The sequence below is a fragment of the Schistocerca piceifrons genome, chromosome X (genome assembly GCF_021461385.2).
Source record: "Schistocerca piceifrons isolate TAMUIC-IGC-003096 chromosome X, iqSchPice1.1, whole genome shotgun sequence".
NCBI lineage: Eukaryota > Metazoa > Arthropoda > Insecta > Orthoptera > Acrididae > Schistocerca > Schistocerca piceifrons.
The window spans coordinates 657,803,367-657,875,455 of NC_060149.1; positions in this window are offsets into that span (position 1 = coordinate 657,803,367).

Sequence of the window (72,089 nt, forward strand, 5' to 3'; positions counted from 1 at the left end):
ACACTAACGTAATAAATCCCATCAGCTAGAAAGCTGGACACAATTTATGTAACAGGACAGTTAAAACAAATGTGGTTAATTCTGAAATAGATCTTCTCGCCTCCTCTGATCATTGCTCTCACATGACTTATTTAGAGGTGCTACCACAGCGAAGAGTGCTACGGATGTTCGTCAGTATACTCATGGCCAGAGTAGTACAACACGCATGTAATAGCACATGTAGTACCTGTATAAAATAACTGAAGAAATAACGTACTGGGTTCGTGAGTGAAGCTGGAAAGCATTGGATTAGGAAGTTTCTGATATGCTTTTCAAGCTGCAAAGGAATGAATAAAAGACGCCTCAAATTTCTATTGTTCATGTCGCTGTGAATTACATAGTACGCGTACACCCTAAGCAGGTGACGAACGCAGTAGGCCTAGTATTACGGCTAAGGTTAAAATTTTACATAAGAGATCGCAAAAGCTTGATGGTCTGAAAGTAAGGGTAATGAAATCGGTCTTGCCCTTTCGATGGAGTCATCGCAGCTTTTGCCTGGAATGATTTAGGAAAATCACAGAAAATCAAATCAGGTTGGCCGAATGCGGGTTTCAACTGTCGCGCTCTCGAATGTGAGTCCAGTGTGTTAACCACAGAACCACATCGCTCGGTACTACAAAAAGAAGACTCAACAGATAGTAAAGAAGTACACATTGAGGAAGAATATGTTGTAAGAGATCAGACAGGCATTTTGAAAGAATTTCATAAGCACATATTAGCGATGATTAAAAAGCTCACAGTCCTTTGAGACATGAAACTGAAAAGTGAAGAAATTCTTGAACCAGTAAGACAAGTACCGAAAGGGAAGCCACCTACCTTAGATGAAACAATAACCCAGTTTTACCCGAAATTTCGATAAACAATAAAACAACACGTTGCAGATGTTATGAACTGTATTTGGACAATTGACGGTATTCAGAGAGATTCTGAAGAGGGACTAGGCGTCCTAATTCCAAAAGAGAAGAAGACCAGTCTTCTACCTAAGTTAATGTTCATCTCCTCCTCGAACTATGATTAGAAGATTGTAAATGTAGCATTGAATATCAGACTGAAAGAGGTTATGATGCAAATCATATCAGGTATCCAGAGAAGCGCTACTTCCGCTAACTCTGTATTACAAGCCGTAATTTGTTATAAAATCTTAATACGGGAAACGTATACAACAAAAACGAGTGTTGACATACTGTCAGTTGACTTTGACAGGATAAATCACAAGTATTTTCATAGCGCAATGACCGTAAAATGATTCAGTCAAGGATTCATAAACTTCATTAAAAGAATATACAGTCAGTCAGTGTAGTGAATTGTGATAAATGGTGAAATAAAACAAAGATGATCCTTATTGATGATGGTTTTCGCGACAGCCCTTGGTCCCATTTTGTTAGCAGCAGAACACCATTTTCAACATTAGATGTCTTCTATGTTAATATTACACGTAAAACTTACGCAGATGATGTCGGAGTAGTAGTAAAGAACCATGAATATGTGACGAAAGTTGTGAAAACACTGGACATCTACGGCGCACCATTATGTGCTGAAGTTAATATGCAAAACACTAACATTCTTATATTAGGAAAGCCTGTAAGAGTAGCCAAAGTTAATAGATTTCAGGGTACAAATATCCATAAAGTACTAGGTATAGACAATCCTCAAATGATGGATGCAAGTAACTGGACAAAAATTACGGAACTCGTTAGGGGGAAAACAGAAGGAAACTGCAGACAGAGACCTTTCATTTCAGTAAAAGTAAAGGTTGTTAATAATCAATTTTCGGCTAAAATATGGTAAGTGGCACATGCAGTATCTATACCAAAACAAACTCGAAACTGGATGAAATATGGACTAGCCTAGTTTATTTGGCGATATAATATCTTCAAATTAAAAGTGTCAACTTCAACTTTACCGCAGAGAGAAAGAGAATTATGACCGTGGGATGGTAGGTGATGTGATGCCTTGCATCTGTCCAGATCGTGGAAGAATACAAAAGTGCTGCCGAAAGGTCTAATAGCTGCGATTTTGAAACAGATGCGACCATAAAGTCTTTGTCCACCAGTGAAAATATCTCGCATCAATCCCGTCTTGTAGTGACTTAGGGTATGTTACATACTGTGTGGAAAGGAAAAATTACGCGCAGAACAAATTTTGAACCAGAAACAGGTAATCGCATATCAACAACAGGCTTTTCGAGGACAGTACTAAACACAGAACCCATGAGACTGAAAAAGAGAGAGAGAGAAAGACGAAATTCTTCTGACCCGAATTAACGTGGTCTTCAGGTGGCCACAACGAAATGAAGAAGGACCCAGTAAAACACAAACCTTCCGCAGAAATTGCAGATATCTGTAAACAGATGCTCCATAAATCCGATTTGAACAGGAAGCGAAGGATCAAAACTGGACAGCAATATGTGCAAACACAATCCACGTTCATTCAGCTCTTACAGGGCAATCGACGTTGTATCGTGTAGTAAAAAAAAAAAAAAAAACGGCAACAAATGAAATGCTTAACTCAGTTATCTATTCGAAACTAGTAACTGTTGATTCTGTGACGAAAAAGACGATATAGAGCACATATCTCTGTGCGTAAAATACGAGCAGTTACGACTGTGGACAAAAATTAAATTTGCTTCAATGAGTATAACGGACGCAAGACATATACAGGCAAGGAAAGTTCTACAACCACAGAGGTGGCACTATCTGCCAATAAAACAAAGTACTATACTATGGCTGATAGGAAACTCACTCCACATCATCACAAAAGAAGATGGTAACGAAATGGAATATTTTGTTAATTTTTTAAGAATAAGGAGGCAGACAGTAATATAATTAAAAAATTCAAAATCCATATATGAAAGGCACTCTTAAATTACCTTTACAATAAAAAATTACAAAAATTTAAATTAATTTAAGACTGAGGAGGTTATTACTACCCATTTACAAGTATTTTTAAATTCTTTTAATTAAGTCTAATCAAGAAGAAGCAATTTACTTTGTTATCTTATTCCATAAGTATCCCACGTGGATAGCTAACTTCTGCTTCCCTCTCAAAACACACAAGCACAGGAGTGGCGTGCGTGCCTGCAGCAGGCAGACGTTCGTTTGCATTGATGTAATATAAATTTCGGCAGCCGAGTGGGTTGTAGGTGGCAGCGTATCCTACGCTACTTGTGCGGTGTGCTCTCATACATATGGAACAAACTGGTCAAGCTGCCCTCTGAAATCTGTCCCTGGAGGACATGAATTCCCGAACGCGTATGTAAATACGCAAAGTCAGAAAAGAACTTAGTAATTTAATTCACTGATCATAAGCAGCTCACAAAATATATGGTGCTTTTTTTTCTAGCCGGTCTACGTGGGAATCTATTTCAGCTGCCTCCTTGTAAATACTACAGTATTAATATGTTTTCAGGAGAACATTTGATTTCCTTTGATAAAGTAAGAACTAACAGAGAGCTATAGATGGCACTTACGCAGTTAGTAAGGAAATATAGATTCTTTTCTGTTCACTATTAACCGTCTAATTTTATGGCTCACATATCCTGATATAATACACTGTTACCATCTGTGGTCACCAGTTGTGTAATAAAGATTATTTCTCAGCCTGTGTAAGTACACCTTAATGAAACCAACAGTATCGACGTCTTGTACTGTTTCACAGAAAAGCTTTAGTTTCTGATTCCTGTTTCAACCGTCGTGTACGTACTTGATTAGCTACAATTCAGCAGAATTCCAATGTTTCGCTGTCATACTCATTAACAGTCTCGGTAAATACTTTGCTGTTGCCATTTTTAATAAGAGGCAAAAACGAAAGCCTGCAAAGGGTATGCTTGGTATTTGTCGATAATATGTGAAAGGAACGAACACAGTGTAGCTATTTGCGCATCAATACTTGTCTCGTTCACAAACCGTTCCGTGAAATACGATATAATTTTCGTTTTGCTGAAACCAATTTGACGTCGAAATTACTATGGTACAAATAATTTGAGACTTTTTTGATAGATTCTTTTCATGAAAAATGAATACATATCCTCAGTACAGATTTTGCTTCAAACGCCACATAAATTTCGAGCTATGACACTATCTAGCTCTCATGAAATATCAACACTTGTGTTACCTCCACAGGTTTCTCTTTTTTCTTTCTTTCTTACTTTGTTTCTACTACTCAAACTTTACCCTAAAACAGAAGATACTATCAGATTAAAGAGAATCATGGACTGACAAATGTATATAGACTTTTACTTAAATTTTTTTCCAAAATATTTTGTGAGACAGAAATAGAAATTAAATTTTACAGACAACGCCGCCGTCGTAATCAAATGAAAGCCTGCCATGTTTTATTGTATGAAACGCCATTTTCTAGTCCAGAACTGACCAGCAAGTATAACACATCTTATAAAGTCTAAGTAAACAGATATATCACGTAAGAAACAAGATATTTGTAGTTAACTTGGCTAGCCCATTATGTGATTATCTTATATAACGAATGACCAATGAAAGATGAAACTTCTTCGTCATTGCAAATTTTTTTCATCCCGAAGGTTAAAGGAACATTGAGAACTATAGCCTTACTCTGGATACTTCAGGAACTGAATTTGGCAATGCGAACTGATGAAAGACAGTGATATATGACATGTCACAACAAGCCTCTGCAGCAGTTTATCGAGCAACTAGCGATGGCTTATCACACTGTTACTGAATGTCTACTAACATGATTTCGGTGGTAAAGCTGATATCCAGAAGCGGAATGTGCAATGGTCTGTGATGCCAGAAATGTTAACGCTACACATTTTCGAGGTAGTATAATAAGTGAATGATAAATATCAAGCTGTTATTTCCAACAGGTCCGACTCGAAGACGGCAGCTGAGTCGAACTTGTTTGTCGGCTTGTTATAAGACATGTTAAGCTTTATTGCTAGGTCACTGAAACGAGACGGGATATTAACGCGCAGAAAAATAACACGTGTTCTTATCACATTATTCAACTTGTTAATCGATTTTCCATAAAACTGTCGTTTCCATCAACTTCATTAACTAACGCTGCAAACAACGCGGTGGAACGACGCCATATGCTGGAGCATCAAGTTGAATACTGTTCTCTGCCACTAAGCATCGCGCCACCACCTCTTTCTTATGTACATACCACTTTTTTATTCGCGTCTTTCAATTATGTAGAACTTATCCAATAAGTATCAAAGCTATTACGATTTCACTCCCAGCTTCAGATGAATGCCGAGAAGATTTCGTGTAAATAAACTCGACAACTTCACTCTATTATAACTATCTACCTGACCTGATGCCTCGACACTAAGGACCTCAGTACCAACTAGACGTCAAATAATTAAGTTAATTACCATTTGAAATTAATCTCATAATCGTCTTGACGTGCAAGTTGATACTGTTTATGTAGCATTCATGGTGCTAGACATCATGAAAGATATCGTGGAAATTTACCCAAACGCTTTTGCATAGCAATGGTCTAACCGAAAGCTGTACATAAGTATTACGCTGGTATTTCACAGTGTATTTGTTGTTCCAATTAACAAAGTCTGTCTCTGCTTCTGGACAACGAGTCTTGCTTATATTGACACTCTGGATACAATATCAAAAGTGGTCTCTTAAGCTTACCTTGTGTTTTTACTTGGGCACACTCCGTCTTCAAAATAGGGGAATGTTGTAATACGTTGATTTAATAATTGATAGTACTTTTTTTAATCTTTCAGTATTTCAGAAATATCATTTGGCACACCTTCCTCAGTCTGAGGAGTGGTTTTCGTCTGTTTCAAGTGAAATTTGAATAGTGGAAAAGTGTTAAATTCGTCCATTTGTGTTGCTCAGGGTGATCATATTTTGTTTTTATACCTTAAATAGTTTCAACATAACATTGTAACACTTTACTCTGGATTTGAGCCTTAGGACCCCTTCTTATACCTCAGGGTAGGTTCACATGCACTTACAATTCATTACTCTTAAAAGACCATATTATCTGTCAGAGCATATTATCTGTCAGAGGTACACCGTCGGGCTATCGAAACTTCACTGACATACGATTTTTCGCTGATAATAGAATTCAGCTCAGCTGTATTAGTAAATAAAAATTACTTCAGATACCAATAGAGGTGTTTTACGCAGATGCCACATTCGTGTCCATTAGGTTCAGAATTTTGATTTGCTGCAAGGAATGAACACATTAACTACAACTTGAGTAATAAATGTAAACATATCAGATGATTATTGAGTACTCAAAGTTTCTGAAATCTTGACCAACATAGTAAGTGTCCTTGTATATCACTTGTATTTGATATTCGTATGAACCGATAGTATTGTATTAGCCACCGAAACTCGTAAAGGAGTTTACGTAGAGTTGATTAGATTTATGTCAGCATAACTGTTATATTTTCTGTCATAAAACAGTGCATGATGAATGCATTTTAATGGCCTATGACGTAGCATCTGTTCAGGTTGGTGTGTTAGACAATTAAGGCGCTTCACTCGTCATTCCTGAGTAGTTGCTTTAGACTGTTCCGCTGCTGCGACGGTGAACAGCATGTGTTCTACTGGTTATACGCAAATTTTTCCGCCGAAATGAAGTAGCCAATACTTGCAACAACGGAAACAGCGTTAACAAAAGCTGTGGAATTGTTCAATGAACGATGTACTTCTATCGTTAGATTGTAGAAACTGTTGTGGCTAGCTCAAAAGGCTACGTGGAGCAGCAACGGTTGACAAAACTGATTTCGCATTTACCGATAATACATTCACGTGAATCATCAAGCGACAGAGTGTCATGGCAGTCCGCCTGCAGCCACGTGGCCATAAGCTGGTCATGTATAACCTTACAACCCTAAATACAGTTCCCAGACGCCTTTATGATGCTGGCTCATTTTCTCATAGAAGGGATTCTTAACAATGAACTGGACTGCATGTATCGTTACAGCTGACGTAAACTGACGGGCAGTTTTGTTACCAACGACTGCCGGTTCAAGTTACCTTGCAACGAGTTCCGACTGTTGTACGAAAACTGTGCTGTGCGTGTCTCCAGATGTTTTGGTGCTGATATTTCGGCATATCATTAGCTTTGTCTGACGACAACACATACACGTCAAGCATGAAATGTCTGTTATGAAGTTATCACTGCCATGTTATGAATAAGTCACAACATCTGGCGTGTTAAGAAGCGAAAATCTAATGATAAAGTAATAATAATGTCACGTAGAGGAAGATGTAAGTAGATGAATGACGAACAGTAACTTCACTTAACGGAGGTTTATTCAGCATTTGCACATACAAGAGCGCTGAGCGAACTACTTCCGGCCAGAACACATACGGTATATATACAGCTGCAGAACATTCCAGTACAATGATTCTTGCCATTTGTTGATACTTCTAGAATGTGCTCGAACCGAATACAGAAATTAGAATTTTATGTTTCAGGCGAGTTCTGAACTCACGACTCTCAATGCATCAATCAACTGTCATAACCACTACACTACGGCGACTGCGCCACTATGATTCTTCTGCGTCAATACTAAATAGCAAATGTAAAGAAGTAGTTATGGTTTAAATAATATTTACGAGCCTTCATTGATTTTCCAGAGGAGAGGATAACAATGTGCATAATAAATATTCAAAAAAGCATGTACACTCTTCAAGTCATGAAAAGCAGATGACTAAAATGATGAAGTACGGAAGACATTACTACACGCCCATGATATTACGTAAGTACGTTGAACATCTTGGTTTGCCTGATTACGAATTCGCGTAAAAAAAAGTTATGGGAAGAAACAGGGCGCAGACCTCTCGTTCACAGTCACTACTCAGAAAGTAACTGCATAGCCGCTGATGTCATATGGTTTTCAATCACTGTGATTGCTTCCTGGAGATCCGTAGTTGTGACAACAAATAGCCGTCGTTACCAGGAAGACTGAGCGCGGAGAATGGCACAAACTACTGCCCGTCTGTGTGTATTGCAGTGCAAGTGGATTTCTCTCTTCTGGAGGTGTAAAAGACTGTGGTCCCGCGAGCACTGTCTTGCATTACCACGTTACACAATAGATACAAGACCGAAAAGAAGATATTGTTCTTCGGAGTTACAATGATCATTCACAAGAATTCGCCTGTTCATCTGTTGTACATAATTCTTGCGCTACACAGACCTCACATACGATGAGAGTTCAGGGCACCATTAGCAGTTTTATCCGAGAAAAAGCTAACTTAATTTCATCGTTTTCATCTGTACGTTGTGTATAGATCACATTTACTCATTTGTAAATAAAGTGCGTACATTATCATTTCCAGTTTTTATTATAGTTTCTAACGTACATGGTGTTTCAGAAGTGGTGGTCAGTATTCAGGGATATAACAGGAATTAGCATTCGAAACAAAAAAATCAAGTAAACATGTGGTCTAAAACTCATACCTCAAGAGCTATGATCAATTCTTGATCTTCTATACTGTGAAACAAATCTCTTCTACTACAAGCTCTTTGCTTTCCATATTTTCGGAAGTGAAAGTATGGACCAAAATAAGAAAAAATGTCCAGTAAACATGTGCTCGAAAATGCATACGTTAAAAGTCATGATCACTCGTTCATTAAAAGAGTTGTGTTTCAAAACAGAGATGAACAAGTGCTCATAGCTCTTAAGGTATGCATTTTAGGGCACATGTTTATTGGACTTCTTTTTTTGCTTTAGTTCATACTACCACTTCCCAAAATATGGAAAGTGATCTGTTTCACAGTACCGAAGATCAAGAATTGCTCATACCTCCTAAGGTATGCGTTTTAGACCCATGTTAACTTGACTTTTTTGTTTCGAATGATTATTCCTGTCATATCTTTGAATATTGACCATCACTTCTAAAACGCCCTGTATATACATTCTCTAATTTGTGACATTTGGTGTATCAACTTGTTTATTTAAAAATGTCATTGTTACCAACTGATTGAAAGGTTTATACTATCCACTGTCGTTGTAATGTGTGCTTTTAATTATTGTTGCAACCAATCAAATGTAACATAATAAAAATTTTAGAAATTGTCAATAAAGTTTTTAAACTTTTCAGAAATTTTCTATATATTCTCTCAATCTCGTTTAACATCAATTTTTTTCCCAAAGTGATGATCAGTTATGGCCGCTTCACTACCATCTTCACATCAGGGAACAGACAAACGAAAAACTGCCTAAAGTAACAAAGCTACGTAGAAATAACTACTGGCTCACTTTTAAAAATTTTACTAGAAACTGACAGGCCACAACTAGCGTCATAGATGCACTAGCAGTGTACAACAACGTTGCATAGTCCGTAACATTCTTATTTTAAATCTTTAGGTAAAATATGTCATGCACATTTTAAAACGAACTTAAGTGCAAACATGTTACGTACTGGCAAACAAATAAGAATAGTAAATAATTAATTAGATGAGAGATTAGCTCGTTAAACACGCCACGCTCTGTGACAGCAACTGAAAACAAAAAGCCTGTGCAGATTCGTAATTTTTTTTACGTTAAAACGTTCATATAATAATTTTCGTCATAGTAAGTAACTGTAAGCCGAGATTTGCCTATGAGACACAAGAAACAAGTAACCAGTTTTTCTTTTAGGTAACAGCGCATAAAATTAAGACCATTATTCAAAACAGTAAAATGTTCATACTGAAACATACCATGTGACATGCACTTGAAGTCAAAAGTTAAACATTAACCGTATATAAACAACATCGTCACATTGTCACATTGGGTAACTTGTCCAAACAGTAAAGATGGACGTACACTGGGTGACACACGACCCCAAGTACTCATAGTTACGGTAACACTGACTATTGTGTTTACACGAGAATGGCAAATTAACAGTTGTAGAAAGTGTCGGTAGTTAGCGTTTTTGTATAAGCGTTAAGTGTAAGAAAAGATTCTTCCTTTTCTTTTTAACTTATATCTAGATATAAACACAACGGTCAGTACTGCTGTAACTATGAGTATTTTGGAGTCATGTGTCATCCACAGTACATATATCTTTACTGTTTGGACAGCCCGCATCTCGTGGTCGTGCGGTAGCGTTCTCGCTTCCCACGCCCGGGTTCCCGGGTTCGATTCCCGGCGGGGTCAGGGATTTTCTCTGCCTCGTGATGGCTGGGTGTTGTGTGCTGTCCTTAGGTTAGTTAGGTTTAAGTAGTTCTAAGTTCTAGGGGACTGATGACCATAGATGTTAAGTCCCATAGTGCTCAGAGCCATTTGAGCCATTTTTTTGTTTGGACAAGTTACCCATTGTGACGCTGTTGTATATATAGCTTATGTTTTACTTTTGACTTTAAGCACAGCTTTCATGGTATGTTTCATTACGAATATTATACTATTTTGATAATCATATTACTTTTATGCGCTGTTAACTGAAAGCAAACCTTTGTTCCTTGTTTCTTGTTTATCATAGGCAAATCTCTGCTTACAGTTACTAACTGTAATGAAAATAATTACATGTACGTATCAGTGTATAAATTTTTTTATGGTGCTGTACAGGCTTTTTGTTTCAATTGCTGTCACTGACAGCGTGGTACGTTCAACGAACTAATTTTTCTTCTAAATAAATACTTCTTATTCTTATCCGTTCTCCAGTAAATAGTATATTTCCCCTTACGATCGTTTTATGCTGTGTATGACAGATTTTACCTGCAAATTTAAGATAAGAGACCCGTCTCCGTAGTCGAAGTCGCTAACGCACGCTTGTGTGGTGGCGCTCGATCCGGGGGTAAGCTGGTTCAGATGGTTCAAATGGCTCTGAGCACTATGGGACTTATCATCTGAGGTCATCATTTCCCTAGAACTTAGAACTACGTAAACCTAACTAACCTAAGAACATCACACACATCCATGCCCGAGGCAATATTCGAACCTGCCACCGTAGCGGTCGCGTGGTTCCAGACTGAAGCGCCTAGAACCGCTCGACCACCTCGGCCGGCGAAGCTGGTTCGGGTCATGGAAATTGAAATGGGAGGAGAGGTGGTGACATAAAATTCCTGATCAGCTGGTCTCCGCAGTGTCTCATGAAGCGAGGGTATGTGACACAGTTGATTCGTCCGTCATATGAGAACGTTAAGCTTGGTGGGCCGTTCCGTGCCATTCACGAGTACTGTAGGATAGGTGCCGGCGCCGGGTTTCACCCTCTCCCTTCTCTCATCATTATACTCATCACACAATACTAACATGACACTGCACACACACACACACACACACACACACACACACACAAAATACATTCATGTGGAAGTATACATACTATAATAGAGTATGTTGTAAATAAATAAATAAATTGAAAAATTTAAAATAAGAATTTTATGACCTATGCAACGGTGTTCTATACTGCCAGTGCATTAATGATACTACATGTGATGTGTTAATTCCCTGCAAAAATTTTAATAGTGAGCCAATAGCAATTTCTATATAACTTCGTTACTTAACGCAACTTTTCTTTTGATTTGTCTTGTTCTCAGATCTAAAGATAGTAGAAAAGCTACTGAAAGTGGGCGTCATTTTGTATAAACAAAATTTTTAATGTCAAGTGCGACTGATAGAGTATATAGAAAATTTTAGAAACTTTGCCAGATATATTCACTTTTGCAACCAGCGTTGTTGACTGCATTTAGGAAACTGTGCGTACCTTAAAATTTCATACAATGCCGGATTCAGAGTACTTAGTAATTCAGCAATAGCAGCCCACAGTTGAACATCGTGGTCTCCCACAAAAGAAAGGATGCAAATATACGAATATCCATTAGCAGTTATTCGTAACTTAAGCTCCCATAAAATAATACCCTACACATTTTGGTGGGTTTTTCCGTCTTATACCCGTCGTTACTTTTTTAATGGTGCACAAGTTGTAAAAATTTCACTACGCCTCTCCGGAAGGGTCTAAGCGTTCGATATAATGCCTGTGTTTTATAGGTGACTAATGTCTTACTAACTATCAAATATTTTTTAATGCAGCGCGGATGGCCGCGTAGTAGGCTGGTAGTCTTTTTCTTCCCTGTAGAACTGTAAGTCGGTAACTATATCTGCGTTGTTCAGAAATATTTCCGAAAATATTTTAAATTCATTGTCAAGTGAGAATTTTTTACTTTGTTTGATTACAGCAACAGATGTTATTAGGAAATAACTGTTATATCACTAAAAACACATTCACCTATCCTACAGCATATTTTGCTGTGAAAGGTAAAACATCACTGACAAGCTTCGAAGACAGAAAAAAATTATGAAATGTCAATATGTTTATATTAGCATTAATCTAACGTTACAAAAACAATTTTCACGTACTAACTTACGAAAGCAATGTCATGGGCTACGTCAAAATTTATCCAAGACTTGCATTCTACACATTATCTACTTCTTAAATTTTCATTACAACGAACCACAACTTCTAAATATGGAGAACTGAATCAAACTATCACAGAGCTGCCAAATATTCTTTATAGCATCTATAATGTGAAACACATATACATTTATCTACTTACTGCATGAAGTTGTAGTCTTTCTTCCGAAACTAAGATCTAACAAAATTGCAAGATCTGTACGTTATTTAGGATCAGACAACTGTGGTGAATATGCTGCTTTCGACAATGAGTTTCGTTCTTCTCCTGAGAGAATTTCGGTAGAGATTACAATTCTGGAACGCGAAAAAGATATTGGGTGTACGACAACCATTAGCCTACTACGAGTAGAAATATTTTAATTTCCGAACTAGCATTATACGAGACGTAGACGATAAGCGAAAAAAGCCTTGGTTGGTGATGGAAAGAACTATTTTGATTTCCGAACCCGTTATACCTCATGCGACCATTCTAAACGTTTAAGATACTCATTGCCTGGCAATTGAACAGTACATATTCGAATGTTTTTGACGGAAGCTTCCACTTTGTTAACAATTCAAAATTTTTGCTTAGTCCTTAAACTATGAGTTCACGATCTTATTCCAACAGATTTAGGACTGCTGTTACCCAGACCGCTCACGAAAATTATATTATGAATTGTAATGATCGCAACTCCCTGATATATTACCTTATCTCTCTCCCTTAGAGTGGAGACTAAATCCATTAAAATCCGACGTGATTGTTAGTAGGTACCCATTTTCTTCAATTCGTATGAACTTTTCCTATAAACATGGTAAGTAGGCTCCATAGAATAATGATAGCGACATTACAGGAACTTATTACAAACAACTAATTTATGTGTAATACCTGCTGATGAGGCTGTAACAGCACACAGCAGACAGTGGTTGGCTGGTGACCCCAAGCCCGCTGCGGACGCTGTGAGGCCGAGCGCTCGGCGTCGCTCCGCGGCGCGACTGGCTCCTGCTGGCCCGCAGGTCGGCAGCCCGCAACGCACTCGGCGAGCGCTGCCGAGCGACTGGCGGCTGGCAGCTAGCGGCGGCGCATGAGCCACTCTGCACCTCCGCCGCCCGGGATGGGGCGGCCCACTGCCACTGGCTGCGGCTGCCGCCTCTCCGACTCTCCGCCTACTGGCACTGCTGCTCGGTTCGGCTCGCTTACACCTGCTGCTGCGCTCAGCTGCTGTATTTCCCCTACTGGCTGCCTTGTGTTGCGTGTTCCATCTTGAAATTTGCTGCGTGCGAAAAAATCTGAGTCACTCACTGGCTCAGCATAGTTCGTGATTCTACCGTTAATGCACGTGGTGAAAAAAAAACATGTATACAATTTTTTTTGTCTCTTATGTGAGAGGTGCAACGTTTCCACGGTAGGGTCCAGGCAAGTAACTAGCATCTGCATGCTAATAATTCTCTATCACGCTCAAAACAATCAGGCGTACCACGAATACTGGTTGCAGCTTAAGCCAAATGGGCAACCAGTACTTCTACATCTACATACACACCTCAACAAAAGTTTGGAATATCACAGAGGTTACTATAATTACATCCTATAGTAAACACCTTGACGTTTGTAGAATACCTTAATAACAAAATAAACATGATTGCTTCTGAGAACAAGAACAATTTTCGTTAGTTACAAAATAGCATTACAAAACAAAGGAGGATCTTTCTTAAGTCAACGTCTTGAAAACAAAAATAGTCAAATCTTTACCTTGTGATGATGATTGTTAGTCTTTAGTATTGAGTATGTCCTCCCGGCACACGGGTGAATTAATCCACTGTGGGGGGCATGCTCTGGATGAGACCATCAATTATATCTTTGGTATGTGGTCCGACTCCTCAATAGCAGCTTCAGTGAGGTTCCGGAGATTGTCAGGTGGATTTGGACGCTGTGCAGTTGCCACTTTGAACAGGTCCCATGCATGTTCAATGGCATTCATGACTGGGGACTGTGCTGGCCACTGCATTCGACAGCTGTTGCATCTTTGAAGATACCGAAACGATGCTAGAGTACGGTGCAGACTTGCATTGTCATCGACTGGGATGAAGTTGACACCGACTTTACGTCTGTAGCCGGCCGCAGTGGCCGAGCGTTTCTAGGCGCTTCAGTCTGGAACCGCGCGACCGCTACGGTCTCAGGTTCGAATCCTGCCTCGGGCATGGATGTGTGTGATGTCCTTAGGTTAGTTAGGTTTAAGTAGTTCTAAGTTCTAGGGGACTGATGACCTCAGATGTTAAGTCCCATAGTGCTCAGAGCCATTTGAACCATTTTACGTCTGTAGGGCCTCACAACCATTTGCAAAACTTCATGGAGGTATCGGAGACCAGCCAAACTGCCGTAGATCGGAATTAGAGGGGTCCGTCGTCCCATTATCATTTCTACCCTGAGCATTACACATCCACCTGAAAATAAATGGACATACGTATCGGAATTCCTAGTGTCGCCTAGCGCTACTCCAAACGCTAACATGTCCAGTGTTCCGTCGCAAACCAATCCTGCTCTCATCAGAAAAGCATGACATGACTCAATTCTGAAATAGTCCAATGTTGATGTGCAAGAGCCAGGTTCTTTGATTGCGATGGTTCCGTTGATTCAGTGTAAAACTTATATTGGCCTTCTGGAATGAAGGCCACCCTGATGCAATCTTCTATGCACTGTTTGGTCTGAGATACGAATCCCAGCTGCCCGGGAGAAGTCATTTCCATTATTTCTGGCAGCTGATATTGGGCGCCTCTTAGCCGACAGTTCGGGAAAACGATCCTACATAGGTGTTGTCATATGAGGACGACCACTGAGAGGTCTGACACCCACATTTCCCGTCTCTCTGTACTTTCTCCACACCTTAGACACACCACATTTAGTGACATGCAGCCGATCAGCAACGTCTTGCTGTGTATGATCTGCCGAAAGTACAATCACTATCATGATTATATCAAAGTGTTGTATACCCCATGTGGCGTGTTAAAATAGTGCTGAACACAAAGTGAATGTAGCTGTTGTTGATACTGTACTGCTCCCGGCGTGCCCCTGCGGCAGCGGTGTGTTTACGTGACTGGGAAACGGCATGCCAGTAGTAAACACCATCCAGTATATGGGTTCTAACTGCGTAACGCATGAAATGCCTGGGTCAATGAAACCTCTAGAATCGTAGACTACAAACTTTTGTTGAGGAGATCCATAAAATTTCGGGTGTGCAGCCGCATAAATTTGACTTCTTCTTCTAATATTTCGGCTGAATACCGTCCAGCCATCTTCAGAGTGAGCCGAGGTGACTGACGCTCCATCACTTACTCCGTCCTTTTAAAGACGTGGACCGCACCAAAGCGCATGCAGCCACAGATACACAAGGCGCCAGAGACGTTAATCGGCGGCAAAGAACGTATGGCATAGGCATTGAAACAGATCTGTGGTTGCGCAGTCGATCCACGCACCGCGAATATATGAAGACGCACATTTTGTTGAGCAGTGTACATATTCCGCAAACCAGCGTACGGTGCGTGGTGGAGGGTACCTTGTACCACTACTAGTCACTTCCTTTCCTGTTCCACTCGCGAATAGGAAGAGCCTACATACGAGCACTAATTTACGTTTATGTCCCTTACGAGAAATGCATGTTGGCGGCAGTAGAATCGTTCCGCAGTTGGCCCCCGATGAGGGTTCTCTAAGGTTCCGAAATAGTGCCACGCGGAAAGCGCGACGTCTTCCTTCCAGAGATTCCCACTGAGTCCCCGAAGCATCTCTGTAGTTCTTGCATGGTGATCAAATCCACCGGTAAGAAATGTAGCAGCACGCCTTTGAACTGCTCGATGTTTTCCTTTAATCTGACATGGTGAGGATTCAAGATACTCGAACAGTATTCGAGAATGGAAGGAGGGGTCGCACCTTCATTCTGTAAACTGTCTCCTTTATGGATTAACTCCACTTTCCCAAAATTTTCGGAACAAAATGAAGCCGAACATTCACTTCGTACAGCCAACCTGACGTGCTCACACCATTTCATATCCCTTTGCAACGCTACGAGCAGATATTTAAATGATGTGACTGTGGCAAGCTGCTCTCCACTAATGCTATATTCGAGCGTTACAGGATTCTTTTCCTGCTCATTCGCATTAACTTACGCTTTTCTACATTTACAGCAAGCTGCCATTCATTACATCAACAGTCGCTCATCGACGACACATCCCTGTGCACTATAGTGTCTTCAGCAAAAAGCCATAAATAGATTCTCACCCTTTTCGTCAGGTCATTTATGTATGTACAGAATAAAAGTGATCCTATCACATTTCCTTGAGGCACTCCTGGCGATATCGTTGTCTCTTATGCATACTCGCTGCCAGGAAAGTTGCTGGTTGTGTTACTTAAAAAATCTTCGAGTCACTCACATATCTTGGAACCTAAACCGTATGCTCTGACCTTCGTCAACAGTCTGCGGTGGAGCACGCTGTCAAAAGCTTTCTGGAAATCTAGGAATATAGCATCTCGCTGTTGCTCTCCATTCATCGTTTCTAAGATAGCGTGTGGCTTTTGAATATTCCTTCTCTTGTGAAGACAGCCTCGTCAACAAGAAACACAGTTTTGGAGTCAGGGATATTTATAGTTCGATGTAGATACCAGTGGCAGAATTCCACGCGCTGCGGAAGTCCTCAGCTGATAGTTTTTGAACCTTCTGATACTTGAATGGATGCATGTCCTTCAGAATCGTGCCACCCCATAAATGAGATACATGTCATCGAACTCGGTTAGAGCGTCATGAGTCATCAATAACTTTTAGACATCAGTAGAAAATTTCATGTAAACAGAACATAAAACGATATAAACAATAATAATGTAATTGTTTATCAAGGGACTTTGACAAGCTATCAGTAGCGAAACTTACCTTTCTTAGTAGTACGATTTATTTGTATTGCAAATCGGATTCCAATGTCAACGCACTGCACACGAAGCAGTCAAGCCAACTGTGAATGTTGAACTAAGGGATTTTCAGCGTCAGACTATTCAAGTTCCTCTAGCTGGGAAACGGTGCACCTGCGACATGTGTATAACATAATAAAGGTATCCTTTTCTGTTTCCTGTAATAACTCTAAAAATTTGTTTGTGTAAATTTTAGTACACCCTATATATGTTATACGTCACATACCATTTCTCACATTTGAACAACATTTTGTTCTAAGCTTAAAGCAGAATAACCTGCTGTTCAGCGAATGAAGCTGCTATAGTCGTGTTAATAAGGGACACTCAAATAAAAATGAGACAGACGGAAAAAAGAAAATAAAGTGTTCATTATTTGAAAAGTAATACCCACAGCTGTTAATATATTTATTTTATTGTGATACAAGATCGTAGATACCTTCATGGAAAATATTTGTTGTTGCCTACGGAACCATATGTGTACCCAGGCGTGCAACTCTTCGTTCGCAGCAAATCAAATGTCTTTCAAAAATGGTTCAAATGGCTCTGAGCACTATGGGACTCAACTGCTGTGGTCATCAGTCCCCTAGAACTTAGAACTACTTAAACCTACCTAACCTAAGGACATCACACACATCCAGGCCCGAGGCAGGATTCGAACCTGCGACCGTAGCAGCAGCGCGACTCCAGACTGGAGCGCTTAGAACCGCACGGCCACCGCGGCCGGCGAATGTCTTTCTTCAAGGCTCTAAAAATGCGGAAACCACATCGGGAGAGATCGAGACACTACGAAGGATGTGTAAGGACCTTCCAATGAAACCTCTGCAGCGTAGTCGAAACAACCTTGGCAACATGTAGGCGGACTGCAATGGAATGATGCTGTTCGTCAACATTCCTGGACGTTTCAACTTGATGCGCCGTCTTAGTTTTCGTGAAGTGTCCACAAACTGCTGTGCTTTAATTGTGTCGTCGTATTATAGAAAGTCCTTGAATAGCGGGCCCTTGCAGTTAAAGCAAAAGATCATCACGATTTTTCCGGAGCTGGCGTACCTGTTATTCGACTACGCTGCAGATGTTTCACTGGGAAGCCCTTACACATCGTGAACACAGTCCAGATCCATTCCCATGGGATTTCCATGTTTTTGGAGCTCTAAAGGAAGATATTCGCGGACAGTCGATTTGCTTCGGACAAAGATGTGCACCCCTCGATACAATAATGCATCTGTAGACAACTGCATACGTTTTTCCATGAAGTAGTTGACTGTTTATTAACAATAATGGCGATTACTTTTGAAATAACGAAAAATTTGTCAGGTTTTTTTTTCGACGTGTCTCGTTCTCATTTGACTGCCCCTTCTACTATATCATTCGGCTTCTTATTTTACTATGTGAAAGATTACAAACTTCTTAAGGATCTACTTTAATAATATTGATTAACAACGTACCTGATCGACTTCGAGCCGGCCGAAGTGGCCGTGCGGTTAAAGGCGCTGCAGTCTGGAACCGCAAGACCGCTACGGTCGCAGGTTCGAATCCTGCCTCGGGCATGGATGTTTGTGATGTCCTTAGGTTAGTTAGGTTTAACTAGTTCTAAGTTCTAGGGGACTAATGACCTTAGAAGTTGAGTCCCATAGTGCTCAGAGCCATTTGATCGACTTCGAAATACATACTCTATCAATAGATGTATCTGGGAAATCTATCAGGTTTACACTGATGAGGCGAACACTATGACTACTGCACACAGCGATATTTAATGGCACCTGGAGGCTTTACGGTCACGTGATGCAGTAAGGAAAGTCTGTAAGTGTAGCAGAGACAAATGAGAAATCATATAATGGTTCAAATGGCTCTAAGCACTAAGTGACTTAACATTTGAGGTCATCAGTTCCCTAGACTTCGAACTACTTAAACCTAACTTAACCTAAGGACATCACACACATCCATGCCCGAGGCAGGATTCGAACCTACGACCGTAGCAGCAGCGCGGTCCCGGACAGAGGCACCTAGTACCGCTCGGTCACAGCGGTCGGGTGAGAAATCACTCCAGCGACGATGCAGGCCGCAAATAAGGAAATCTACCGATATTACCAACTATGATAAAGAGAAGACTGTTATCGCATGGCGCTTGGAATCGATCAGGTCGGAAACGACGAATCAGGTGGATTTTTCGGGTGCTACTGTTGTGAGCATCTACAAAATGTGATTGAAGGACGGCGAAACCTCGAGTAAGCGGGGAGATGTTAGACGTCTACGCTTTGTGGAGTCGCAGTGTTACCACCTCTGTAAAGCAAGATAGGAGGTGATCTGCAGCAGATCTGACGACAGAATACATTATGGATACATACACAAATGTTTCGGAAAACACCGTCAAATTGTTGAACACGAGGTTACGCAATTAACAACAACTATGTGTTCCCATGTTGATCCACCGACATCGACAGCTGCGATTGAAATGGGCACAAGTTCGTCGAAAGTAGGCCGTGGATCAATGGAAATGTGTGGCCCGGTCAGATAAATCACGCTTCTTATTACACCAGTTCGATAGCCGTTTCCGGGGACGCCATTGCGCAGGCAAACGGCTGCCCGAAACATCCACCACATTCAGCGTGATCGGAAATTCCCGTTACAGACTTGTAGGGCTTGAAGAGCGGAGTGAGTACATAATGTTTTGAATAAAAATCCATGTCCGGAAACGTACCGTTCTCGTGCTACAGCCGTTTGAATACATGTTTCCTAGGTAGTTATGCAACAGAGTAGACATGGTGGGGGGGGGGGGGGAGGTGAAGGGGTTACGTCGGATCGACTAATCGCATTCACGTGTCTGTGAGTGTTACAGCAACATGGTTGGGTTTCCTGAATACACCGAAATTATCCTTTTGAATGGTGAAACTCACGGTAATGGAAGAGCTACTCGTCGCCTTTATCAGATTCATTCTCAACGGCGTCTGACTCCATCGTATTCTCTTTTTGTCACAATTACGCAACGGCTTAGAGAAAGAATACCTTCACCGTCAGTAGGCATGACTGTGGTGTCCCAAAGAGACGCCGATTTCTTTGACTATTAGTGAGTGGAACTGTAGAACAAATGATGTATTGGGTCATGCCTAATCAGTTACTTGTACACTGAAAAACCAAGGAAACTGGTACACCGGCCTAATATCATATAGGGCCACCACGTGCACGCAGAAGTGCCGCAACACGACCTGGTATGGACTCTACTAATGTCTGAAGTAGTGCTGGAGAGAACTGACACCATAAATCCTTCAGGGCAGTCCACAAATTAGTAAGAGTACGAGTTGGTGTATATCTCACCTGAACAGCACGTTGCAAGGCATCCAAGATATGCTCAATAATCTTCATGTCTGGGTACTTTTGTGACCAACGAAAGTGGTGTAAAACGAGAGTGTTCCTGGAGTCACTCTGTAGCAATTATGAACGTGTGCGGTGTCGCATTGTCCTGCTGGAATTTCCCAAGTCCGTCATAATGCACAATGGACGTGAATGGATGAAGGTAATCAGACAGGATGGTTCAGCATGTGTCACCTGTTAGAGTCGTATCTAGACGTGTCAGAGGTCCAATATCACTCCAACTGCAAAAGCTTCACACCATTACAAAAATTCTACCAACTTGAACAGTTCCCCGCTGACATGTCGGGTCCATGGATTCATGAGGTTTCCTCCATACCCGTACATGTCCACCCGCTCTATACAATTTCAAACGATTCTCGTCCTACCATGCAATAAGTTTTCAGTCATCAACAGTCCAATATTGGTACTGACGGACACAGGCGAGGCGTAAAACTTTGTGTATGCAGTCATCAAGGATACACGAGTGAGCCTTCGGCTCCGAAAGCCCATATCGATGATGTTTCGTTGAATTGTTTGCACGCTGACACTTGTTGATGGCCCAGCAGTGAAATCCGCAACAATTTGCGGAAGGGTTGCACATCTTTCACGTTGAAAGATTCTCTTCTGTCGTCGTTGGTCCCGCTCTTGTAGAATCTTTTTCCGGCCGCAGGGCTGTCTGAGATTTGATGTTATACCGTATTCCTGATATTCACAGTACACTCGGGAAATGTTGGTACGGGAAAATCCCCACTTCATCGATACCTCGGAGCTGCTGTGTCCCATCGCTCGTGCGCCGGATACAACACGACGTTCAGATTCACTTAAATCCTGATAACCTGCCATTGTAGGAGCAGTAACCGATACAACAACTGCGCCATACACTTTTTGTCGTACACAGGCGTTGCCGACCGCAGCGACGTATTCTGCCTGTTAACATTTCTCTGTATTTGAAAATGCATGCATATACCAGTTTTATTGGCGCTTCACTACGAAAGTGGTCACGTTACCAGCATCTTTACAAATGAGAGTATCACGCCAATGGTAAGTTTCTGGACATGGGTTCCCATTCAAAACATTCTCTACTCACTCGCGTTTACAACTCTTAGAAGTTAATAATGGGAATTTCCGAACATTCAAGATAGCATCGTATTAGGCTATGGGGGACATTTACTTGGGCTTTCAGGGGAGTTGTGATAGTAACTGCAGATGGACTGCATTCCTTCATTCCCTATGTCTTCCTTGACGGCGATAACATCTACCAGCAGGACAACTGTCCGTATCACAAGGTCAGAATCGTGCTGAAGTGGTTTGAGGATTGTCTCCTTTGCAACGTGATTATATGCCGTTGTAGCATCAATTAAAAACGTTTATTATGTTACTGTTTTTCTATCACTATTAACTGTTTCTTTCCTGTAGTGAAATATTGACTTTGGAGAAACTAGGAAATCCAAATATAGACTGTTCTCTCAAATGCGTAGTGAGGAAAACACGACAAATCTATAAGGGTTTCTTTGAGAAGACTTCATAGCCCATTAGAAGATGAATGTGGAATCAGGGTTCGTGGAACAAGGGAGCGTCGAGACTTAAGCGTGAGAGTCAGTTACAAGAAAGATACAGCTTTTTTGTCGTCGTTGTACCAGTCTTAGTTTCCACTGAACGCAGACGCCTCAAATATGGTCTGAATCTGTAGTCATATGCCTTACATGTACTAAAACAATATTATTTGCGTTTATAGTAAAATACACAGATTTTAAAACGTTATTCCGACATTAACACTATAAATGTTAGTGTATATTATACAAATTTAGATCTCTAACTGTAAAAGATTCGAACATTAAATTTCCTTACCCAGACGAAAATATAGCATTTAGAAATTATCTGCAGAATGTAGAGTCAATGGAGGGGACAGTGTGTCCAAAGCATTAACATTATAGAACTTTCTAAACAAAGCCTTAAATGTGTTGGCAAATGCACTTATTGACGTGTGCTAATGTGAACCACATCAGCATGTTTCCTTTACCCACAATCGACAAAAAATATTCCAACGACAACAAGCTATCACACGTTAGACCTTAGGAACAAATTTGTTAGTTACACAATTATGTTGTTCGAAATCGGCAACGGAACATCTCTGCTGAAAGTCACTTGCTATATTATGTCACTCAATGGTGCACTTACACGATAAAGTGAGTTTCCTTCACTATCTTTATCTGGGATAGGACTGATAACGACTTTTTTGAAATATTAGTTGCGGACAATACAAGAAATTACAAGAAAAAAATGGTGCAAATGGCTCTGAGCACTATGGGACTTAACATCTGAGGTCATCAGTCCCCTAGAACTACTTAAACCTAACTAACCTAAGAACATCACACACATCTATGCCCGAGGCAGGATTCGAACCTGCAACCGTAGCGGTCGCGCGGTTCCAGACTGAAGCGCCTAGAACTGCTCGGCCACCCCGGCCGGCTGAAATTATAAGAAATTACCATTAATTTCCCATCATATTATTACATTTCGCGAAAGCTTTTGTTGGAATGAAACTAGCTGAGCAACCGGCGTTACCCGAGTTTACATTTATTCCAATCATCTACTAGTCCAACTCCTCCTCCCCTCTCTCTGTGTTGCCTCCTGCTTCCCCCACCTCTGTCAATCTCCTCGTGACACTCCCTGTCCATCTCCTCGTTCCTCCTGTGTCCATCTCCTACCGCCATCTCTAATCCAGTCTCCTCCTCCACCCTTTCTTTATCCATTTGTTCCTCCCCTTCTGCCCTTTTCCTCCTCTTCCCTCTCTCTGTCCATCTCCTCTTACTTTGCTCTGTCCATTTCCTCCTCCCACAGTTTCTCTCCATCTTTTCCTCCCCCTCTCTCTGCCAATCTCTTCCTTCTCCTTGTCTCTGACCATCTCCTCCTTTTTCCTTTCCCTGTCCTTCTCCTCCTCTCTCCTCGCTGTCCATTTCCACCTCACCTGCTCTCTGTTCATCTCCTCTTTCACCAGATCTGTGTCCATCTCGTCCTTCCCTCTCTCTGTTTGACCAAGCCCTCCTACCTCCTTCTCTATACACATAATCACCTGCGCCACAATAAGACGCTGGTAGTTCCTATTCCCTCAGTACTTCTTCCCAGATCGTAGCTAATATGTGTACAAAACTTGATGTAATCCGTTCCAGGGTATGAGAATGGGCTTTATACCCGTGGGTTTGCTCACACTTGTAAAGTATTTTCATCTATAATGAGATTTTCGCTCTGCAGCGGAGTGTGCGCTGATATGAAACTTCCTGGCAGATTAAAACTGTGTGCCCGACCGAGACTCGAACTCGGGACCTTTGCCTTTCGCGGGCAAGTGCTCTACCATCTGAGCTACCGAAGCACGACTCACGCCCAGTACTCACAGCTTTACTTCTGCCAGTACCTCGTCTCCTACCTTCCAGACTTTACAGAAGCTCTCCTGCGAACCTTGCAGAACTAGCACTCCTGAAAGAAAGGATACTGCGGAGACATGGCTTAGCCACAGCCTGGGGGGTGTTTCCAGAATGAGATTTTCACTCTGCAGCGGAGTGTGCGCTGATATGAAACTTCCTGGCAGATTAAAACTGTGTGCCCGACCGAGACTCGAACTCGGGACCTTTGCCTTTCGCGGGCAAGTGCTCTACCATCTGAGCTACCGAAGCACGACTCACGCCCGGTACTCACAGCTTTACTTCTGCCAGTACCTCGTCTCCTACCTTCCAAACTTTACAGAAGCTCTCCTGCGAACCTTGCAGAACTAGCACTCCTGAAAGAAAGGATACTGCGGAGACATGGCTTAGCCACAGCCTGGGGGGTGTTTCCAGAATGAGATTTTCACTCTGCAGCGGAGTGTGCGCTGATATGAAACTTCCTGGCAGATTAAAACTGTGTGCCCGACCGAGACTCGAACTCGGGACCTTTGCCTTTCGCGGGCAAGTGCTCTACCATCTGAGCTACCGAAGCACGACTCACGCCCGGTACTCACAGCTTTACTTCTGCCAGTACCTCGTCTCCTACCTTCCAAACTTTACAGAAGCTCTCCTGCGAACCTTGCAGAACTAGCACTCCTGAAAGAAAGGATACTGCGAAGACATGGCTTAGCCACAGCCTGGGAAGTGTTTCCAGAATGAGATTTTCACTCTGCAGCGGAGTGTGCGCTGATATGAAACTTCCTGGCAGATTAAAACTGTGTGCCCGACCGAGACTCGAACTCGGGACCTTTGCCTTTCGCGGGCAAGTGCTCTACCATCTGAGCTACCGAAGCACGACTCACGCCCGGTACTCACAGCTTTACTTCTGCCAGTACCTCGTCTCCTACCTTCCAAACTTTACAGAAGCTCTCCTGCGAACCTTGCAGAACTAGCACTCCTGAAAGAAAGGATACTGCGGAGACATGGCTTAGCCACAGCCTGGGGGGTGTTTCCAGAATGAGATTTTCACTCTGCAGCGGAGTGTGCGCTGATATGAAACTTCCTGGCAGATTAAAACTGTGTGCCCGACCGAGACTCGAACTCGGGACCTTTGCCTTTCGCGGGCAAGTGCTCTACCATCTGAGCTACCGAAGCACGACTCACGCCCGGTACTCACAGCTTTACTTCTGCCAGTACCTCGTCTCCTACCTTCCAAACTTTACAGAAGCTCTCCTGTGAACCTTGCAGAACTAGCACTCCTGAAAGAAAGGATACTGCGGAGACATGGCTTAGCCACAGCCTGGGGGGTGTTTCCAGAATGAGATTTTCACTCTGCAGCGGAGTGTGCGCTGATATGAAACTTCCTGGCAGATTAAAACTGTGTGCCCGACCGAGACTCGAACTCGGGACCTTTGCCTTTCGCGGGCAAGTGCTCTACCATCTGAGCTACCGAAGCACGACTCACGCCCGGTACTCACAGCTTTACTTCTGCCAGTACCTCGTCTCCTACCTTCCAAACTTTACAGAAGCTCTCCTGCGAACCTTGCAGAACTAGCACTCCTGAAAGAAAGGATACTGCGGAGACATGGCTTAGCCACAGCCTGGGGGGTGTGCCAGGAAGTTTCATATCAGCGCACACTCCGCTGCAGAGTGAAAATCTCATTCTGGAAACACCCCCCAGGCTGTGGCTAAGCCATGTCTCCGCAGTATCCTTTCTTTCAGGAGTGCTAGTTCTGCAAGGTTCGCAGGAGAGCTTCTGTAAAGTTTGGAAGGTAGGAGACGAGGTACTGGCAGAAGTAAAGCTGTGAGTACCGGGCGTGAGTCGTGCTTCGGTAGCTCAGATGGTAGAGCACTTGCCCGCGAAAGGCAAAGGTCCCGAGTTCGAGTCTCGGTCGGGCACACAGTTTTAATCTGCCAGGAAGTTTCATATCAGCGCACACTCCGCTGCAGAGTGAAAATCTCATTCTGGAAACACCCCCCAGGCTGTGGCTAAGCCATGTCTCCGCAGTATCCTTTCTTTCAGGAGTGCTAGTTCTGCAAGGTTCGCAGGAGAGCTTCTGTAAAGTTTGGAAGGTAGGAGACGAGGTACTGGCAGAAGTAAAGCTGTGAGTACCGGGCGTGAGTCGTGCTTCGGTAGCTCAGATGGTAGAGCACTTGCCCGCGAAAGGCAAAGGTCCCGAGTTCGAGTCTCGGTCGGGCACACAGTTTTAATCTGCCAGGAAGTTTATTTTCATCTATATTTAAAATATTTTACACCTATTTTTACACAGATTCCAGCTGCAATTCTATCGACTTTCCCTGTAATCTGATTTTCACGCCACCCACTCTTTATGACGTCGTATCTCCAGACCTATGAGTCGTTCGGTGGTATAATTTTGCAGATACCTCCGGCGGTATATACGTCTGCCGTCAACAAAATTTTATGCCAATAGAATCAATAGTAAAGAAGTAATAAAATAAAACGTCTTTCATGATGTGGCAGTTTTCAAAACACCTCTGTATTTTACATCATATCTCCTGAACTATGTGTCGTACAACAATATATTTTTGTACGTACATTCGGCAGCATATTTGAATACCACCTGCGAAATTTATTGCCGATAGAAGTTTTTGTGGCGGCGTTCGTAGCGACAAACAATTCGCTGTAGAAACGGCTTACGAAGTCACCGCCACACTTTTAATAGCGGGCCGACCGGTCCGCTGGAACAGTGAACAGAAAGATGAAAACCCAAACACTCTGATTAAATAAAAGTCGGTACTTATCTTTATTAACGAAGATACAGAAACACAGTAGTGAACTCCGTGTCTACAGAAATCTGTCTAGTTCGAGTCGGAGCGGCTAGGTCAGCGTCGGCTGACGACAAACAACAGCTCTGCTGCGATGAACACACAACTGACTAGCAAGTACACAATTCGGTGGCGAGTATACAACTGAGCGGCGAATACAGAACTGTCCTAGCGCTCGCGACTCCAGCGCTTAAGAACCCAGAAGCCAGCGGTGGCGCGCGCAGACTTGCGGCGATTTCCTGTCTCACTGGCGCTGCTTATGCGGACGGCGTCCGGACTTTGATGCTGCCAACCTTTTGGCAGCGGGCTCGGGTGGCATTACTGGTTAGGATATAACACTCCTCCCCCCCCAAATCGCCGCACCGTCGTTGAATAATGACGTGGCGAGCGTCGACGGCGGGGGAGGGGTCTGGCCGCAGGCGTAGCAGAAGAGACCGGGGCGGAGACTGTTGTCGGTGGCAGTCCCCGGTCCGCACCCCAGCATTGGCTGCGCGGGGCCTCGGGAAACACCGACTGAAAACCGAGGTCAGGGTGCACGCCTGTGACCACGGGCGCAGCTTCTGGTACTGGACGCGACGGGGCGTCGGGACCCACGAAGAGAGGCAGCGTCTCCTGACGCTGCGTCGACGGCTGCTGAGTGGGCGCCGGACAAGGCGCTGCGGTGTCAGACTCCTTGGGGGTGCCCAAGGAAAGCGGCTGCAGGGCAGGCTGCACAGCCACCGCTTGGGAAGGCGGCCCGGCTGAGGGGTCGACGTCCATCAGCTCCGAAGGCGGTGGCGACTGAAGAGGGACCGCAGGCGGCGGAGCGACCAACTGGGGCGCTCCCGGATGAAGCTGCGCGGGAGGCATCAACGGGACGGGCCGTCGGCGTGGTAGCGGCGACGGCTGCTGCTGCTGCCCTGGGGGCGGCAGCGAAGTCGGAAGGCGCGGCTGGAACCCGCCGCGGACCAAATCTGTGGACAAAGAACGAGCGGCAGAATCCGGGCGGCCAGCACGGCGCCACTGGTTCTGATGCCTCCTGTGCACCCCAGTAGCACCTTGAACAGTATAAAAACCGCGACCCTGGACACTGATCACGGCACCACGTTCCCAACGACGGCGATCGTGATAAACTCTGAAAAAAACGGCGTCGTTGCGCTGAAAACGCGTGCGATGCGCAGAAGCGGCGGGTCGATCCGGGGGGTGCAACAACCGTAGTAGGGTGCGATGACGACGGCCGTGGAGAAGCTCCGCAGGCGAAGGGCCGTCGCGTGGCGTGGTCCGGTACGACGACAGGAACGTGATGAGGGCCTGCTGACGAGAGTGCGTAGCACGAAGGCGGTCCATATGATCCTTGAATGTGCGTACAAAACGTTCCGCTGCACCATTCGATTGAGGGTGGAACGGCGGAGTAAGAACATGGCGAATGCCATTGGCAGAACAAAAACTTTCAAATTCAGCAGAGGTAAATTGTGGACCATTGTCAGACACTAAAACTTCTGGAAGACCCTCAATACAAATTATTGAAGTCAACGCCTGTATAGTTTGTGCAGACGTTGTAGACTGCATGGGCACAACAAACGGAAAATTACTAAATGCATCTATCACGATGAGCCAACGAGAATTCCAATATGGACCAGCGAAATCAATATGTACTCGCTGCCAGGGACCGGCAGGGCGTGCCCACTCAAAATAGCGTTGAGGCGGAGCAGCTTGGTGTTCGGCACACGTCGAACAATCTGTAGACATCTGCGTAATCTTCTTATCAATGCCGATCCATGTGCAATGACGGCGAGCAAGCTGCTTGGTGCGGACCACTCCCCAATGACCTTGATGCAACAAGTCGAGGACCTTGGATTGGAGCACTTGGGGAACCACTACACGAAGCTGGTCATTCTCGGTGCGTAACAGCAAAACTCCGTGCGAAACAAACAACAGATGACGTTGCGGATAATAGCGACGAACCACAGGATCCGATATGTCCTTTGCCTTGGACGGCCAACCACGTTGAACAAATAAACTCAGATGAGGATCCGTAGCTGTCTCACGTGCCACCTGACGATAATAAATCGGAAAATCCCGGAGGGATTCATGCTCATCGGCGTCAATCTGATGGCAAGAGTCGTCAGAGGAATAGAAGACATCATCCGCAGCAATCGGCAATCTAGAAAGAGCGTCAGCGTTTGCATGCTGAGCTGTAGGGCGATACAGTATCTCATACTGGTATTGTGATAACAAAAGAGCCCAACGTTGTAGTCTCTGAGCTGTCCGCTGAGGATCTGGTTTAGACGGATGAAACAGTGACGTCAGGGGCTTGTGATCTGTTACTAAATAGAATGGTCTACCATAGAGGTAGTGATGGAATTTTGTGACACCGAACTCAATAGTCAACGCTTTCTTGTCCAAATGGCTATAATTACACTGAGCTTTGTTTAGCAATTTAGATGCGAACGCAATAGGACGTTCGGTGTTACCGACTCGGTGAGACAACACAGCACCAGAGGCTTGTTAGGGTCGTAATGGACCAGACAACGATCATTCAATAAAGCCTCTTTAAGCTGCTGAAAGGCTGATTGGCAATCAGCTGACCACACAAGCGGAACATTCTTACGGCGGAGACGATGCAACGGTGCAGCAATCTGTGATGCATTAGGTATAAACCTAATATATGTCAATTTGCCAAGAACTGCTTGCAATTCCTGCAGATTGCGAGGGGCGGGCAAATCACGAATAGCTGCTAAATGTGATTGGGAGGGATGAATGCCTTGAGCATTAATAACATGTCCCAGATACTCCATCTCCGTAAGGAAAAATGAACATTTATCGATGTTGCAACGTAGGCCTGCCTGAGACAACACTGTAAACAAACACTCCAAATTACGGAAATGTTCAGCAGGCGTCCGACCGGACACAACAATATCGTCTAAATAGTTGCAACACGATGGCACATTAGCCAGAAGTTGTGACAAAAAACGCTGAAAAACAGCTGGAGCTGACGCACAAACAAAAGGCAAACGCAGAAAACGGAACAACCCCAACGACGTGTTTATGACAAAATACTGTTGTGATTGCTCGTCGAGGGGCAATCGCAAATATGCTTCACGGAGATCAATTTTGGAAAAGAAACGGGCTTCCCCTAACTTATCCATCAGCTCGTCCGGTCTAGGCAAAGGAAAAGAATCAATGACAGTCTGAGGATTAACTGTCGACTTAAAATCAGCACACAAACGTAACTTGCCAGACGGTTTCTTTATAATAACTAAGGGAGAAGCCCACTGGCTCGCTGAAACGGGTTGAATAACACCGTTGTTTTGCCAACGACGAAGTTCATCTGCTACAGGTGCCCGGAGGGCGTGAGGCACTGGACGAGCACGAAAAAATCGAGGCTGAGCATTATCTTTTAACGTAATATGAGCGGCAAAGTTCGCAACACAACCTAGTTCGTCTTTAAATATGTCACTGTATCGTTTACACAAATCGGTTATGCTGTCTTGAGGAACAACAACAGAATTAATTTGCAACACATTGTCTTGGATAGACAGGCCAAACAAGTCAAAACAGTCTAATCCGAAAATGTTTACACTGTCTGTAGCACGGAGCACTGTGAATGAAACTGTTTTTGTATTGCCACGGAATGTGGCTGGCACGCTACATACACCTAACACAGGAATTTGTTCTCCACTATAAGTAGCCAAAGAATGTTTTGCCGCTGAAAGTTTAGGGCGGCCGATAGCCGCATACGTAGCACTATTTATGAGAGTCACAGACGCACCAGTGTCTAACTGAAAATTGAAGGTCTTATCCTGGATGCGTAGCTTCACAAATAGTTTATTACACTGTCTCTGGATCGGTGCAGTGGAGGCGGAAGACACAAAATCAGCGCGTTTAGCGCGTGTTCGCTGTTTACGACAACTTGTGGGTTGGGCGGGTGGAACAACAACTCCCGCTTCACTTGCAGTCTGTACATTACTTTCTACAGCGTTTGAATTACGCTTGGGTCGCATAGCAGAGGGCTGGGTGGGTGGCTTATTGCGAACAAGTTTATTACCCACACGAACCGTGGAAGAGTCTTTAATCGCGACCTTCTGGGCGGGCTGGCTTTGAAGAAGATGAATATCCATGGGCTGGGCAGCACTAGAATTGTTCTTGCGTTTACGCAAACAAACAGTCTGGATGTGTCCTTTCCTTTGACAAAAGTGACAAACCGCGTTTCTTAACGGGCAACGTTCACGAGGATGAGCAAGAACACACTTAGGGCAAGACTTAACTCTATCATTTTGCACACGCGGCTGACGAATGTGTTTAACATGACGCGGCCGGCTAGTGTTTACAGTCTGACTCTGCCGGTGGGGCCGCGGGGGTGACAAAACTTGCTTAGCACAGGCAATTTGAGAAATACATGGCTGATCTAACTCACACTCAGCATAGTCAAAAGTATCTTGAGCTTCAATGATGTTCATCACAGTCTCTAATGACGGGTCAGGCAACTTTAAGATAGCAGCACGAATACGAGAATCTGCAATGTTTTGAGTAATAGCGTCTCGTAACATGACATCACTGTAGGAAGCTCCACACACACAATTAAATCGGCACTGACGGGTGAGGCCCCGTAAATCTGTTAACCACTGTTTATTAGATTGATGTGGCAGTTTCTTTAATCTGAAGAACTTGAATCTGGCTGCTGCCACATGAACTCGCGACTCGAAATAGTCAGCAAGCTTGTTAACAACAACGTCATAGTCTAAAGCTTCTGGCTGGGATTCCGGGAACAACTTACAAAGTAGTCGATAGACTTCCTCGCCTGCAGTGGAAATTAAATAAAGCTGCCGCTCAGTACCTGTGATTTTGTAGACTGTCATGTGCGCCTGCAACTGCGCGAAATATTCTCGCCATTCTTCTCTTGATGCATCAAAAGCACGGAAAGGTGGTGCTGCCTGTGCTTGTTCCTTTTGTGTTGGAGGATTAGCCGCTTGTTTGGCGATTGCTTCCACCAGACTTTGTATTTGCTGACTCTGTAACAAGATCAACTGTTGTAATTCGGCAGACATAGTGAACACAAATTAAACCAGCACCCAAAAGTTTATCGCTATAATTAGTATAACCAGAAACAAGTTGAACCAGCCCTGCACACGAGTTCGGAAGCCCTCGTCGCCAGTTTTGTGGCGGCGTTCGTAGCGACAAACAATTCGCTGTAGAAACGGCTTACGAAGTCACCGCCACACTTTTAATAGCGGGCCGACCGGTCCGCTGGAACAGTGAACAGAAAGATGAAAACCCAAACACTCTGATTAAATAAAAGTCGGTACTTATCTTTATTAACGAAGATACAGAAACACAGTAGTGAACTCCGTGTCTACAGAAATCTGTCTAGTTCGAGTCGGAGCGGCTAGGTCAGCGTCGGCTGACGACAAACAACAACTCTGCTGCGATGAACACACAACTGACTAGCAAGTACACAATTCGGTGGCGAGTATACAACTGAGCGGCGAATACAGAACTGTCCTAGCGCTCGCGACTCCAGCGCTTAAGAACCCAGAAGCCAGCGGTGGCGCGCGCAGACTTGCGGCGATTTCCTGTCTCACTGGCGCTGCTTATGCGGACGGCGTCCGGACTTTGATGCTGCCAACATTTTGGCAGCGGGCTCTGGTGGCATTACTGGCTAGGATATAACAGAAGTAGTAGCGAAGAAGTAATAAACCTAAGCGTCACGCATGATGTCGCAGTTTTTCATGCATCTCAATGTTTATGACTTCTTATCTCCAGAACTATGTGTCGCACAATAATTTTGCTGACACATTCAGTGGTATATGAGAATACAGTCCTCAAAATGTGTCTCAATAGAGTTACTAACAGAGACGTAATAAATTAAAAAGTCATGCATGATGCGGCACTTTTACAAGCATCTGAGTGTTTGACTTCATATCTCCTGATCTATGTGTCGTACAATGATATACCGGGTGATCAAAAAGTCAGTATAAATTTGAAAACTGAATAAATCACCGAATAATGTAGATAGAGAGGTACAAATTGACACACATGCTTGGAATGTCATGGGGTTTAATTAGAACCAAAAAAAATACAAAAATTCAAAAAATTTCCGACAGATGGCACTTCATCTGATCAGAATAGCAATAATTAGCATAACAAAGTAAGACCAAGCAAAGATGATGTTCTTTACAGGAAGTGCTCAATATGACCACCATCATTCCTCAACAATAACTATAGTCGAGGAATAATGTTGTGAACAGCAATGTAAAGCATGTCTGGAGTTTTGGTGAGCCACTGGCGTCGGATGTTGTCTTTCAACATCCCTAGAGATGTCGGTCGATCACGATACACATCCGACTTCAGGTAACCCCAAAGCCAATAATCGCATGGACTGAGGTCTGGGGACCTGAGAGGCCAAGCATGAAGAAAGTGGCGGCTGAACACACGATCATCACCAAACGACGTGCGCAAGAGATCTGTCGGACATTTTGTGAACTTTGTTTTTTTTTTTTTTTGTTCTAATAAAATCTCATGTCATTCCAAGCATGTGTGTCAATTTTTACCTTTCTATCTACATTATTCCGTGGTTTATTAAGTTTTCAAATTTATACTGACTTTTTGATCACACCGTATTTTTGTATGTACATTCAGTGACATATATGGATACTGTCTTAGAAATTTGTTGTGAATAGAATTAGCAGTAAAAAAATAATAAATTAGTAAGTCATAATCGATGTGGCTGTTTTCCACGCATCTCAGTATTCTACCTCACATCTCCTGAACTATTTGTCGTAAAGTTATATATTTTTGTAGACACATTCGACGGCATATGTGTTGTGGATAGAGTTGTTAGTAAAGAAGTAATAAATTAAAACACCATCCATGATGTGGCAGTTTTTCACACATCTCTGTATTTTACATCATATCTCCTAAACTATGTTTCGTACAATGACATAATTTTCCTGGTACACTCAGTGGTCTATGTGAATACTGTCTGCAAACTGTGTCCCGAATTCAGTCAGTAGTAAAGAAGTAATAAATTAATACGTCATTCGCTTCCCATCACAAACATTACATTAAACTACAAAAAAAAGGGTCAAATGGCTCTGAGGACTATGGGACTTAACATCTGAGGTCATCAGTCCCCTAGAAGTTAGAACTACTTAAACCTAACTAACCTAAGGACATCACACACATCCATGCCCGAGGTATAATTCGAACCTGCGACCGTAGCGGTCGTGCGGTTCCAGACTGCAGCGTCTAGAACCGCCCGGCCACTCTGGCCGGCATTCCACTACAGTCAGCTGTAATTTTACCTTTATATTATCGTCAGAATTTTTTGTTCAACTGTGCTGTAATATATCTCTGGAGTAGAACCACTAAAGTGAAAGTAAACTATAAAAGAAGTTCTGAATTGATGAACATGTTGGAAGTAGTCGAGCCGAGTTTTCAAGAACCCAACACAATCAATATCTGGAATAATGAGAGCGTTTGTATTTAAAAGATTGAAGCTCTAAATTATTTTTCACTGAATCACAAGTGTGTAGTGGAGGATAACACTGAAGTTTATACTTCAGTGATTTATCTACGAATATCTCTCCTCATCTGGAATGCTGTTTTTAGTGAGTTTAAATGTAGCTGTTACACAACTCTCGCTTGACTGCTTAACTTACTGCCTACTACGCCATTATTCCAGCTCTTAATGAACGCCAGTCTAGCAAACTCGAACACTTTTTATAGTTAATCTACAATTTTATTCACATGAATGGTGTAAATAAGTTATGTTTCGAGAAATAAAAATTATCCTGTCAATAGGTGGCATCATTATCGTATCAAGGTACAAAAAAATTCGAGATGTATGACCAAGGCAGTCTGGAATTGTGTTTTGCCAGAATAACTAATCAATATATTTCAAACAAACAATCGTGATGCTGTATAAAAATATTTTTACAGTTCTTGAGTTTAATTGTTATTTAAGCAAGGATATGAAAAATATTTTTATCGTAACTACGGTTACATTTAATTTATTACTCTAGCCATAACATATGTGTATTTTCTTTACTTTTCACATTCATATTACGACACTGCCAATTCTTAATTATTAATCGGAAAGTTATCTGTACTTAAATACTCCTGTTAATACTGTTTCTTCACTGCCTCATTATCAGGTTTGAATCATTTTTTTTTCATGTTCGTAGGCGGAGGGATATTGCAAAGGTAACTTATTATTTTATTACACGTCATGCATTATTTTGTGTCAAAATTTTTCGCGCCGTGAATAGAGTAGTAGAGAGGGAAATTTAGTTTTATAAACAATACAATAATTTAGGTGTACGGAGTTTCAACCTATAAAGACAACGGTAAAATACAATCTGACATGTGTGAAAATGAAAACTTTACTGTTGCATTTTCGACTCCAGGCCGAAAGGTGTCTACTAGAGCGGCAACGGAACAGACTGAAAAAATGATAAGACTCTGAACTTCTGTTGAACAGGAGTAGGCGTCAAATTCTAGTTCAGCTATCCGAATTCTAGTTTTCTGTGGTATCCCATTATTGGGGAGTTAAGGCTAAAATGTTCTTTAAGCACGTCCCACTCCCTCCCTCATCACCTTTCAACAACTTGGTGTCTTATTCTCGTGACATAATAATGTTATACTCTAACTGACTATTTTACAGAAAAAAAAGGGTGGAATGAAACGATAATATCCTGGGTATCATATTCTCAATGGCTTGGAAATCCGTTACGTTGTGCTTGCCTATAAATAAATAGTGGAATCCCCGATACAGATGTTTGACGTCAGCGCACTGTAACAGAAGCAGATAAGCGATTTATTAAACGACCTGGTGTCAGTCGGAACCATACTGCGGAAAGCTGTTACCGAGTATCAGCCACCGTTATAGAGAGAGCCCGCATGATGGCTGACGTTATGTAGCCCACAAACTGTGCCTCTGCACAGTGGTTTACTCGCCAGAGGCAACACTGTTCCTGTAACTTGCAACAAAGAATTAGTTGACCATCAAACGTGGAAAATATGGTCAATATTTTATCAACTTGTAACTCTTCAATAAAAACATAACCAAGTGACGTGATGCGATGGTTATGGCACTGAACTCGCCTTCTGGAGGAACAAAATTTAAATCTCCGTCCAGTCATTTGCATTTAGTTATCCTCGTTGTTTGGCCTGATTACTTATGGCGGATGACAGGTAGTCACGGCGAGCGGTGTCTTACCCACAGCACTAGCTTTCGCTTCGTTATGCTCCGTCTGTAATGTTCCCAACATCGACAGACAGTTGAACATTACTTGTGTTATTTACTTATTTCCAACTGAACATAAACTGCGTAGGTATCTTTTCCAAAGTTACACAGTTCATTAGAACTATCAACATTTTTCGTCATACATGATAAATACGTGTATTTATGGAAAAAATGGTTGTTTCCGTCTTCAACATAAGACCGTTGGAATCAGTGAACTCAGTGTCAGTTATTTATTGGTGTATTCGGTAGAAATAACTTTCACAGCAGGATACAGAAAATATGACAAATGAGTGAAAAACAAACGCAGAGGTCATTAAAAAATACGGAAGACGACTGTTGTTTAAAAGATGATTTGGTGTGTGGGGGTGCCTATCCTTCATTTAAAAATGATCGGTGACCTTGATGTTGTATAGAGTATATAATGGCGTGATGACCTTTTGTACATCACCTCACGTTAGTTGACAGGCATGTTATATGTAGTACTGAGTGCCGCCTTGAACATGTAATGAGGAGAGAACAAATTGCACACAAGAAAGAGTTGTTATTTTCTACTTTCAAATCGAGACCCTGAAAGTCTTTAGGACAATGAAAAGAGCTGTGAAGAGAGATTCAATGAAAGTTGCCTAATGCTTACAAACGTGATGCACGGTTGTGATGTGTAAGTACGGTACGTGCAAACAATGGTTGCTTGTGGAGCAGTCCATTTTTCGTCCAGTGTCATCAGAAAACAGCGTTCGGGTTCTTGCCGTCACCAAAATTATTCCTCTTACGATGGTTGTCAAATGACCAACCATTTCCTCCCGCTCTTTCTGGGTCTTTGACTGGTAAGTTTATGTCAGCGTGCACCCTATTTAGCTGATAGGATCATATTATTTGAGGGCATGGGAATTAACCACTACCCTTTTCCTTTTGCAATGAAATGTAGACGCTATTTCTACTTTTTTTTCCGCTGATTACTAGGCGAATTACTTATTCAACTCCACAGACAACTCAGCACATAAAACATTCAAAAGGAAATTGAAAATTGCAATCATTTTATCATTTAGAACGTAAAATATGGTATCTCGAAAGTAATGATGATGTGTATAATGAATAACCTGAATTACAGAATCCATCGTAATTTTCGTTACATGGATATTTGGCCGTGAGCTAAGGGATGTAAGAATGGAAACACCGGCCTTGGAAGCCTGAAGTGCATGAATCCCAGAATGTTTGTGAGACAATGCAGAGATCCAGAAAATAAAGGGTATCGAATTTAACCTCAACAAAGCCATTTCTGCGACTATCTTAATCCATCGAGAAAGGAAAGTTATATTAGTACTGAGGGAAGTAAGTAGAATGCGAATAGAAAACAAACACCTGCTGCAGTACCATGCAAAAGGATGTAAGGGATTAGACACACTTCCGTAGTGAAGAAATTTGTAGGGACGTAAAACTGAAATTAGCTCTCGAAGGTGTTAAGCCACTTCAGGAAAACGTAAAGACCACAAAGAAAAAAATGCAAACCATAAGAGCAACAATTAATGCTTGTAAATTTACTTTGAAGATCAGAAGAGATAGTGGGCGAACTCGGTAACTTCGGGCAGACTTCTGGAACTGAAAAAAAATTATACGGCCTACTCCTTGGAGAGAATACATCGCATTTCAGTACTGAAATAATTGTAGCACCAAATAGCACTTGATTTACACTGGGCTGTAAGCACAATACTGTGATTCGTAGTGGTATGTATATGGGGTTAACAAAACTCTACGGCACAAATTCAGGGACACATTCTTCATAGGTAGACGAAGAGATTATGGTGCATGAACGCTTTATTTCCATGTTACATCTCATTTTCTCCCACTCATTAATGATGGGGGAAAATGTGTGTGAATTCCTAAGGGACCAAACTGCTGAGGTCATCGATCCCTAGACTTACACACTACGTAATCTAACTTATGGTAAGAACAACACACACACACACACACACACACACACACACACACACACACACACACACACACACACATGCCCATGCCCATGCCCAAGAGAGGTCTCGAACCTCCGGCGGGAAGGGCCGCGCAATCCGTTACATGGCGTCTCAAACCGCACGGCCACTCCGCTCGCCTAATCATGGGAAACACACAAGAACAGAACGTTAGAATCATGAAGAGCATGCGCTCTCGATAACGTCTGGTTACGTTGTGCACCCCCACTGTTTTGTTTTACAAGTCCCTGTTGCCATACGACGTACGTTATTCCTTGTTTACAGGAGACATCAACTGTTCCAGCGTTATCGTTGCAAGCACACGGTTTACTACGTCGAGTTAATCACACACTTGGCTCGTGCAATGGTAGTGTACACAAATGCAGAGATGGTAAATGCCCATTTTATGTATGGATTCACTGATCGCAAAGGCGCAAAATGTTTGAAGCCATTGATCGTCGTCTTAGGGAACATGGAGCATTTAACTCTGATACTAGCGACTGGGGGAGGCTCAGAAGGACGAGGTCGCCGCAAAGGGAAGCGGCAATTCGTCGTTCAGTGTCAGTACAAGAAACAGTTGCAACACTTAATGTTGACCACATGACTGTCTGGCGAGTGTTACACTGATTTTCCTACAAGGGTAGTCTTCTGTGAATGTTTTATTCAAAAAAGTGTCAACCCCATTTTTAGTACAACGGTGCTGTTCGCAGTTGAGGCCTCGTTTCAGCGAGATCAGATAGTAAAATTTCACAATCGACATGTAAGGGCAGGCTTCAATCCTCACGCAACTATTTAAGCAAGTCATCAACAAAGATTTTCTGTAAATGTTAGGGCCTGCATTGGTGGTGACTGTTTGGTAGGGCCTCACTTTCTTCCACTGAGGTTCAGCGGACAGAGTTATCATAATTTCGCAGAGAATGTTCCAACTGATCTGTTAGCAGATGTTTCTTTAGCTATGAGAGAAACATGTACTTCATGGACGATGGAAAACCTCCGCATTTTAGTGTTAATGTCCAAATCATATGGTTCAAATGGCTCTAAGCACTATGGGACTTAACATCTGAGGTTATCAGTCCCGTAGACTTAGAACTACTTAAACCTAACTAACCTAAGGACATCACACACATCCATGCCCGAGGCAGGATTTGATCCTGCGACCGTAGAAGCCGCGTGGTTCCAGACTGAAGCGCCTAGAACCTCTCGGCCACAGCGACTGGCTGTTAATGTCCGTCGGCTTCTAAATAACACATTCGGTGACAGATGGATATGTAGAGATGGACCAATTACCTGGCCTCCACGCTCTCCGGACCTAAACCCATTGGTCTTTTATTTATGGGGACATTTCAAAGCCCTTGTGTGTGGAACCCCCGTATAAGATGTTCAGAATCTACGTGACCCTATTATGGAAGACTTTGAAACCATACGCACTACTCCAGGGATACGTCAGCGCATCCGAGATTGACTACGACGGTGGGTTAATGCATGTATCAATGCCCACGGAGGGCAAATTGAACAACTCCAATGGGAAGGAGTTGCATGTGGTATGCTGATGCGTTCTATTCGTGTGTGTTTCACATGATTAATGAGTTGGAGAAAATGACTTGTAACATGAAAACAAAGCGTTTCCAGACCCATGTTCACGCAACATAATTTCGCCGTCTACGTTTGAGGAATGTGTCCTGCAATTAGATCAGTAGTTCTATTATTGTTAGTGATAGTGAATAGGTAATCTACTGCATATGCAATAATGTCAGTTGCCCCACGTGTCTGCCTGTTCGGGTAAGCATAGCTCGTGATGTCCCCTCCCCTTCTCCCAGCAGCAATGGTGCATGCGGAGTGCGTGCGGAGCTACATGGGGGCAGGAGCTCGCATCTACGCGTCATGCAATTCAAGTAACTCTACATCATACAGTGTGTACATTACGCAACAAATTAAATAAATGTTTTGTGTTCACTAGTGTAAAAAAGTGTCCCATTTCCTGTTTCACCCTCTTAGGAACCGATAATTTTTTTCTATAGAGTAGAGTATGCTCTTCCTTGGGGTTCAAATTATCTCTATACCAAATTTCACCGAAATCGGTTCTGCGGTTTAGTCTTGAAAACGTAGCAGACAGTGGTACTTTCGCATTTAATATTTTTAGTATTTGTATTGATGAATCGGTTAAACACGATGAGAATTGTACAAGCATTGAGTTCATTACCTTGAATGGTATAACGTAACGTAGCACGTACAAACCAATAAATGAATTTTCACAAATATGATCAAGTTCAAAAGTCAAAGAGCAAATAGAATTTTCAAAGAGGAAATATTTTTCCCTAATGCACATGTTACTTTGGGGTACTTTTTTAAAATTACGTTCAGGATTAATTGTTTTATTTACACTTTTGCAATTGCTCAACGTACCCATCATCAGCCGCACGACAAGATCAGGACAACAGTTAACTCGTCCCATACTTTTGCGAATATGTCTAGAGTTTCTGCATTCAGTCCTGTTGCCTTGCAGCGTCGTAGTTCACTCTCGGTTGTTCGAAAGGGAAGCGCTTAGACACAGTCTTCTACAAACATATGAGAAACAAAAAAAATAAGAAAATCAGTCATATGCAGAGAGCTGAGGCGACCGTGGAGACTAGTGGTGCAATGAGAGATTTATACGCCCCTTAGACTGTAGGAGGAGCAGTGCTGTACACTCGACTAAAATAACGCTACATAATTGTAACTGAAGTGCTCTTGCTCAAACGGAGAAAGCAAAATGCCTTTTCCTGCTGTGTTATCGCGATATCGAATCGGCACACAATGGGTAATGAATGAGCCAGCGAGTTTGCTGTACTGGGAATCCCCTGCCAGAAACCACAGTAAACTTAATACTGACCCTAAGTTTCTGACTTCATTCAAGACAAAGTCTTGTGAAATCAGTTGAATATTTTGGAAACACACTGTAGTTAAAATTCTGGTCTTAGACTGTACTTTTTTGCTTTTTTCCCAAATCGGTGACAGTAAATGTCGGAACTCTTTCTTTCAAAGTGACAAAGCTGATATCTTTAACCCGACTCTATTCTTTACGAGCTTTGACTACGTCCTTAATGATTTTATCGACAATGGACGCTGCACATTAGTCTTATTTCCTTTTTTATTATTTCCTTTCAGTTGCGGGTTTCCGACGTTTACTCAATAGTGTTTCGTGAGACCAAACTGCTTAGGTCATCGGTCCCTAAAGTTACACACTACTTAGTCTAACTTAAACAAACTTACGCTATGGACAACACACACACACACACACACACACACACACACACACACACACACACACACACACACTCATGCCCGAGGGAGGACTCGAACCTCCGACGGGGAGAGCCGCGCAGATCGTGACAAGACGCCCTAGACCGCGTAGCTACCCCGTGCGGCAATGCCACATTTCTTTAATCGATTGACTCCCTTGGGAGTCTATGTTACACTTTCGTATTCCGGAAAGGCCTGAGATTTTATAAGTATAGGACAAGGGGAATGACATCCGACAGCTATTTGTACATGATTTAATCCAAATGATAAAAATTTTGGATGGTACTCCATTTTCTTCAGTTTGCAAAACCCGATAGGATATAAAATGATGACACTATTCTTACTATGCGAACACGCTATATAGTATGAAGAATACGTGATGAAATTTGTACGTGATCAGGGACTATAATGAGTACGAAATTTAGTACCCAAACCTGACACATTTTAATTGCTCTAACCAGGCTGGAGGACAGAGGCGTACACGGAATTTCATGCTGCTTCATCTCTACGCCAGGGTTCATCAAGAGTAGTTGCTTGTAAGTGATGACGTGCCAGTGACTCGGCAAGCAACGACCAGAAGTCTTCAGCTGGTACGAGGTCAGGTAGGCGTGCTGGCCAGAGCAACGGTCGAATATCGAGGCAGATGAGGACAGCGAGGGTAACATGATGTCCTATGTTATTTTATTGAAAGATAACGTCACGCATACTTCGGAGACAGAGCACTTTCCGAGACCTTAACAGCTCAGAAACGTAACAATTGTTTTCCAAATTACTGGCTATCCGGATCAGTGGTGATCGTGCTGTGCACGCAGATGCACGCATAATACGGACTTCTCTGAAAAGAGGCCATGTTGCCACTTCTGTGTACACTGATTTCGTCAGTGCATCACTGGCGACGGACGTCTTTCGGCTGATGCGTCAAGGGAAGACACAACAATGGTCACCGCACTGGGAGTCCGTGATGCTCCATGTGCTGTCGTACAGTCTGTTCAAAGACGCCCACTTCAGGACTCAGTGTAAGTGACGGGGCTGTACGATCCTGCATGGTTTGTTGATGTGGTAACTCATGAACAGAATGTGGGTTTATGACAGTCGAACAATTTCTATTACAAAAAGTTTTAAAAAATCATTTCGTATGATCCAAACTTCGTCTGTAACTAATTCTTAATTGAAAACACACGGTTGGCTGCAGTATTTTGTTGCATTCACTGACAAAAAATCACTCTAGTACTGAAGTCTCTTCAACGGAGACACTGAACTCTTTAGAGATGGTAGGAGTAGAGTGAACTGTGATGTAAAATTCTCTTTCAACTTAGTACAGGCACTTGTGCAGTCGTTCTCGTCGTCAAAGTTCCGAGAGAACTGAACTGTTTCAGAAACTATATCCTCAACTTCGAGTGTAATGCGCGTAGGCATTCCTGCTCCCTTAATACGTGAGCTCCATCGTTGAAGGATCTTTGTATATGCAGTACTCTTAGAGTGCAGCTTCTAATGCACTGTTGTCCACCCTGCCATACGTGAACAGCAGTGGCAATATGTTTCCGTTGATGCAAGATTTCATTATTGTATTGTATTGCATGGAACTGGGGGCTAGAAACGACGGAGAGGCTTCGTCCGGGCCGTTGCCCTCAGTTGTTCACAACCCCACAACAGACTACAGCAGTCCACCGCCGCCCCATAACGAACCTAGCGTTATTGTGCTGTTCGGCCTCAGTGGGTCCCCTGGGAACGTCTCACACCAGACGAGCGTAACCCCAAATGTTTGCGTGGTAGAGTAACTATGGTGTACGCGTACGTGGAGAAAGTGTTTGCGCAGCAATCGCCGACATAGTGTAACTGAGGCGGAACAAGGGGAACCATCCCGCATTCGCCGAGGCAGATGGAAAACCGCCTTAAAAACCATCCACAGACTGGCCGGCTAACCGGACCTCGACCCAAATCCGCCGAACGGATTCGTGCCGGGGACCAGCACGCCTTGCCACCCGGGAAGCAGTGCGTTAGAACAACGCACGGCTAACCGGGCGGGCAAGGTTTCATTATTAGTACACATAACACTGTACCGACAATGGACGTGTGTTTTACGGCTGTCCACTGTATCCACCCTCCTAGTCCCATAACTGCAGTCTGATTACGTCTCCAACTCTGAGCAATGACCAATTATGTAATCAACATAACACAGCGAATTGTTTCTTGTGCGCAACGAGTTAAGTATAATGATATTTACAACAAATGAAGTCAGTGTCGGATCATACACACATATTCGCAAAGGCTCGTTTGTGGGTCTATTTTTACTGGAACTCCTTGCTTCTACACTCATGCTAAAAATTCATGCAATACTTCCTAATATCGCCTCGGACCTCCTTTTACACGACATAGAGCAACAACTCGACGTGGCATGGACCCAAAAATCGATGGAAGTACCCCGCAGAAATATTGAGCTATGCCAACTTGATAGGCGTGAATAAATGCGAAAGGGGTGCCAGCGCGTAATTGTCTGCACGAACTGGCTTCTCGATTATGTCACATAAATCTTCTATTGGATTCATGTCACGAGATCTGGGTAGCCAAATCATTCGCGCAAATTGGCCACAGTGTTCTTCAAACCAATTGTGAACAATTGTGGCCCAGTAACAGGGCGCATCACTGTTTGGGAACATGAGTTAAATGAATGCCTGCAAATGCTCTCCACGTAGCCGAACATAACCACTTCCAGTCAAGCGTCGGTTCAGTTGGACCACAGGACCCAGTCCATTCCATGTAAATACTGCCTACACAATTGTGGAGCCCCCACCAGCTTGCACAGTGCCTTGTTGATAACTTGGGTCCATGGCTTCGTGAGGTCTGCGCTACACTCAAAACCTACCATAAGCTCTTATCAACTGAAATTTGGATTCGTCTGATCAGGCCACGGTTTTCCAGTCGTCTAGGGCCCAGCAGAGACACTGTAGGCGATGTCGTGCTGTTAGCAAAGACACTCTAGCACTCTCGTTGGTCGTCTCTTGCACAGTCCATTACCGCCAAATTTCACTGCACTGTCCTAACTGATACGTTCGTCGTGCTTCTCACATATTTCAGAGGATATTTCACGCAGTGTTGGTTGTCTGTTGGCACTGAAAATTCTACGCAAACGCTGCTGCTGACAGTCGTTCAGTGAATACAGTCGGCCACTGCGTTTTCCGTGGTGAGAATGAATGCTTGCAATTTGGTATTCTTGGAATTCTCTTGACACTGTGAACCTCGGAATACTGAAATCTCTAAGGATTTCGGAAATGGAAGGTCCCGTGAGACCACCTCCTACTGCAATTAATCGTTAATTCCCGTCATGCGGCTATAATCACGTCGGAAACTTTTTCACATGAATCACCTACGTAGAAGTGACAGCTCTACCAAATCACTGCCCTTTCATACCTTGTGTACGCGATACTACCGCCATATGCACATTTATGCATATCGCTATACCACGACTTTCGTCACTACACTGTATACATTGATCAGCAACAACATTATGACCACCTACCTAATAGTCGGTATGTCCACCTTTGGCACCGATAACAGCACAACGCATTGTGGTATGGAAGCAGTGGTGCCTTGGTTGGTCGCTGGAGAGAGTTGGCACCACATCTGCACATGCAAGTCACCAAATGCACGTAAATTCCGGTGAGGGGGGCAATGAGTTCTGACACCATGTTCAATCACATTCTAGATGTGTTCGATCGGGTTCAGATGTGGCGAGTTGAGGTGCCAGCTTATCACTCCTAACTCACCTCTGTGTTCCTCGAACCACTCCATCACACTCCTGGCCTTGTGACATGGAGCATTATCCAGCTGGAAAATTCCACTGCCGTCGGGAACCATGGCCGTCATGAAGAGGTGTACGTGGTCTGCAACCAGTAGATTATACTACTGAGCCGTCATGGTCCCTTGCACGAACTCCACTTGACCCATGGCTGTCCACGTGAATGTTCCACAGAGCATAATGGAGCCGCCGCCAACTTGTCTCTGTCCCGCAGTATCGGTGTCAAGGAGCCATTCCTCCGGAAGATGACGGATTCGCACCCTCCCATCGGCATGCTGAATAAGGTATTGAGATTTATTAGACCTTACAACGCTCTGCCACTGCACCAACGTCTAGTGCCGATGGTCACATGCCCATTTCTGTCGTAGTTGCAGCTGTCGTGGTGTTAGCATTGGCACATGTATGCGTCGTCGGCTGCGGAGATCCATCATTACCAGTGTTCGGTGCACTGTGTGTTCAGATAAGTTTGTACTTCGCCCAGCATTAAAGTCTGATGTTAGTTCCGTTACAGTTCAACGCCTGTCCTGTTTTACCAGGCTGCCAGCCTACGACGTCCGACATCCGTAATGAGAGTTGACCGCCCTACCCCACGACGTCTGGACTTGGTTTCACCCTGGTTTCGCCACGTGTTGAACGCACCACAGCACTCCTCCAACACCCCACAAGTCGTGCAGTTTGCGAAATGCTCGTGCCGAGCCTCCGGGCTATCACAATCAGCCCCCGGTCAAACTCAGATACATCGCGCCCCTTCCCCATTCTACACACGGACAACACTCTCGCTGACACTACATGCACTGTGCATGTGTTTAACTAGCAATCATTCCTCACCAGGTGACGCTGCCATAGTCTCGACGGGTTTATGTCGACAATGGATTGGTGGTAAAAATGTTCTGGTTGATCAGTGTACTTCCACCCTGATCCAAAACATTATGGGCGCTGTCTACCGCAACATTATATGACACCTGGTGGCGTTACGGGTACATGATCGCCATAACGAAAGTATATAAGGGGACAGAGACTAATGGGGAATCATTCCAGCCGCGGTACAGGACAAAAATAGGGAAATTCTCTGAAGTAAGTGACTATGAGAAAGGGCAGATCGTTTTGGCCCGGCGCCTGAGAACCATCACTTCGAAAATGGTGAAGCTGGTCGATTGTTTGCGTGCTATTTTCAGGAGCATAGAAGATAACAAGTCGAACGCCTACGTTTCATTACAGAACGCAGAGGTCGGACGCTATCTCATGCTGTAAAGCATGGTAGACTGCGATCAGTGGAAAAACTGAAGACAAAGTAAATGTCGGTGCAGCCACAAGTGTCTCGGACTGCGCCGTTCAGTTCACAATGTTGAACATGGGGCTCCGCAGCTGACGACACCTACGTGGTCCCATGTTGAAGCATCGACATCGTCAATTACGATTAGAATGGGCACGGAGCTGTTGAGCTGTTTGCGGGTCACCCGTCAGTTAAATGGCCGATGGCTTACCACATGTTGCCAGGCCACCTGCCTAGAGCTGATAGCCGGCCGCTGTGGCCGAGCGTCGCAGGTTCGAATCCTACCTCGAGCATGGATGTGTGTGATGTCCTTAGGTTAGTTAGGTTTAAGTAGTTCTAAGTTGTATGGGACTGATGACCTCAGATGTTAAGTCCCATAGTGCTCAGAGCCATTTGAACCATGTAATGGATACTATTGTTACTTCATTTAGATCGTGAAAGTGGTCAAGCTTTGATTATTTAAATATGTTAAAATGTAAAATAATGTAGAATAAGTTGTAGCCAATCAGATGGACGGCTTAAGGAAAGGGAACTGACCTAGTCAGTTGAGCGAGGGTATATTCGGCGCGCGGGAAACGCGGCCGGGGATGGGCAGATGGAGTGCTGTTGCAGACGCGAAAGAGGACAGTTCGGCTGGAGACACCAAAGGGACAGTTCGGATGCATACGCGAAAGCGGACGGTCGGTCTTTAGGCAGCTATGAAGTGAAACAAACCAGAAAATTTCACGCTGTGTGGTATAGCGGTGAGCAGCCACGTGCTTGGTGTGAACTCCAACTTTTCATGTAACTTGTATTTCGCGATGAGATTGTGAATGTTCGAGCTGCATCAAATTGATATGCGCTCGAGTGTAACAGTAACTCTAAATACGACCACTTTCGCTACTAGTTTGCTTTCTGGATAATCATTGTTATAACCAAATTGCAACTGTGTGGCCTATGTCATTATGGGTCGTTAATTTAGTTCCCAATATTATTATTAATGTTATTATATGTTATGTTAACTTTTTTATTTCGCAAACTTGCCATCAGCTAGACAATTTAATCAAAGGGTCACAAGGGTCCAATTTAGGGCGTGTAATGCGACACGTGCGGTTCAACCCCTAGATGAGTTTGAGCCAAGACATTTCGACGAAGAGGAACAGCATGTGAGCCCGAAGATCATTGGGATGTTAGCTCGCAATTGGGGGTTCGTTGGGGATAGGAATCTGGAAAGTGTTGGTTGAGGGATAAGAATCTTGGGAAGTGTTGGTACAGGATTGAATTTTGGAAAGTGTTATTTGCGAAATATGAACTTTGGAAAGTTTTTAATTGGGTCTGAATTCTGCAAAGTGTTTCCAAAAGTATTATCTGGACTTCGATAGGGAGGACTTCTCGCAAAAGGTATATGTGAGATCGGTTCAGGACTGAATATTAGGTTTCTTTAATAGTTGTGAAATTACAATTGTATTTCTCACAGTTAACGACATTCTGTGACCTAGGTCCCAAGTCTGTGGCAGTTTAGGCAGCTTGCGTGGGGGCTGCGGGCTCAAAATTTTGCAACAGTTGTGTGCACCGAGTTTTAGCAGTGGTCAGGAGTGATAAAAAAGTAACGCGGAAGAAGAGGCGACATCGAAATCACGTGGTTCCAGCTAGCAGCGGCATCTTCAACGGCGATTCATCGCGCAGCTGCGGTTGCGGTACCACAGCAGAGGCTACGAGATCTTCAGCGTCGGCTTCAACTGCAACATCGGTAGCAATACTACGGCAGATAGATCCAGCACGGCAAACCTAAGTACCTGCGCTGATGGCGAGATTATGTACGATTCCGTAGTTCAGTCGCCAATAATAGACATCGCTAATACTGAGCAATGCAATAAAAAGCGAATTGAATTCTTTAGCTGCACTTCACCCCTCTACAGTGATCAGTGTTCCGTGGATGAACTCGGGATAGGTCAAATGTTCTGCAGACGACGGGAAGTATCACCCAGTAAATTTTCTAGCAGCGTGCAGGGATGGTTTTATAAGGGGAACGTCCAACGAGGTGAAGATAAAATTCATGAAAAGACATTTGGAAAGCGAGTCGCAATCGTGGGCAAATATACACTGTGATACATTCCATACATACGAAATATTTGAAAGCAGTTTCCTGAACAAGTTCTGAAGTGAAGCGAAGCAAACCCGACTTCGAAATGAGTTTCTGAACGTGCCAACATTTAAATACGGGAATGGGTCCATGCGAGAATTTTGTAAACGTGAACTTGCGAGATTAATGCATATGAAACGACCGTTGGGAGTGTTTACTGAAATTACGAAGTTGAAAAGGCAGTTACCGGAAAATTTACAGTGGGATCTACTGCACAGCCACAGCTACTCAACAGACGAATTTTTGCACTTTGTAGAAAAATGAGAACGGGTGTTGAAATTTAAACCGCAAAGTAAGCAGACAAATAGTTTTCACAGTGGAAATCATAACTACAGTCCGAGTGATAACTATGAAAGACATCTGGAAAGTTATCAACGGAACGTAAACAGCAGGTTTGAGAAGAGAAACGGTAACAGGAAGACATCCAATGATAAATTTCAAAGGAGTAATGGGAATGGATACTTTCGTGACAGGGACCGACATCAAGTAGTTAGATTTGAGGGACCGGCACCTGGCGAAATGAACCAGCGTAATGGGAGATCGGGAAACTAGGTTTAGCTTCATCTCAGGTTCGGAGATGGCAAAACAAACCAGCAATGAATAGGACGCGAGTAAACGGAAATGTGATAGGTGTTGATAGAGGGGCAGAGGGGCGTCAGACTTTTTAAATGAAACTAGTGAGAGCTGCGAGTCAAATAGGTAAATTTTCAAATCAGATCGTACATAAAAGGCGTAATACTAAGATAATGAAAGATAACGATAAAGACAATGACGACGATTAAGGGCTAAATGATTTGTTTCATGAATGTGAGACGAAAGAGTGTGTGAATGTTAATACAATGAAAGATTCTATGTGGCAAAAGGAGTCTGAGGTGGAGCTGAATTTGGTGGAGTTAGATGGTATAGAAAATTCTAAAGAAGTACTAACGAGCAGTAACGATTGTAGTGATGAAGGTGATGACGTTTCAGGTGATATTGTGAAGGCGAAAGTTGTTAAGGGTGGCGGTTGTTAAGGGCGGCGTAGCATTAGTCTCGGTAGCTGTTGATGAATTTTTTTTGTGTATCGGCGGATATTAGTGAATTATTTTTGAAGGAAGGTAGTAATGATGTTTTATGTGCTAAAGTTACGAAAGTTGAAGCTACTGGTGCTGATACTTCAAAGGAAGAAATCTGTGCATATCCTTCTACTAATGTGGTTAGACACTGGACTCGCATTCGGAAGGACGACGGTTCAATCCCGCGTCCGGCCATCCTGATTTAGGTTTTCCGTGATTTCCCTAAATCACTCCAGGCAAATGCCGGGATGGTTCCTCTGAAAGGGCACGGCCGACTTCCTTCCCCATCCTTCCCTATTCCGATGAGACCGATGACCACGCTGTCTGGTCTCCTTCCCCAAAACCAACCAACCAACCAACCTTCTACTAATGGAGGTGAAACCGAAAGTCTGGATGGATCTGTGGATCTTGAATGTGTGTTTGAGAATGAATGTAGATCTGAATTTGATGCGCGATTTGAAATTAATGTGGCACAGGAGCGTGTAGGGAGAAAAAGGTATTTTGCTCAGGTTTAAATCAAAACGCAGCGGAATTTAATGTTACTGTTAATTCTGAAATGGCAAGGTGCTGTAGCTATAATTTACCTGATGTAAGGCAGAGGGTGGTGAAACTATGAACGGTTCTTACATTGATGTTTTGTCGATGGAGGTAAATGAGGCTTTATGTAGCGAGTTGTATGATGTACCAGCGGCTGTTGAAAGTGCTGTTTGCCGGCCGCTGGTGGCCGAGCGGTTCTAGGCGCTTCAGTCTGGAACCGCGTGACCGTTACGGCTCGAATCCTGCCTCGGGCATGGATGTGTTATGTCCTTAGGTTAGTTCGGTTTAAGTAGTTCTAAGTTGTAGGGGACTGATGACCTCAGATGTTAAGTCCCATAGTGCTCAGAGCCATTTGAACCATTTGAAAGTGCTGTTTGTAAAGGTGTTTGTAATGATGTGGAAGTAAAACGTAATGCTTTATTTCATGATAATGATGTTGTAGCTACTAATGTTGATAATTTTATGGGAGAATACAGTGAAATTGATTGTAATATAGAAAGTGATATTGAGACAGAATGGTATCTTAAGGAGGAATGTGATTTTACTGTAACTGGTTGGAAATGATACGGTAGAACATTATGATCGTTATTGCCTCATTTGTGGACTTGAGAGAAGTTTAAGATAGCGACAGGTCTGGAAGGGAGAAAAAATGAAAGTGGGGCGGAAGAAGCATGCCATGAATTATTTTTGGATGAATACAAAATTGAGGGGTGGATCTAACAAGATATGTGTACTCTAGAGGCGGAAGAGAAGGGCCGAGACACAGAGAATGATTTATTGAGGGAACAGTGATTAGAGCGAAAAGGAATGGTTGATGTTCACCCTATTATTGAAATTAATGTAAATGACAAGAAAGTAGATACACCTCTCGATTCTGGAAGTAATGTGTCAGCAGTGTCGGAAGGTTCTGTACATAGGATAAATAATAAGAAATTAGCATTACTACCTGCAAACAGTGTAAAAATTAAAACGGCAGTTGGCGGTTTAAGTAAGCCGATAAGGCAAGAAGTGCTCTTGGAATTCATCTGCGAGGAGAATCATTTTAATATAGGACGCTTTTTAGTGAATGGACTTGTAAAAGATGTGGTGCTGGCAACAGATTTCTTATGTAAATATAAAACTTTGCTTCACTGCGTAGGAAGGTGCTTCGATTTTGAAATTGAGGATGAAAAAAGGAAAGTGAAATTTAAGGATGTTTTGACGGGGGACAACCAGATTGCACACACCATAATTACACATGTTTGGGATGAAGAGAACAATATGTTTGGCACGATAAAGGAAACGGTAGAAGCAGTTGAGGGTATATCGGAGGTAGAGAAAAAGGAGTTGTGTGAATTGTTGTGCCGTTATGAGGACATATTTTCTTATTGTCCCAGTAAAGTCTTCGAATACCCCATTAAAGTGAAGCCGCATAAGCCAATTAAGTGCAAGCCTTATGTAATTCCTATTGCTAATCGGGAAGCAGTCAGATAAATAAGGTAATTGTGAGAGAACTCGACCAGTCTGGTACTATGGAGGAACTGCTGCAAAACTTCAGGAACATAAAATTGATTTCGAGTGTTGACCTCACCTTAGGATTGTGGCAAATCCCATTGTAAGAAGAAAGCAGACGTTACACAGCTTTCTTATTCGAAGGACGAAGCTACCGGTTTAAGGTTGTACCGATCGGCCTCACAATTTCACTGGCTGTATTTGTGAGAGCGCTAAGCCATGTCTTGGGAGAACGCTTAACGAGCAAGTTGGTGATCTATGAGGACGACATTTTAATAGCGACGGAATACTAGTACGAACGCTGTAAATTGCTGGAGGAAGTGCTTGTGGCCTTAAAACGAGGAGGAATGACGTTAAAGATTGCGCAATGCGAATTTGTCCGAGCGGAAATTCAGTTTGTAGGACAGACTCTTACATCGGAGGGAATTTCACCGAGTACCGAGAAACTAAAATCAATCACCGATTGTAATACGCCAACCAACAGAAAGCAATTAAAATCATACCTCGGATTATGTGGGTTTTATCGAAAATTCTTGGGGGATGGAGGAAAGAATAAACCAAATTGATGTAAATTATTAAAGAAAAACGTATTATTGAAATGGACCAAACGAATGTGGAAACTAATTTCAGAAATAAAGGATAAACTGTGTGCGAGCAAGATGCTCTATTATCCCGATATGACACTTCTGTTCTGTTTGTCGTTGGACAGTTCAGATTATGAGATAGGCTGCGAAATCTTCCAAGAAAAACAAATAGACGGGAAGAAAGAACATCCGAGTGTGGCTTCCCCAGCTGTATGCTCAACAAACACGAACGCGGATACAGCATATCAGAGAAGGAGCTGCTTGCAATCGTGTATGGATTCAAAAAGTTCCGTATGTATTTGGAAGGTAGAGAGGTAACAGTGCTATCCGGCCATAAGGCCCTTAGCTTTTTGGAAGACTGTAGAATGCTAAACGACCGTTTGATGCGCTGGGCAAGGTTCCTGCAGCAATTTAGTAACCAGATACGCTACGTTAATGGGACCGAGAATTGTATTGCCGATGCTCTGTCGTCGCTGCACGTTGGAGGGGAAGGCAATGAAGGGGAGGAGACAAAGAACGAATTTCAGCTGCTGTACGTGAAAGAAGTACATAGGGAAATTGAAATTCGTGCGGTCTGCGGAGATATGCGAAGAGGGCAAAATGATAATCCTGAACTGAAGAACATCAAAATCAACTTTGACAGTAAGGACTACGAAAAAATACCCCTCTATTTCCACAAGTGTGTGCTGTTTCTCATAAGAGAGGAGAAAACGGATCACTGGAGACAATGTTTCCCAGACAAAGATGTGGAACAGCCAATAGATTATGTCCATGTACGTCACGGTCATTACGGGGCCCTAGAAGTCCACGGAACTTAGTGAGCAATACATCCACATTAATAACCTCGCAAGACGAGTACGCGCACAGCTGGCTGGCTGCCTGTGATCGATGTCAGCGAGTAAAATATTGCACTACAGCCCAACAAGGGAAAATGAAAGTATAATACCCACCAAGGTAGGAGAGTTACTGGTGGTTGACAATTTTGGCCCACTGCCCACAGCATGTGGCGCTATGAAGTACATATTTGTTGTTGTAGACCTTCTTTCAAAATTTATTAAACTTTATCCGATACGGAAAGCTAACAGCAAAACGCTGATAGCCAAGTTAGAAAAGGATTTCTTTAAAAACGCAGTCAAACCAGAAACGCTGCCATCTGACAACGGGTCTCAGTTTACATCAAACGTCCAGAACAAATTGATGAACTAGAGGATATAAAGCACATTAAAATATCCCTGAACTACCCAACGAGTTACCCTTGCGAGCGGTATATGCGAGAAGTTGGAAGAGTGTGTCGGACTTACGCGAGTGATAGACATTCAAAGTGGGTGGAATACGTACGTTCATTTGAGGACGTTCCAAACAGCGCGAAAAATAACGCAACTGGATATTCGCCCTTGGAGGCAATGAAGGGAGTCAAACTGAAATTTCTATTAATAGAAATTGTGGAGTTCCCGCAGCGCCTGGCTGAGTCGGCCGGTGAGACGGAGCAGGCGGTAAAATCCCGTATGGAGAAGATGGCAGCGGAAAGGAAGAAACGGCATGATGGGCGGTACAAGCCAATTACGCACAAAATAGGGGGCAAAGTCCTAGTATGTACGAAAGAAAAGTCCAGTGAAGTGTTTGGAGAAATAAAAAAGTTGTTTGAGCTGCATTATGGGCCATTCGTAGTGGCAGAATGTCCGCGCACTAATGCCTCCCGATTCAAATACCCTGTTTCAGGAAAACTTCTAGGATTAAGAAATGTGACAGAATTGAGACGGCACATTGAGAAGGGGAAAGTAGGTTAATAAATAAGTGTATATGTGTTTAGATTATAATATTATATGGAGGGTAAATTTGCAATGTTTTATTTCAGGATGTATCGCAGCTTGTTTGTTGTTTCGTCCCATTAGGATTTTTTAATTTTTTTAATTTTATTTATTTATTTATTTTATTTTGCGCAAGATACGTGCAGTTATAAAGAGATACTTTAGACTCACATTTGGGTGCGAGGAGGTAGGAGAACTCAATTATTTAGTGAACGGTATCAAGTCAAGAATCAGTGCACAGAATGAATATAAATTAGGTTTCGGGGTGTATATATGGGATTTATTTATTTGTATGTATTTGTTGGGCTTAAGTTTTTGGGTGGTTTTATGTTTGTTGTAACTTCCAAATTATAAATTATGGTCACGACAATTTGGGTGCATGGAGGTCTGAGAAATTAGGAAAAATGAAAATTAATAATGCTTACCTAGGGCGACATATGTATGTTTATCTACGTATCTGAGAATATTTGGGGGAATAATTTATTGATGCATGAAGTAACGTTTTGTGTACGCCACTTTATTGCACGGAATTAAACTAGGGGTGAGATTTGTTCATATTTGTAGTTAGTTTTCAGTCTAAGGAAGTTGTTTAAATTAATGAAAATATTAATTTGTCGATGAAGTCGGTTGGGAATCTGTCACGAGATGAATGTCTCTAGTAGGACTTGAATAACGTGTCAGAATCATTGAAGAATTTACGAGCATCTTGCAAACGCTGTAAATCAGTTGCTTACTTTGTAGTTTAGAACTGTTTGTATCGATTCCACTGGGGGAAGCATTCAATGCAGATCCTGGGTGATTTCGGAAAGTGTTTGTTTTCTGGTATCTACACCCGATTCGCATTTCAACAGATCTGTTCCCGAAAAACGTTGGCGATGGAATGCAGAGCCATACAGAATTTCGGCGGGGTACCCGGATCCGAATCTGTGGAGCGCCGCTGGTGACTTCGTTGTCACTAAAAGGTTCTGTGAAAGTGAGGGCAGCGGAGCTGATATTTCTGTGGCATTTCAATAGACAGTCGATTTTGATAAATGAATGGTTCACTTTGGCATTTAATTAATATGCCGCAATTCATAATTTATGTTAGATAAATTTACGGCATGCTGCATCAATACCACAACAAATAGTTACACTAATGATTTGGCGCTTAGGATATTTATGTTATTGTATTATGAATTTGTGTCTTGTAAATTTGGGTGCTACTTCATAACATATACGGCACGCCAACATGGTATGAAGTGGAGGTATGTGAGTTAACGGGCACTGCACTCTCATTTAAATATATGGCCGAAAGAGTCAGCCCTCAGGAATTGTGAAAGGAACCCTGACGTCCAGGACCAGATGCCACAAAGGGCGCAGATTCACCACGAGATGGGGAAACTCACAGGCGTTTATTGTCTATTGAGGGCTAAGCGCTGTAGAGTGCGAGAGATGCAGATGAGAACCTACGTCAAAGGAAAACCCAGTAGAAGGCTTTTGTGCCCAAGGAGACGTAGCAGTGTTAAATATGGTGGACCTAAGATTGGCCGTAAAGGGAAACTTTTATGAAAACTATGTAATTTTGTAGTAGTGCAGGGAATAAAGCCACAGTAATTTTAAGCTACCATCTTTCATAAATTTTCATGGTAGCCCCAATAAAACTTCAATATTGATCATATCTATAATAGAGCTGAATCTTAAAATCTGAACGCTTTTGTCTATCTTAAAGATCGATATTTCATATAGAAGAGCGTCATTAAAATGACAAACGTTATAAATATCACCTCTGTAACTTTATTTATTTAAAAGTTATAGTAAATGTAAACTACCAGTATTTTCAGTTAAGCATCAGATTATCATTTCCTCCACACAAAATACATTGAACTATGACAGCATGACACCTTATTGAATCATTAGGTAATAGAATGTTTGTTGTAAAGTTTAGTACATGATAGTTACTTTTTTCTTTACTTATTTATCAGAAAGCACATTGGTGCAAGACTACAAAGCTAAGAATGAAATAGTGTTGGTTTCATGTAAAATAATTTAACGTTTATTATGTAATGGATATTATTGTTACTTTATTTAGAACATGAAAGTGGTCAAGCTTTGATTATTTAAATACGTTAAAATGTAAAATAATGTAGAATAAGTTGTAGCCAATCAGATGGACGGCTTCAGGAAAGGGAACTCCCCTAGTCAGTTGAGCGAGGGTATTCGGCGCACGGGAAACGCGGCCGGGGACGGGTAAAGGGAGTGCTGTTCCAGACGCGAAAGCAGACGGTTCGACTGGAGACACCAAAGGAACAGTTCGGATGCATACACGAAAGCGGACGGTCGGTCTTTAGGCAGCTAGGAAGTGAAATGACTTACATCTTTGGGATGTTAGCTCGTACTGACAAAGTTCTTTTATGTCGATCTTCAAGTGGCTGTGATTTCCTTCGTACGGATATTTCCATATTGCCGTTTTTGCTCCTTATCATCTCGGGGACCGATTTCTAGAGAAGGGAGTACTCCTCGAAGAAAATTAAGTTCAAGTAACATGTGTCCGGAAACACATACCTTCTGAGATCTCAACACTTGCTCATAGGAGGGAGTGAAAGACATTTGGTTGTTGTGGATATCAGTACAGTCATTGCACTGGCGCTACGTCATGTCGAGATTGTTAACGGTCTGTTTTGATGTCTTTTGTATTACAATACTTTAGTACAACAGACATTCGCACATGTGTGAGGTAGACGGCAGTCACTTTTGTACCTCTAGCTTTGTTCTAGTAGAGATTCACTCATGTTAGTATATGTTGTTCTATAGTAAACTACTCTTAACTCAAGGCACGTATTGCAGTGTCTTATATACTTACACAGATGACTTTACTTTTGATTGCTGTTATTGTGGTTTTGTGTATGTACAAATGGATCGGCACATTTCCTTTTTCACCTCTTCTTATCAATAGAAGCCTACTACTCCACAAACGATATGCCATATATGATTATCTGCTGTGGTTGAGAAAATGGAAGTAGCCTTCGACTCCACATCCTCTAAGTCCAAAAATAGTTACGTGGCATCATACGAACCAGTTAAGCTGGTGGACTGACTTTACCATGTTTTTAGGACACAGGGCCGCGCGATGTAGCCGTGTGGTTTAAGGCGTCTTGCCACAGCTCGCACCGCTGCCCCCGTCGGAGGTTCAAGTCCTCCCTTGAGCATGGGTGTTTGTGTTGTACTTAGCATAAGTTAGATTAAGTAGTGTGTAATCCTAGGGACCGATTACCTGAGCAGTTTGGTCCCACAGATCTAACCACAAATTTCCAATTAGGACACAGGTTTTGTACCACTCCAAAACATAAAAACTGGAAGGCTTCAAATGGCTCTGAGTACTATGGACCTAACATCTATGGTCATCAGTCCCCTAGAACTTAGAACTACTTAAACCTAACTAACCTAAGGACATCACACAACACCCAGTCATCACGAGGCAGAGAAAATCCCAGACCCCGCCGGGAATCGAACACGGGAACCCGGGCGCGGGAAGCGAGAATGCTACCGCACGACCGCGAGCTGCGGACGGGAAGGCTTCGCCTGAGCGCAGGAATGTGTGCTACTTTTAGCTGTCATAAACCCTGGAAACAAGGTGCAACGATTCACAGCAACGCAATGTCTTACAACGCAGAAGGTAGTGTACCGTTGAAGGGCTGGAAAACGGAATACTGAGAGACAGAAGGGTAACCGAGGAAGTATGAATACGTGTCGGCAATAATAACGGAACCTAGAAGGAAGATAAGTCAATTGAACAAAACTAATTTGTCTTAGTATAGTTAAACGAAACTAATCTGTCATAGTAAACTGCTATACGTCGGCACCAAATATTCCATCATTTTACATCTCCTGCTATTTATGTGTGGGTACTTTTCTTCCGTAACTACATAAGTTTAGATAAACATAAAAAAATAACATTAACTCGAATAATTACGTGGTAAATGGCTGAAATTTATTCAAATGAATGAATTTTGCATCGTGCTATTTTTATTTCGAACAGTGCTATTTTTAAAACTAATACCTCGACTTTAATTATATCGAACTTTTAACTTGTGTTGTGATACGCAAAGAATGCCATCCAAAATTTGTTCCCGAGTTTTATCTCCGTGTTTTTCACTTACAAATTTTGCATAAAATAGCTTCGAAACACCAGATACAGTTGGCAAACATTATGTAGAGCCTTTCTTTCTCATTAATCGGTTTTCAGTCCGGAATATGAGTAGTTTCTTCCGAAAATCTGTGAAAAATAGATCTGCCAAAACAACAGCTTCGGTACGTTTATAGCAGTTTCTTGATTTATGACTTCAGTGAATGCACAAAACTTTCAGTTTTTCTCTTGACCATGTTAAAGTTCCTATTTTTGCGATTATCTGTATGTGACTCAAGCATTTAATGCTAATCAGTTTTAAAAATATCACCTGACTTATGATAGATGCAATGTCTTCATTTTATTACTTGGGCTGCCTCCACAGTCTGTAGGGTAAAAATGTTCTGAATTTGAACACAATCCTGTAACCTTATACACTCCTGGAAATGGAAAAAAGAACACATTGACACCGGTGTGTCAGACCCACCATACTTGCTCCGGACACTGCGAGAGGGCTGTACAAGCAATGATCACACGCACGGCACAGCGGACACACCAGGAACCGCGGTGTTGGCCGTCGAATGGCGCTAGCTGCGCAGCATTTGTGCACCGCCGCCGTCAGTGTCAGCCAGTTTGCCGTGGCATACGGAGCTCCATCGCAGTCTTTAACACTGGTAGCATGCCGCGACAGCGTGGACGTGAACCGTATGTGCAGTTGACGGACTTTGAGCGAGGGCGTATAGTGGGCATGCGGGAGGCCGGGTGGACGTACCGCCGAATTGCTCAACACGTGGGGCGTGAGGTCTCCACAGTACATCGATGTTGTCGCCAGTGGTCGGCGGAAGGTGCACGTGCCCGTCGACCTGGGACCGGACCGCAGCGAAGCACGGATGCACGCCAAGACCGTAGGATCCTACGCAGTGCCGTAAGGGACCGCACCGCCACTTCCCAGCAAATTAGGGACACTGTTGCTCCTGGGGTATCGGCGAGGACCATTCGCAACCGTCTCCATGAAGCTGGGCTACGGTCCCGCACACCGTTAGGCCGTCTTCCGCTCACGCCCCAACATCGTGCAGCCCGCCTCCAGTGGTGTCGCGACATGCGTGAATGGAGGGACGAACGGAGACGTGTCGTCTTCAGCGATGAGAGTCGCTTCTGCCTTGGTGCCAATGATGGTCGTATGCGTGTTTGGCGCCGTGCAGGTGAGCGCCACAATCAGGACTGCATACGACCGAGGCACACAGGGCCAATACCCGGCATCATGGTGTGGGGAGCGATCTCCTACACTGGCCGTACACCACTGGTGATCGTCGAGGGGACACTGAATAGTGCACGGTACATCCAAACCGTCATCGAACCCATCGTTCTACGATTCCTAGACCGGCAAGGGAACTTGCTGTTCCAACAGGACAATGAACGTCCGCATGTATCCCGTGCCACCCAACGTGCTCTAGAAGGTGTAAGTCAACTACCCTGGCCAGCAAGATCTCCGGATCTGTCCCCCATTGAGCATGTTTGGGACTGGATGAAGCGTCGTCTCACGCGGTCTGCACGTCCAGCACGAACGCTGGTCCAACTGAGGCGCCAGGTGGAAATGGCATGGCAAGCCGTTGCACAGGACTACATCCAGCATCTCTACGATCGTCTCCATGGGAGAATAGCAGCCTGCATTGCTGCGAATGGTGGATATACACTGTACTAGTGCCGACAATGTGCATGCTCTGTTGCCTGTGTCTATGTGCCTGTGGTTCTGTCAGTGTGATCATGTGATGTATCTGACCCCAGGAATGTGTCAATAAAGTTTCCCCTTCCTGGGACAATGAATTCACGGTGTTCTTATTTCAATTTCCAGGAGTGTATTATCAGTGTTCATCTTGACAGAGGGAAAGCGTAACCACTGTTATCTCCTCTTTGCTGACATCATTACACCTTTTCATCAATTTTGCTTTGAAAAATTTTCCATATTTTACAAATATTACATTTTAATTAATTTACATACTCACGCTTTCACAAATATCCAACACATCCACCTGTTCCACACAAAAACTAAATAAAAACTGGATATACAAGAAAGTAAAATGAAAAAAATTAATTAACAAAATTTAATTTATTTATTAATTTTACTATCTTATTTATTTATTTTATTTATTTATTATTTTAAATTATTTAAAATTAATTTACACAACTAAGCATCAGCAAGCCAAATAGCATTTTCCTTCCAAAAGTCCTCCGATTTATTTGTTGGTGGAAATATTCGTCCCGTAGTCGAACCCTGTAGGGTGGATATTGTTGCCTTGTAGGATGAAATCATTCACTATTCTACAGATTTAAGAAAGTACATAATTATCATCTTCGCTTTGTATACACACCAGTAGAGGCACAGTTACACGTGGAAAGACATGGAGGTTCAAATGGTTCTGAGCACTATGGGACTTAACATCTATGGTCATCAGTCCCCTAGAACTTAGAACTACTTAAACCTAACTAACCTAAGGACATCACACAACACCCAGCCATCACGAGGCAGAGAAAATCCCTGACCCCGCCGGGAATCGAACCCGGGAACCCGGGCGTGGGAAGCGAGAACGCTACCGCACGACCACGAGATGCGTGCAGACATGGAGGTCTACGTGCCTCCAACTCTCACACACGCACACAGATACACACGAGAATACTGCCGCTGTTGGGGGAATTTATTCCGCAGATGTTTATTGGGTGATAACGGGCCTCAAACGTCTCGACAAATTGTTGCACGTCGCCTGTCACTTGACAGGCTAAACTGGGACTCAGCCGTTTCCAGTACGGTGCACATGATGTTACTGTGTTCACTGCAAAGGCTCTCTTTCGTGACGAATAAACCCATAGATTATCACCACTCATACCTACTTCCATTAAGCCTCCTGCCAGTAGAGATTGATGAAATCACTACCATTTCAGTGGCTACGGAACCGAAATATGGTATTTGGAGTAGGTGAAGGTGTCTTAAGCCCATTCCTTCGATCGCATAACGGGAAATGTTGATCATTGGCATTATTCGTTGCTATTGATCACCCTTGGGTGACATTTCTATTCCCAACCGACAACTAGCAGTTTTTACAACAGGTTATGAACAATAGGCAAACGAACTTTTAGCTACCACCAACTTCTCGGTCTCTCCCTTCTTCCCACCAGTCAGTGTGAATTTGGCCTAACTAAAACTAGATTGTTGCCTGACAGAGCATGGCCTATCGTTAATAGCTCGTCAGAACTTTACCTAGCAGCGTTAAGCACACCCTTCCACACAGAGAGCTGTTGCGACGCGTCATGGGGTGAAAGACACTAAATATAAGACGCAATGATGGGGTGGGGGGGGGGGCATCTTGATCCATGACTGCTCTACTCTCACCCACTACTGATGGATATTGGTCGAAGATGGATCCACGACGCGAACATCTCACTCAATCATGTCCCGTATGTGCTCAGACTGACAGAACCTGGATGAAGTGGGGTAGCCCCCTCATGTTCGTGTAACGTTTCACTCGGACACAACTCGGGAGCGATGGGCTGCGCACCATCAAGTATAGGTGGCCGATGGAGTGCTGTACGCAAACAGATGGATCCACAGGATAGTACAATAGGTACTTCTACAGTGTGAGATCATAACACATTAGGCGGACGGCCCATCTCATCCCGTGTAAACATCCCAAACACAGCAATGTCTGTTTTGGATATATTGTGCAATTCTTTCGACTTGTACCCAACTGTAGTGCGGTTCATTAGTCCAAACGTTACTACGACCACGCTAATCTCTGCCCGTTGACATACATAAAACAGAGATACATGTTTATTTTCTGTTTACTTGCGTCCACGGTCCTGCAATATTTTAGAAATGAAAGCGTTTCCCACCTGTTCTGTTTTTAATGGTATTAACAACAGTCCTGGTGGAAAATGTTCACTTTTATAGTAGATATATATATACATGGTGCGGTAAATTTCGTACCCCACAGAGGGAGGCGCTTTTGGATGATGTGGCTCCTTATCGACTGCTCTCCTGCAGCAATGAATGGTAGAATACTGTGCTATAGTGTGGCACCTCCTATCCGCCATTGCTTCCCGCCATAGTTGATAGCAGCTCCTATCATCTATACACAGTCTGACAAAATATGAAGCACCCAGAAGATAGGATTGGACGTCGACGCAACTTCGTTCACGTACACGCCATGGTGGATACGTAAGTGACTGGAGTTGCAATTCTTTGTGACAGGTACAACGGGTTGGGTTGTTCGCATTTAATGCTGTTACCTGGCCTGGTAGGGCATACAAGGGGCGTGAGCATGTCAGATATCGAGTGATCACTGTGAAGGACATGGACATGCAGCGTCCACTTGAATGGCAGCATTATCAGCATTTGACAGAATTTGAAAGGAAACTCACTTTGGGTCTCGATTTGGCTGGCTGGTCGAATCTTGCAGTATCCAGATTTGTAGAGCGTTCGGATGTGGCAGTGGCCGGTTGATCGGCGTGAGGACAAGCGTACTCGTCGTCAAGAGTCTGGTCGACCACGTCTTACCAGTACGAGTGAGGATGACCGTATTTTGTACCAAGGATACCAATACCTCTTCACGTCTGCGCCTGCCGCCTGAGAACAATTGACCCATACCCTGAAAAATTGTGCATCAACCCGAACCATTGATCTGGGACTAGTTCAAAAATGGTTCAAATGGCTCTGAGCACTATGGGACTTAACTTCTAAGGCCATCAGTCCCCTGGAACTTAGAACTACTTAAACCTAACTAACCATCCATGCCCGAGGCAGGATTCGAACCTGCGACCGTAGCTGTCGCGCGGCTCCAGACTGTAGCGCCTAGAACCGCTCGGCCACCCCGATCTGGGACTAGTAACAGCCACCCTAGAGAATTAGCGCCTCAAGCGTAGTCTGCCGTTAATGTTACAACACAAACGGTTGCGTTTGAATAGTGCCGTTACTGTGAAGCATGTAATGCAGGACGACGGTTCAATCCTGCGTCCGGCCATCCTGATTTAGGTTTTCCGTCGATTTTCCTAAATCGCACCAGGCAAATGCCGGGATGGTTCTTTTGAAACGGCACGGCCGGCTTCCTTCCCCGTCCTTCCCTAATCCGATGAGACCGATAACCTCGCTGTCTGGTCTCCTCCCCGAAACAATCCAATCCAATGGAATGCAGATTAAAGATGTTGTGCTCTGTGGTGAACTGCAGTCCTCCACTACCGGATAACCATTGTCGACGAGTACAGTGTCGACTTTGGGAGAGGTCCTGTAGGACACCCTTTTCCAACCGAATCGGTGTATACATCCAAATCAGAGGGGATGCGTCCTACTGATAATTGGGCTCATACTTACAAGTTCTTTGAAAATGTTACTCGTTTTTGTAATCGCTGCAATAACATCAGACACCTTCCTCAGCCTGTGAAGTTTCTTTGGGCCTCCTCTCCGTGTGACGTGTGGGTGCTTAACTGTTTTTGTCAGACAATGTACATTGTCACCCGCGGCAATTGGCGCTGCCAGTGGAGGTCTTTGAAACATTGTACTCGGGGTACACCACTCCATGGTGATATCTGAAAACCCCAATGCCTACACGGCTTCGAATATACGTCCTAGCCACCAACAGTATGGGCATGCCAAATGCGTTGATACCGTGCGTCCTGCCCATCCTGCCCACAGCTGTAAAGCTGACAGCAAATACGAGGTTTCGCAATATTCTAGTCACGTGACACATCGAACTACTCTCACAGCCGTAGCGACAGGAGCGCTCTTTCTCTCCAAGATTCTAATTCATATGGCCATATGTACGAATCAGCTTAACTACTGATAATTGCATTAATTATAACGCAAAATGTCTCCTTTCTGCCAAAAGAAAATAAAATGGTTCTCTGCTGAAGAAATTCATCAATTTGGACGTAATTAACAAAAGAAAGAATCAGCTCTATCGATATCTGCCTCCATGTTATTGGAAGTCCTTCAGAACTACTGCCCATTTTTAGGGGAGAGTCATCGAGGCTAAAATCGCAAAACTGTACATTTTCCAGCTGGATAATGGCACAGGTCTAGTCATGATCACTGCACAGTTCTTATATTTACTGCATAATATGTCCATCTGTTAGTTATAAAGATATATCTCTTCGTGGACAGGAAATATTACCTTGTGAAAAAGACAACTGACGTCTAACATAATGATCGTATGACTCACTCTTGTACAATGAGATGACAAAAAATCATCGGAAAGCAATATGCACATAGAAAGATGGCGGCGTATCATGCACATAAGGTAAAAAAGGCCAATTCATTAGCAGAGCTGTCGTTTGTACTTGAGGTACAAAAGATTTCCGTCGTGATTACGGCAGCACGATGGGAAATGCAGACTTTAGACAAGGAATGCTACTTAGAGCTACATGCATGGGACATATCATTCTGGAAATCGTTAGGGAATTCAGTATTCCGAGATCCAGAGTGTCGAGAGTGTGCCAAGAATACCAAATTCCGGCTTTTAGCTCTCACCAGGGACAATGCAGCGGCCGAGTGCCTTCACTTAACGACCGATAGCAGCGGCGTAGAGTTGTCAGTGCTAACAGACAAGCAACACTGCGTGAAATAGCCACAGAAACCAATGCGGGTCGTAGGATGAGCGTATCCGTTAGGACAGTGTGACGAAATTTGGCGTTAATGGGCTATGGCAGCAGACGACCGGGTGCCTTTGCTAACAGCACGACGTCGCCTGCAGCGCCTCTCCTGCGCTCGTGACCACGTCGGTTGGACCCTGGACGACTGGGAAACCGTGGTACGCTCAGAAGAGTCCAGACTTCAGCCGGTAAGAGCTGATGGTAGGGTTCGAGTGTGACTGAGCACCCACGAAGCCACGGACCCAAGTCTTCTACGGGACACTATGCAAGCTGGTGGTGGCACTATAATGGTGTGGGCTGTGTTTGCATTGACCAGATGGGTCCTGTGGTCCAAATGGCCCTATCATTGACTGGAAATGGTTCGGCAACTTGGAGACCATCTGCAGCCATTCAGTGACTTCATGTTTTCAAACAACGGTGGAATTTGTTATGGATGACAGTGCGAGATGTCACCGGACCACAGTTCTTCGCGATTGGTTTGAGAAACATTGTGGACAGTTCGAACGAAGGATTTGGCCATTCAGATCGACCGACGTGAATCCCATCGAACATTATGGGGCATAATCGAGAGGTCAGTTGGAGCGTAAAATCCTACGCCGGCAACAATTTCACAGTAACGGACGGCTATAGAGGCAGTATGGCTGAATATTTTTACAGGGGACTTCCCAGGACTTGTCGAATCGGTGCCACATCAAGTTGCTGCACTAAGCCGGGCAAAAGGCGGCTCGACACTATATGAGGAAGTATCCCATGACTTTTGTCACCTCAGTGTAAATCTAGACCATCACTGAAGCACGAAGAGCACTCAGTAGTTAATCATCATCCAGTCTTCCCATCGCTAGAAGATATTTGATAAAGTTTCAAGGTTTTTTTTTTCAGGCCTGGGATGCGTAGTGAATATCTGTCTGGAGAAAGTGTTTCTTTACTATATTAACCCAGAAGCAAGAGCTATACCACAAGTAAACAAATCATTGAATTGCAATGCTACACACGCTGACTACCCCGTAAATTTATCTAAATTGTCCTGTAGTATTACATACTTTAAAATTACTATGCCATTATGCACCGTCATAAGCAAAAAGCCAGCGGAAAATATGCATTGTCAAACGTATAAAACTCTTCCTTGAATATCTCATGTTGGCGGATAACACTCCCACAAAGCTCAATTACCAACTAAAGGCAACAGCTTTCGCGTATCTAATACTGTACTATCCTATAACGTATATATCCCAGCCGCCACCTATGCTAGTGTCTGCTGTAAAATGTTTGAACACTATATATGTCAAGTTCTAAAAGATCCTATAAGCCAATAACGCAGTTCTGCGTCCTTAATAAGCATAAGGAACAAACAACAGGAAACATTTAAACTTAACGAGCACTAAGTAATTTTGGTTGGTGGTTTCTTCTCAGTTAGGACATCGCTTATTAAAGCGGGCCAGAAATACTCCGTAGATATTTTTGTTTGTTTTTTTCTTTTAACACGTTGACGCATACATTTCTTAAACAGCAAACAAATTTCTATTTCCTCTAGATCTGATTGCAACCAGTGCAATACATTCAGGCTGACTGTGAAGCTTCCCAACGAATGTTGCCAATTCTTGAGGTGCTCTCCCATCGCCAGTGACCCATTCTCTTTATTACCATGTTCTTTAAACCTGATTTTATTATTTCTTCCAGTCTGCTCCCCATATTTCATCTTGCATTCCCAACATTTTATTTTATAATCTCCCGGTTTCTCCATCCAGTTCTCACCTTGCACGCTTCAGCCTCTGATTAAATTTGTTGTCTATTCTGAATGCAATTTCATCAATTTTTGTTATTGAATAAGCTCGCCTGTTTATATTAGATAACTCCCCAATCTGGTATGGCTCTATTTCACTGCAGACTTATCTCGTTTTGTTGTTTACTGTGTCCCACTGCTGCAACAGTCCTGTCTAGTAAATCTGCGACAAAACCATTTTCTACTGATATTGCTCTAAGTGTTTTTCATTTTACCGTCCATGTTCTTAAGACTTAGCAGGATGGTATTAACCTTATCCACGTCATTTTTAAGAATTATATTTAAAGTTTATTGTGACATCTAGATGTCTTATCAATTAGTATACCCGTGAACGTCAGATTCCTATATAGGATGTCACTCCCAAGAGTCGTCAGGCACATTTTCTCTGATGTTTCGGCAGATATTTCCAATTTAGTTCTTGTAATGTGTAGCTGAAGTCAGCCCAAACAAATGCTGATCACCACATCTTTCATGCGACGTGAGGTGTCATGGAAAGGCATCGGTTTAGAAACAAAATGTTTTTTAAAGTGAAATTTTACGTGCTTATTAGATACAGTGATATGTATTATCAGGGACAATAAAATACGGAATGCAGTTACGGTTCCGCCTTGGCCCATGCTGACTGCTTCCGCCATGCAGCAGTGCTCAGTCGCTCATGAAGTACTTGTTATTCTTCGTGTTTTACTGTCCTTGTTAATTCATATCGGTAACACAAATAGAGGGTCTATACAAGGGCGATGTACTTGAGGACAATATTATGGAAATGGAAGAGGATGTAGATGAAGATGAAATGGGAGATACGATACTGCGTGAAGAGTTTGACAGAGCACTGAGAGACCTGAGTCGATACAAGGCCCCGGGAGTAGAGTACATTCCATTAGAACTACTGACGTTCTTGGGAGAGCCAGTCCTGACAAAACTCTACCATCTGGTGAGCAAGATGTATGAGACAGGCGAAATACCCTCAGACTTCAAGAAGAATATAATAATTCCAATTCCAAAGAAAGCAGGTGTTGACAGATGTGAAAATTATCGAACTATCAGTTTAATAAGTCACAGCTGCAAAATACTAACGCGAATTCTTCACAGACGAATGGAAGAACTGGTAGAAGCCGACCTTGGGGAAGGTCAGTTTGGATTCCGTAGAAATGTTGGAACACCTGAGGCAATACTGACCTTACGACATATCTTAGAAAATAGATTAAGGAAAGGCAAACCTACTTTTCTAGCATTTGTAGACTTACAGAAAGCTTTTGACAATGTTGACTGTAATTCAAATTCTAAAGGTAGCAGGGGTAAAATACAGGCAGCGAAAGGGTATTTACAATTTGTACAGACACCAGATGGCAGTTATATGAGTCGAGGGACATGAAAGGGAAGCAGCGGTTGGGAAAGGAGTGAGACAGGGTTGTAGCCTCTCCCCGATGTTATTCAATCTGTATATTGAGCAAGCAGTAAAGGAAACAAAAGAAAAATTCGGGGTAGGTATTAAAATCCACGGAGAAGAAATAAAAACTTTGAGGTTCGCCGATGACATTGTAATTCTGTCAGAGACAGCAAAGGACTTGGAAGAGCAGTTGAACGGAATGGACAGTGTCCTGAAAGGAGGATATAAGATGAACATCAACAAAAGCAAAACGAGGATAATGGAATGTAGTCGAATTAAGTCGGGTGATTCTGAGGGAGTAAGATTAGGAAATGAGGCACTTAAAGTAGTAAAGGAGTTTTGCTATTTAGGGAGTAAAATAACTGATGATGGTCGAAGTAGAGAGGATATAAAATGTAGACTGGCAATGGCAAGGAAAGCGTTTCTGAAGAAGAGAAATTTGTTAACATCGAGTATAGATTTAAGAGTCAGGAAGTCGTTTCTGAAAGTATTTGTATGGAGTGTAGGCATGTATGGAAGTGAAACATGGATTATAAATAGTTTGGACAAGAAGAGAATAGAAGCTTTCGAAATGTGGTGCTACAGAAGAATACTGAAGATTAGATGGGTAGATCACATAACTAATGAGGTGGTATTGAATAGAATTGGGGAGAAGAGGAGTTTGTGGCACAAATTGACAAGAAGAAGGGACCGGTTGGTAGGACATGTTCTGAGGCATCAGAGGATCACAAATTTAGCATTGGAGGGCAGCGTGGAGGGTAAAAATCGTAGAGGGAGACCAAGAGATGAATACACTAAGCAGATTCAGAAGGATGTAGGTTGCAGTAAGTACTGGGAGTTGAAGAGACTTGCACAGGACAGAGTAACATAGAGAGCTGCATCCAACCAGTCTCAGGACTGAAGACCACAACAACAAACTAACACAAATATCGCGATAGATTAACTTCAGATCGCTCTCTCGAATTAGCACGTAAAATTACGCTTAAAAATCATTTTATTTGTATGGAGAAACCAACCAACGCTTTCCACCGACATTGGACGTCGTATAAAACACATAAAGAGCTGTATTTGTTTGGGTTGATTAAAGTTATACACACTCAAAAATGAAACTGCAAATATCTACGGAAACACCAGAGATAATGCGCCTGACGACTCTTAGGAGAGACACCCGGTATGTTCGTGTGTCAAGCTTATTATTTCGTTCACGATCCTCTAATCAACATAATTAAAAATCCCCTGTTCCTCATGTTCTGCTCTAAACACGATATTCCTACCCATCCTATTAACGTCACTCATCTGTTCCTTTATTTATTCCTCGGGTACTTGAGACGCTATATCGGTTTTTGGAAGGGGTCCGCCTTGAACAAAACACAGATTTTCTCTTCTCTTATTACCCAGAGATGTTTCACTGCCATTTCAGCATCATTAGAGGGCTTATGTTTCCTTTCTATTAAACAATAGGAAAAATGCTCTTTAGTACTTGTAGACATGTAAATGAGAAATTTTCAGGAGGAATTTACAGATTCGAAAAACAAAATCTCTTACGTGTACCTTGTTACGTATGCCATGGTTTTCCCGGTTTTATCTTCTGTGTTACTGTTGTTTTTCCTTCATATTCTGCCATTTGACACCATATAGAATTTAATGTAATAAAGTGGAAATATTGTGGCTAGGACCAACATTCATTAATTAATTGTATGTGGAAAATGGGTGTGTGTGTGTGTGTGTGTGTGTGTGTGTGTGTGTGTGTGTGTGTACAATTTGTTTTGGTTAGTTTGTCTGGTTTCCCTTTAATTTCACTGTGAGAAACTGCGCTGTTTAACTTCTCATTGCCACTGCAATAGAAGAAAGAAAAATGGCTGTGGTTTCTTCGAAGCAAACCCTTCCAAAAAACAAAAAAAAAACAAAAAATTATTCGTAAGCAAACACGGATAGGAGAGTCTTAACCTCAAGATGTCTATTTATTTGTAAGCAAACATGGACAGGAGAGCTTCACCCTCAAGACGATTATAAGTATATCGTCAACATATCTTCTGTACATACGTATTTTATCACTGTACTTAACAGTTTTCTACTAAAATAAAGTTCTTTCATATGCATTGAAGAACATTCTCTGATGATGCACTGTGCATTGTTACACCATACCCTTCTACATAAAATTTACAATTACACTTAAAATTGTTGAAAGACAACCTTTACTGAAACCATAAATTTATTTATTTTTCCATCAGATATTTTATCATTATCATGTTGGTAGTTTTCCCTAAGATCTACTGTTTCCTCCAGTGTGGCATATGTATCCTAATTAGTTTCGTCTAATGAAGGCAGCCCTGCAGTTTTGTATCAGTTGTACCCCCTCCCTATTATTTTTAGCCGAAAAGGTTTCATCATAACCATACCATTTATGATGCGCCTCTTTTAACCTTTTAATTAATTCAGTTCCAGATTCCCTTCTACTGACAATGGGCCTCACTGGTTACACGTCTTTGTGTGTCTTTATCCTAATGTCCTAGTATATAGCTTGAGGATTCATTACAGTAAGGCTTTGTATTTAACTTTAATGAACAAAAATTCACTTTCTGTTAAACATTTCATAAAGCCTGCTTGAAACCTACTAGTATAGTCATATTTCTCTTCTACGATCCCATTGTTGGAAACGAATCGATTGATTTTATCCATGTAACCTTTTATTTTGAAATGACGGCTGTCGTCCATTCATTGCTTTTTGCCTCCAACATTTCATTTTCTTGCTACTTCAGATTTACTTGTTTTAACTCTTTCACTTCTCTGCTCACCCTCCTGATGATAATTCACTTTTAATCGTTTTATTTACCTTGTATGTTCAGTTACACTGCTCCTCTCTTGACATTGTTATACTGTTTGAAATCTTTTCGACTTTGATCACTTGTTCACGGATGTTTTTCGTCATCGGTATGGGCAGAAAGCTATATGTCAAGCCTTTATGTACAAGGGCAACTTCCTCGTTGGGAAGTCTGTGTTAGTATAGTTTTTAGCCCTTTGATGAAAGGTTTTATTGTTCATATCAGATATACCTGCTCGATTTTTAATGGACTCTACCTTTTTTTCCTACCTCTAGTTACTACTTTTCATGTTTCTTAACTATAATGTGACATTATCACATAATTGCACAACAGAAAGTGCCTTCTATAACTGTAAATGTACTTCGTACAACTCATAATCTAACATGGACTTCTTCTCATACAGGTATCTAATTTCACTATCTACCCAGATTATTGAAAATCGTTTATCTAAAATACTCGTTAAATTATTCTTTACATTCATTTTAAAACCCTTCAGCGTATAGTTGCTAGCTACCTCACTTTCTATACACCGTTTGTTGAAACTGACGTGTTGTATCACTTTTGAAGTTTCAATACGAAGACCACGATAAATGCCTTTGTCTTCATGTGTTTCCTGAGTGAATCATGATACAGGTGTATGATGGCTTCACAGCAGAGAATTCAGAAAGCAGTCTTCTTTATTGCTTGATGTACAAATCACGTTTAACACATGGTTTGGTACACATTTATTCCTTATAATAGAAACATTTTCTGCAATACAGGAGCAAATACTTATTACAATGTGTTACACTGCCCTGATTCCGCTGAAAGAATGATAGCATTTAATTTATCTCAAACAGACTAATTAAAATGATAATGTTCCCTAGTGTTAAGATACAGACGAAACGCACAGAATTGCCGTTTCATATTACCGACTAGGTGTTTTTTCCTGTCCACATAGTGTGCATTTGGTTCCACTACTAAAACAGTGCTTTGCTCAGGACACTATTATGGCATTAACTCACTGATTACAAATGTAGAAATGACCACAACTGCTGTAAGCTTTAGTTGGACTTCCACGCAGCAAACGTGGCAGACTGGAAATGCTCTATTAACGTCATTTGAAATTCACAAAAGCCTTCTATGCCTTCAAAGGGCTGTTATGACGTTAACACACTTCTGGATTGACGCAAATCGCCTTTGTCGTTTTTGTAAAACGGGTCTACAATTATGGCAGGCGTTTTACGTTACCGCGATACTACCCCACAAATTACATAATTCAGAAAGGCCAATGAGTGATGGACCATCAACTTCATATTTTCCTGTTGGTGATCCAAGCCACAAATGGTTTCGAAATTTTACGGTCATATATCAC